The sequence below is a fragment of the Mus musculus genome, chromosome 11 (assembly GCF_000001635.26).
Source record: "Mus musculus strain C57BL/6J chromosome 11, GRCm38.p6 C57BL/6J".
NCBI lineage: Eukaryota > Metazoa > Chordata > Mammalia > Rodentia > Muridae > Mus > Mus musculus.
In genome coordinates, this window is record NC_000077.6 from 48,878,013 (window position 1) to 48,941,900 (window position 63,888).

The following is a 63,888-nucleotide window of genomic DNA, read 5'->3' on the forward strand; positions in this document are numbered from 1 at the left end:
GCCCCCTGGAATCCTCAGACACTTGCATGTATATGATGTATACATACATATACATAAATAAAAACAATAAATAAATCTTTCAAAAGTCCCTTTATATTTCACCAAATAAAATTAGTAGCTTATGTAATATAGTGACTAATATTCCCTGGAGCATTTCCTGTGTGTCGTTCCATGTAGTCATGCCTTGCTGATCTTGACAGAGTCCCCATCAAAGGAACTTAGTGCTATGGGAACCAGCCTGGTAGTTATGAATTTAAAAATTTGGTGGCTTTTTGTGAACATAGACGCTAGTATAGACCAAATTCTTGGTTTTAGACCCCATTTGTCCAGCAGGAGGAAAGAATGAGCTAAAACTAGTGTATTGATTTTTTTTTAATCCAGAAAGATTTGATATGCTTCCTCATGATCAACAATGTCAGTGGCACACAAGGCATGTGTTGGGAAGTTGGTAAAAAGGGAATTTGAAAAGCTTCCACTGTGTTACCACAATGCTCAAAAGACTGACTTTATGTCTGCCTGTGGAGTTGACTTCTCAATGCAGATAAAATACTCAAGCTGAGTCAAAGCGGAACGTCAAACAGACAACACCATATTTCAGTCCCATCCTGAGATTCCTAGTCTATGGGTGGTGTAGATGGAGGGGCTCATGAGTTCTTAACACTTTCACAGTAACCAAGATATTGTCTGTGGATGGTTCTGACACTGAGTAGCTCTGTAAAGAAAAGAAGGGTGTTACAGTAGAGATTCCCTTAGATCTGTGTAGCACATTCTACTTCCCTTCTCCTCAAACATGAGCCCTATCAGAAGACCCAGAAAGCATGGATAGGGAGATAAAAGGAAGATGTGTTGCCCCTTATTACTGTGTTGGATGAGGTTAAGCAGAAAAAATTGCAGGATAGTTGGTACAGAAGACAATCAGAAGGGTAGATAGTTAGTACAGAGGTTAAAAGAACTTGTTACTCTTGCAGAAGATTCAGGTTCAATTCCCAGTACCTATATGGTGCTTCTCAACCATCTTTGACTTCTGTCCTAGAGGATCTGATGCCTTCTGTGCGCATCACTTATGCAGGCAAAACACTCGTACACACAAATAGAACTAAATAAATATTTAAAAAGGGTCTGGAGAGATGGCTCAGTGGTTAAGAGCACTGACTGCTCTTCCAAAGGTCCTGAGTTCAAATCCCAGCAACCACATGGTGGCTCACAACCATCCGTAATGAGATCTGATGCCCTCTTCTGGTGCATCTGAAGACAGCTACAGTGTACTTGGATAGAATAATAAATAAATAAATAAATAAATAAATAAATAAATATTTAAAAAGAAGTTCAGCAGAGGGGGATCAGCAAAGGGGGATATGGTGGTTTGAATATGCTTGGTCCATGGGAAATGGCACTAGTAGGAGGTGTGGGCTGGTTGGAGGAAGTGTGTCACTGTGTAGATAGGCTTTGCGGTATCCTCCTATGCTCAGGCTTTGCCCAGTGCAGAAGAGAGCTCTTCCTAGCTTCCTGCAGAAGCAGATCTCCTTCTGGCTGTGTTTGGATCAAGATGTAGAACTCTTAGTTCTTTTAGAGCACTGAGTCTGTCTAGATACTGCCATGCTTCCTGCCTTGATAATAATGGACTGAACCTCTGAAACTGTAAGCTAGTCCCAATTAAATGAGTTGCCTTGGTCATGGTATCTCTTCACAACAACCAAATCCAAACTAAGACAGGGCCCTTGCTGTGAACTCCCTGAATGGAGTAAACCAGACCTCCAGCTCCCCTAACCTGGTGTCAGGAGTTCAATTGCATGTTACATCACAAACAGGGTTGTAAGGGTTAATCTTCATTGTCATTTTATTGGATTAGGTTATATAGAGAGGAAACCTGGTTGTATATGTGGATGCATTTCTAGGGGGGTTTAGTGGTAGTAGGAAGACCCACCCTGAATGTGGGTGATATAATTTCCAGGGCTGAGGACAGGGATGGAATGAAATCACCTGCATCACCATTTATTGCTCTCTGTTTCCTGATGGCAGATGCAATGTGTCCTATGTTCCTGCTTTTATACCTTGGTACTGCCATGGCCTATGTGGTGGTTTGCATGAGAATGGCTTCCACCAGCTCATAGGTTTGAAAAACTTGCTCTCTAGTTGGTGGGATATTTGAGTAGATTTAGAAGTTCTGGCCTTGTTGGAGAGGTATGCCACTGGTCACTTCGGGAAGGCTTTGAGGTTTCAAAACCCCATGACATTTCCAGCTAGTTCTCCCTGGTTTGTGCTTGTGGATATAAGCCCCTAATCAAATGTCAAGTGTTTTCTTCTTTATTTTTTCCTTCCTTCCTTCCATGTCTTCCTTCCTTCCTTCCTTGTCTTCCTTCCTTCCTTCCTTCCTTCCTCCCTCCCTCCCTCCCTCCCTCCCTCCCTCCCTCCCTTCCTTCCTTCCTTCCTTCCTTCCTTCCTTCCTTCCTTCCTGTCTGTCTGTCTTTCCCTCCCCACCTCCCCCCACAGGGTTTCTCTGTATAGCCCTGGATGTCCTGGAACTCACTCTACAAATAAGGCTGGCCTCAAACTTAGAAATCTGTCTGCTGGTGTGTGTCACCACCACCCATCTCAAATGCTTTCTTTTTCAAGTTGCCTTGGCCATAGTGTCTTACCATTGCAATAGAACAGTAGCTAAGACAGACTATAGTTCATTCTAAACCATAAACAAAAGGAGCCACTTGTCTTTATAAGTCAGCTTTGTCGGGGGAACTGATAAGAAAAGTAGCAGAAGTCCTTCACTTACCTGCTACAGAAGTGACTGTGGCCAGATGTCTCTGGTCCTCCAGAAATGTCCCCCTTCTCCCATCTCTCCCTAAAGAAATAGCTAGAGCTCAGGTAGGGCCCTAGGGAAAGATCCTCAAATGATTCTCAGTAAAGGAAGGGGTGAGGAGTAAAGTTCTGAGTTCGTCCTAGGAAGTCTGGAGTTAGAGATGGAGGAAGAGGAGGAGGAGGAAGAAGAGGAAGGGGAGGAGAGGAGGAGAAATAGGAGAAGAAGGGGAGGAGGAGGAGAGAAGGGAAGAGGAATAAGAGAAGAGGGAGGAGGAGGGGAGGAAGAATAGGAGGAGGAGGAATAGGAAGAGGAGGGGTGGAGGAAAGGAGGAGAAGGGGAGGAGGAATAAGAAGAGGAGGGGAGGAGGAAGGAGAAGAGGAGGAGGAAGAGGAAGAAGCACACAGAACTGGAGCTTCTGATATCCTGCTTTGAAAGTATGATTGTTCCATCTAATCATTAATTCACTGTAGACATAAGGGTGAAAGCACATAGCTGTTGAGAGTGAGGTAACCCAGACCCAAAAGGACACACATGGTATTTACTCAGTTATAAGTAGATATTAGCCATAAAGTACAGGATCACCACACTACAATACACAGATCCAAAGAAGCCAAATAACAAGGAGAGCCCAAGGGAGGCTGGTTGAATCTTTCTTAGAAGAGGAAATAAAATAGATATCAGAGGTAGATGGAGGGAAGGAACTGGGTGGAAGAAGGGATGGGGCATTGGGAGGGGGTGGGGGGATCAAATGTAGGGAGAACAGGGAGAGAGGATGGAAACTGGTGGTGAGGGCATTTCTAGGACATGCCAGAGACCTGGGATGTGGGGATGCCCGAAGGTGTCTACAGGGGTGAATCTAGCTGAAACTCCTAGCAGTGGGGAATATGGATCCTGAAGTGGTCACTACAAGTCGCCAGATAAGACTCTCAGTGGACGGATAGAACAGCAACCCACCCACAAAACCTTCAACTGAATATGTGTCCTGCCCACAAGATGTGCAGAAACAAAGATAGAGCAGAGACAGAGGGAATGGACAACCAATGACCCAGACTGAGGGAAGTGCTATGCACCTGGTAAGCACTGGAGTCCACGCAGGCACTGTGGGTGAGACCCATCCCATAGGTAAGCACCAATCCATGGCACTGTTAATGATACTCTGTTATGATTGTAACAGGATCCTAGCATAACTGACCTCTGAGAGGCTCCACCCAATAACTGGCCAAAGCAGATGCAGGCCCAGAGCCAAACATTAAATGGAGCTTGAGAAGTCTTGTGGAAGAGTCAGGGGCGAGGACTGAGGGACCCAAAGAGAATAAGGACTCCACAGGAAGACCAACAGAGTCAACTAACCTGAACCCTTGGTGGTTCCCAGAGACCGAACCACCAACCAAAGAGCAAACATGGACTGGACTTAGGCTCCTCAGTACATATGAAGCAGATGTGCAGTTTAGTTTTCATGCAGGTCCTCCAACAACTGGGGCAGGGGCTGTTGCTGAATCTGTTGCCTGCCTGTGGATCCAGTTCCCTTAACTGAGCCATCTTGTCTTCCCTCAGTGGGAGAGGATGAACCTAGTTCTGTAGTGACTAATGTTCATGTGTGTGTGTGTTTCTCTCTCTGTGTGTGTGTGTGTGTGTGTGTGTGTGTGTGTGTGTGATACAGGGGGTGCTCCCCCTTTTCAGAGGAGAAGAGGAGGAGGAATAGGGGAGAAGCTGAGAGAAGGAGGTCCTGGAAGGAGAGGGGAGCTGATATTGGGATGTAAAATGAATAAATAAATCAACCAATTAATCAAAAATGTGTGGTTCATGTATTACACTGTTATCTGGCTCTGGGATGCCCATGGGGACTGTCTTCCTGTTGCTTCCTCTTCTCCAGCCCCCCCACTGTGTGCCCAACCTGTGACCCCTTGTACAGTTTTAATCACTTGTCATTTGGTATAGGATTTTGATGTTCCAAGAAACTTCAGGCAGGACTCACACTCATCCACTCCTGCGTGTTAGACACTGGCTTGTGAGTAGCTATAATCTCTGGTCATCTCTCACACTTAAGCACATACATACCACATATGCACACAGATGTTCACACCCCCACGCAAATGCAGATGTACCCATGTGAACACATGAGGGCAGACACACAGTCTTGAATGTTTGGCTAGGAAAGAATGATCAAGCAGCCCATCATTTCCTTTGTAGAAAGCGTCCCAGTGTCTCCCTCAGACAGTGGAGAAGTATTCGATCCGAGTTAAGTGGATTTGGTTTCTTTCAAACTCACCCATGCCTAGCTTGTCTCACCTAAACACAGCGGTAGAGGTCCCATGAGGCTCTGAGGGAGCAGGCTGTCTTGGTCATCTGCTGTCTAAGGGGCAAAGGAGGTCTCTCTCCTTCCTCTCTGTCTTCTTCATACTTTGAGTCACTTTCAGAGGTAATTTATGACACTTTGTCCCCAAATCACGACTCAGAGCTGAAGTTATGATGAAGCCAGTTACTGCACTCCAATGTTTCACCTTCTAGAACTATATTTTGACTCCCATAGAGAAGCCAAAGTGTAATTTACGGTTAGGGTTTGAACAGAAGTTGACTAAGGCTATGACAGAGTGTAAGAAAGAAGGGGTGAGTGTATGTCCCTAGACAACCAGAAACAGGACAAAGGTATCTCTGCCTCTTGTATACTATCTGTAAGGACTCAGATGTTCAAACAGCATAAATAGTCTGGAAGTTTGCAATGCACCATACACTGAACTGGTAGAAGCTCATTGAATGATCAGTAGGCAGTTAATCCCCTGGTCGCTACCCTCTTGGTTTTTAGAGACACTTTTTTTTTTTTCTGTGTAGCCCTGGTTGTCCTGGAACTCACTCTGTAGACCAGGCTAGCTACGAAGAACTCAGAGATCCGCCTGCCTCTGCCTCCTGAGTGCTGGGATTAAAGGCATGAGCCACCACCATCCTGCTGGGCTGGTACTTGTATTAGATACTTTTCCTGCTGCTGTGATACAATTCCCTGGTAAAACAATTTAACAGAGAAGGAGTTTATTTTGGCTCACAGTTCAAGACTGCAGTACATTGCATCAGGGAAGGTAGCTAGTCACATCGAATCTGCAGTCAGGGAGAGGAGAGAGATGACCGCTGGTGCTCAGTTTGTTTTCCCTATTTGATACAGTCCAGGGCTCCAACCTAGGGGATGGTGCCACCCACATTTATGGTGGGTTTCCCCATCATAATTAACTTAATCAAGATAATCCCTCATAGACGTGCCCAGAGATTTGTCTTCAAGGTGTCTCTAAGTCCTGTCAAGTTGAAAATCAGTATAAATCACCACACATATACCTCCAATGTGTTGAAACATTTCCCATGGGTAGGACAAAACACATCCTATCGTCAGAGACAGACTTCTTTGCTGACAGCCTCCCCTGATGCATGCATGTTAGTAACAGCTTTCCACTGTGACTATGAGTTTTGAATACACAGAAATAGATTAAAGTCTGGGCTGAGATGGGGAGCTGTAGGTAAATGGTCACCAGGAGTAGACTGCTCTTTAAATGACATCATTAAAGATAATGAGTTAGAAGAGAAGAGATTATTTATTAATACCACTCACTTTTAGTGGTTGATTCTTGTGATTCCTAGAAGCTGGGAGGGGGAATAGAGAGTCAGAGAGAGTTTGGATAAGAGGTCACAAAAGGGTTAAAAAGAAGGAACAGGTTCTACTGTGCTGCAGTACAGCACAGAGATTCATGTTTAAAGTGATCTATTATGCTCTTTATGAATAAGCAGAACAGAGATGCTCAGATTTGCCAATGACTGGGAAATGATAGGAAATGGTAATCATACCCTGAATTGGTCAGCATCCACTGTATACATGTACCCATTAGCCTGAGCAATTATTGTCTATTAATCACAGTAATCCTGATATACTTAAGAATATGGAAGTCAGGCTGGAGAGAAGGCTCAGAGGTTAAGAGCACTGGGTACTCTTTCAGAGGTTCCAAGTTCAATCCGCAGCAACCGTGTGGTGGCTCAAAACCATCTGTAGAGGAATCCAATACCCACTTGTAGTGTGTCTGTACTTACATAAAACAAATAAATAAACCTTTAAAAAATAAAACTTAAAAAGAATATGGAAGAATGACTCCACAGATTCTTATAAAGATATTTTATTTTTATTTAATGTGCATTGGTATTTATATATAAATAAAGTGGGTAAGGATAATAATGGGGCTTGAAATTAATTTTACGAAGTGTCTTGTCTAAGTAATTACCAAGTACCAGTGGAGATGTTATTATGAAAGTAATTTTTTATAGTTTAGTTTAAAACAATTTATTTCTTTTTATTTTATGGGCAATGGTGTTTTGCCTGCATATAAGTATCTGTGAGGTTTGAAGACCACTGAAATTGTCATTACAGACAGTTGTGAGCTGCCATGTCAGTACTGGGAATTGAACTCAGATTTTCTGAAAAAAACAAAACAAAACAAAACAAAAACAAAAACAAAAACAAAAACAGCTAGTGCTCTTAATTGTCAAGCCATCTCTCCAGCCTGTTAAAGTAATTTTCAGATGAGACTAAATTTTAACTCAGGAGGATTTTAATATGTCAGATGACCTCCTCTACTGTAAATGTCACTGTCTAACCAGTTGAAGACTTCAGAGATAAATAAAAACAACAACAAAAACCCTTGATAAATCCTAGGAAAGAGAGGAAAGAGAGTTCTTGCTGTTTGGACAAAGCTGTAATATTAACTCTTCCAAAGATTTCCAGGCTGCAAGGCTGCCCTGTAGATACTGTGTTTGCCAAGTCTCAGAACTGAGTGGGCCAATGAGATGATGTTGAGCGTTTACCTTACCAGAAGAAATGACAATTCAATTAGAGCCTGTGTTGCCTACAGTCCAAATTCCAAACTCATCCTGTTGACTGGTGAAGGTTGTGGAATACAATGTCTGTGTCTGCACAGATCTCCAGCTGTGTTCACTTATCCATGCATTCCTCAGCTCTTCTTGGAGGGAGCATGGACAATGGTTATCATCCCATCTGCTGTGTGCCTACCATGTCTAAGGCCATAACACCTCATGTGGAGATGTGTGCTGAGAACTAGCCCCCCTGTACTTCCTAAACCTCAAAAGAAATTCAAGACAGGATTGTGTCAATTAGCTCTTGTGTGTGGGAAACAAGGGGAGCATAAGGGAAAGAGCGGGGAGGGAAAGAGCCCATGTCCAGCCAGAGTTCCTCCTATGCTCTGGGCAGGTGGACGTGGGAGGGCTGGTGGACGTGGGAGGGCTGCTGGACGCTTTCCACTTGGCCCTGGGTGGACATCTAAGCCACTGACCCCACTCCACGGGGGGGGGGTGGACAAGGGGCAGCCCCTGAAATCAGGGGCCCCGGGGCGACACCCTTTGCCCTGGGGTTATGGGAGAGATGGCTGAGGGAGAGAGATTCCCATGCAGGCAAGACAGGATTGTGTCAATTAGCTCTTGTGTGTGGGAAACAAGGGGAGCATAAGGGAAAGAGCGGGGCCTTAGTCTGGGCCTTGACTGGAGGACAGGAAGGCCTTCTGATGGGAGATTAGAAACGGCTCACTAGAGGAAAACCTATCCCATCATCCAAGCACAGGGGGCCTTAACGAACAGAGACAGTCTATGGTTTTAGAGCTTTATTGTAGAAAGAGAGAAGGTAAAAGAGAGAGAGAGAGAGACCAGCAATGGCCAAGAGGAGGGAAGTGGGAAAGAGAGAGAAAGAGGAAAGGCTAGAAAGTAAGAAAGAGAGAGTAAGAGAGTGAGAGGAGAGAGTAAGAAAGTGAGAGGAGAGAGAATGAGGAAAGCTAGAAGAGAGTAAGAGAACGAGGTGGGGCCAAGCAGTGCCTCTTATGGTGGGCTGTTATCTATGGTGTTGCTGGGTAACTGGGAGGAGTTTAGCCTGAAGGTCAGAAGCTTGGGACATTGTCTATGTGACTACTGACTGTGCTTCTCTTGTGGAGGCTGTGGGGGCAGTAACTTTGACAGGAGCGAGAGTTCCAGGAGACATGAGGGAACGCCTACCTTGCCATGTAGGTGAATTATCACCACTCTGGGGTTCAGACCTCAGCTCCACTGGAGACCAGACTGTCTGTGTATAGCCCAATGCCCCACACCTGTGCATGGTGTCAAAGCAACATCTGTCAACAAGGAGCCGAATACCCACAGAAAGGCAGGAGAAAATGGATGGGAAAACTGGCAGAGAAAAAGGAACTCTGGGAAAGAGTGAGGCTGAAGAGATTCACCACCATGTTGTGGAGGAAGTTGTGTGAGAAGAGGCAACCAGCCACATCTCAGACATAGAATAGCATAAACAGGTTAAGTTAGTTGGAGAACAAGTTGAGCTAAGGTATAGGCATTAATGCATGAATAAACAACCTCTGTGTCAGTATTCTGAAACTGAGGCAGATACAGAAAAACACAAGTGGTTATATAGTCTACTAACTTCTTCATCTTAGGAGAGTGTGGCACTGCTTGGGGAATCTCTCTGGGACCAAGGATCATATATGCTGCAGACCCTCCGGGTCCCTGTGTCTGCGTGGAACGGGTCTCTGGGGCAGGTGGGCAAAGCTTTGGATGAATTGACAGACAGATGCACACAGGAGAGGTTGTGTAGAATCTGATTGAATTTGTCAGGTCGAGCATCAGACTTTTTATAGTACAGAGAATACAAGGGGTTGGAAGTCACATCAGGCAAGGTACATTGAAGTTTACCAGATACAAAACGAAGGAATGACTTCGAAAGGAATTGCAGGAACCAGGTAAATGTTTACAATAAAGATAAGCAGTCCTGCCTAGGATCAGCCTAATGACAGGCAAGAATTTCACACTTTAGTGTTAATAGCACCAGGGGGTTCTGCTCTTGGCAGGCCTCAAGAATAATGCAATGTCACAGACCCCTAAATTCCTAGGCCTTGCTAAATTCTTATCTTATCTGGGGAATCTCCATTTGTCAGGAGAGTGTACCAACTTGCTTTTGGTTTGCAATGTAGCCTGTACTAAAGATTTCTATCTCAGTGAGATTTCCAGGCTCTTTCTGCAGACCAGATGAGCCACTGGCTCCGTCTATTGTAATTCTTAATTAGTTACTGAATAGGTTAAACTTCCTTGCTGCTTTCTCACAGGATTCTAGGCTCGGCGGCTTCTGGGATCTTGGAACACTGGGGGAAGCTAACTATAACAGAATTAATCTTGAGAGGCATTTATAATAAAATATTAAAAGAGAGCTCGTAGATCCATACACCAGACTAACTCGGGAATAGAAAATTAATGTATGGGTTAGAGAGAACGCCAGACTCCAGGAGTGAGTTTCTGTGAAACTCTTTTGCCTCGTGAGTAGCTTTCAAGCCTCAGCCTGTCAAGCTGACTTGACCGGAGAGCGTGGCACATATATATATAACCATATATTCTCATTCATGATACTTAAATGGAAGATAGTTCTTATACCGTGGGAAACTCTTCTACTTGCCACAGTGGTATTCTCTCTCTGAAAGAGATGAATCGTCTGGTCTTTCCCAGAAAATGTTTGCTGCTTAAAAGGAGGCTTTAAGTCCATGTCTGAAGCAAGTCCAAAGGTTAGTACCTCACAACTCCATTCCTGTTTCCCAGTATTCAGGGAGGTCAGAGAGGCACGATCCTGGTTTCTCTGACAAAAACTCTTCCTTATTAAGGAGAGACTTGGCATCACTTGCCACAGTATCAATGAAGAGACTTTGCCAGTAGTAAGTCTTTCTAAAGTAAAGGCCTGAGGCAAGTGGTCCCCCAGTAACACAGGAAATATATTCAATATATTTCAACAGTTTTTCTTTGAAGGACATGTCATTGTTCTTTGTTAACAACTGGAGAGACCTAAGGTGTGCCTTAATTTCATTCACAGACACATTGAAATCCTTGGCAATATTTTCTAGTGAGGCTTCATCCAGCCCAAAGTAAGACCTGTAGAGAGTCAAGGTCTCTTCCAACTTCTGCATTTTATCTCTGACTAAGCCCCCAAGTGGAATGGTGGTCCATACTCCAGCCTTCAGGGCCTCCAGCCAGATCCTCTGTCTGAGGAAATCCCTCTTCCGGTCAATGGCAGTCTCAGTAACACTGTGCAAGGACATCATGAAGAGGTGGCGCTTGTGGGCTGGGAGTTCCCTCAGTAGGGTGTTCTCCAGCTTTGGGAAGTCAAAGTCAGACACATCAAAGTTAGAGACTAGGAACACTGGAGGCTGACTGGAGAGAACCTTCTGGAGATGACCTGAGCAGTCATCTCTTATTTTCTTTAAGACACTGTCTCTATTGAAAGACTTAGGTTTACTCCTCTGTTCATTACTGACATCTTGATCTATCTTGGTTCGGACAAAGTAGAACTTTGTGTTCATCTTTGCAATGGCTTTGGCCAGATGTGCATCAATTTCTTTGAAGCGTGTAGCCGAGATGATAATGAAGAAGTCATACTCACCGAACTTCATTTCTGTCAGATAGTTTTGTGGTTGGAAGTTGGTTGACCCAATGCCAGGTAGGTCCCATATTGTCACATTGGGAAGCTTTGGGTGTGGGTATGGAGTTCTCTTCATGGTTGTCTCTACCACCCCAGTGGGCGCTGCACCTTCTTCTTCACCCCTTACTCCCCTCAAGGCATTGATGAAGCTGGATTTCCCTGTCCCTGTTTCTCCAGTCACAGCAATGTTCAGTGGGGCTTTGTCAATGTTGCTCAGAGCATGACTAATTTCAGACAATGCCCCCTGAAGGTTCTTATCCTCCAGATGGGATTCAATCAAGGTGATGGTTTCCTCAGAGAGGATTTTGCTTTCCTTCTTGAAATTCTTAAAAAAATTTTCAAAGCTGATCACCAAAAGTTGAGCCATTAAAGGAGAGGGTCTGCTAGAGGAAGGCTGGCATGTAGCTGTGTGCAGTGGAGGATGCTGAATAGAGAAGAAAAGAGAGACACTGTAATTATTAGTGCACAGGGCAAGGCCTAGGAATTTGTTCTTATGATAAAGAGGGAGCTCAGCTGCTGATACCATTACTAGCAGAACATCTTCCTTTCTGCTCCTGGCTGATGGCTCCATCTCTGCTCTGCATATCATGTGCCCTCACTCAGCCCCTACCTTCTGTGGTTTTCTTTCTCCTTTGTTTTTTCATTCAAGATCAACTTATTCCATGTGGTTTTCTACAGCAGTGTTTACTTCTTATTTTAATTTGTCTTTGTTCACTGTTTACTCCTATTATAATTAATACCCACAGGTTGTAAAATCCTCAAGATATAAAAAACCTCAAGCAACATATCTCATGAAAAGCCTCCCTGCCGTCTTTGAGTGCTTAGGACATTGCTTCCTAGGCCTCATGATCTCTGGTCCTTCAGCACAGTCATTCTAGTTTCTCTTGTGTAGCATGTGAATAAGGAAGAAGGGACATGAGGTGGGAGGGAAAAGATTCTTGACATGCCCAACAAAGGGTTTGATGCATTACTATATATGTGTAATAGACTTCTTTTTAGCCATAAAGTACATTGAAATTATGTCCTTTGTAGGAAATTGGATGTAACTGTAGGTAGTCATATTAAGACAATAAAGGCAGTCTTAGAAAGACAAATCCATTTTCTCATTCCTGGAGCTGAGCTTTTGTACAGATACGTAAGTTATATTGTAGATATGACATGCAAGTGGAAGTGAACCTGTCTAGAGGACAGAGGAACTGAGGGGTGTATTCATAACATGCAATGTGTACTCGTTAGAAACTTCACAGATAGATGTTAAAAAGATTCATTTAAGAGGAGATGTGTCTCCATGTTATCCCTTATTTTTCAAAAGAAGAGGTAGGGGACCACCTCAATTAAAAGCAAATTCCTAAGAAATTCCCTGTGTGTTCCTGTTTTTTAGTGTTCTGTTCCCAAACCTCAGTGAAATAACCCACAAAAGCGAAAAATCCCTAACTGGGTATAGAAGAAAGGAAGGGAGGAAGGGAGGGAGGAAGGAAGATAGGAGAGAGAGAGAGAGAGAGAGAGAGAGAGAGAGAGAGAGAGAGAGAGAGAGAGAGAGAGAGGGAGAGGGAGAGAAAGCGCGCATGCGCGCGCGAGAGAGATTAAAGAAGACACTAAAATTGAGGATACTCTTTCTTTTTTTTTTTTTTTAATTAAGAAACCTCAAAATATATATTCCCATCAAACGCCTTCTCTGGGAAAGAGTCATTTCTTATGGCAGAAGAGGCAGGATAAAGGTCAGATATATTTCCATCAGGAATCCACACATGTTTTCCTTAAAGGTCATTTATTTCAATTTTTGGCTTTATAGGCTACATCCAGTTTCTGGAACACATTCCCAGTTTATTATAATCTGCAAAACATTAAAGCTATTTATATTTCATGAATTGTGGAAAACCAGACTTGTTAGCTATGACTATAGATAAAAAGTGATGTGTTTTTTTAAAAGATGAAGAGAAGGGTAATATGTTCTATGGAGGTGTGGTAAGGTGTGGGGGAAGAGGGTGCCTCCTCGGGCCCAAGCTGAGGCATTACTTCCCACTGTTGGATGGTATAGTATAGAAGAGAGTTTATTAAGGGCATGGGGAGGGGAGTTAAGAGGGTAGTAGAAGCAGAGAGACAGAGACAGGGAGAGAGAGAGAGAGAGAGAGAGAGAGAGAGAGAGAGAGAGAGAGAGGGAGAAGAAGAAGAAGAAGAAGAAGAAGAAGAAGAAGAAGAAGAAGAAGAAGAAGAAGAAGAAGAAGAAGAAGAAGAGAAGCAGAGGAGTAGAGGTGAAGAGGCCAGCCATGAGCACATGGAGAGAGTGTTGGGTGTGTGTGTGTGTGTGTGTGTGTGTGAAAGAATGGGGAGAGATGGGGGAAGGGAAGAGCAAGAGCAACAGAAAGCAAGAGAGCAAAGGGGGCAAACAGCCCCCTTTATAGTGTCAGGTAACTGTGGTCCAAAGCTTAGACAGAATGCTAACAAAAAGTTTATCAGTATTGATACTAAAAATACTAGAACTTTGGGATGAAGGATATAAATCTACAGCCATATTCTTTTGTTTTGATGTTAGAAACACACACAAGACTTTGGAATTAGAGTTGGAACAGAAGGAAAATGCAGGCAGTCTGGAGAGATGGCTTTCAGTTTGCTCTAATATTCTGGTGTATGAAGATTTCAATACAGAACTGCAGGTATACAGAATTCTATTCTTGAGTCAGCCAATCATCTTGTTGGAGGCTATGTCACCAATAAAACTAAGAGAAAGGAGGGCATAGTGTAGAGCCTACTGTCACTAGGAATAATATATTAAAATATCACAACTTCCAGGGTAATTATTTGAAAATTCGCAGGTGAAGCTGCATGCATGTGTGCAAGTGCTCATGTATACAGTATGAGTTCCAGAGATCTCCCCATCTCTGCCTCTCTGGTGCTGAGACATTGCTCACAACTGATTTACAAGTAGAAGCAATATTTAGGAACATCTGGTGATCGTGGCTACAGAAATGAATTCAAATTCATGTACAGTGCATCATTTACACTCTCCTATTTATGTCACAATTGCTTGCAGTGTATGAGAGTCCCAGTCTTGTGTGACCTTATGAAACAATGGTTCTCAACAATCCTGATATGGAATAGACAGAGCCAAAACTCACTAGATGCCAGCAGAATAGTGATATGGCATCCTCACTGTGATGGCCAGTGGGGAATAAACCTAATATTACATAACTACCCAACCTCCTAAGACACATTTTTCTGGAGAATTCTCTATATAAGGATGTCCCATATTAGTGGTAGATATTTCCATTGAGAAACACAAATTGTTACACAGAACATTGTAACTATTCAAAATAGCCAAAGCAACGATGAACATAAAGGATCATAACCCTGTAATAAAAGATTCTGAGGAGGGCTGGAAAGATGTCTCAGCAGTTGAGAAGACTAGCTGTTCTTCCAGAGGTCCTGAGTTCAATTTCCAGCAACCTCATGGTGGCTCACAACCATATGTAATGAGATCTGATTCTTGGTTTTGAGTGTAAGTGAAGACTCACATACATTAAAATAAAAGTATAAATGAATATTTTAAAAAGATTCCAAAGAAACTGAAGTAGATTAAATTCCTGTAGATACTTCATAAATAATGAAAAAAATCTCAATCAAATGAGAGGTGAGAAATGTTGAAGGAGAAAATTTATCTGATATGCAACAGAGTATGTATGACAAGAACATGAAGAAGGGACTTTTGAGGATAAAAGGGCACTAGGTAGATAAGGGGGGTACAAGGCAGAGGGCAGTAGGCAAATGAATGAGAATAGATAAGAATGAATGACAATGTATAATGGCATACATGTCATATGTGTACCTAAAATGTAATGAAATAGAAAAAACCTCAATGAGATCTAAGAAAATACTGATAAATGCAATAAAAATGAATATATAAGATTTGTCCAAGAAACTCAGAAATGTAAAACTTTGAAAGAAATCTTGAAAGTTCATTTACAATAGACACAACACACACACCAGAGAAGAAGGCAGAGTAAGAAGGTAGGAAGAAAGGAAGGTAGAGAGCAAGCAAGGAAGAAGCAAACAAGTTTCATTAAGAAACCAAGGAAGTGAGATGCTCCAAAGCAGAGAAGAAAGAAACCTCAAAGAAGGCAACAAAAGATGCTAAGATCCCCGTGTTTATAGTTTATAAACTTTAAGATTGTAAAAGTGTCCATACTTCAGAAAGTGATCTATAGACTCAATGCAATCTCAACTAGAACATCAATGCCAGTAAGAATAGAACTGGACTGTGGAATCACAAAACTCACGTGGGAACACAGAAGACTGCAAATAGCCAAAACAATATTGATCAAAACCAACAGGGCTAGGAGTCACTGCAATACCTGATTTCAAGGCATAGCACAGAGCCACAGTGACAAAAACAGTCCAATAACTGCATGAAGACAGGCTCATGGACCATCAAGCTGACAGAAAGAGTGAACCCAGAAATATATCCATAACCATGCAGGCAACAGAATGCATCTACAGTCAGCCAGTATCTCAGCAAGGCTTCCAAATACTCATACCGCACAAAGGGCACATGGTTTGAAGAATGGAACTGGGCGATCTGGGAGAACTGGACATCAGGAAAGGTTAAACCTTGACACTCACCCTTCACACTATACAAAAACCAACCCTGTGTGGCCCAAAGAGCTTGCTGTAAGATAAAAACCTTGAATCTCTTAAAGGGAAACAGGTATGAAAAACGTCATCAGATTGTCACACATGGGGTATCAAAAGCAAACTGACAAGTAGCATGCCATCTAACTGAGACACTTCTTGAATACAAAGCAAATAAACACCAGAGAAATGAGATGATTTACAGTGAAAAGCCTTAGGAGCGCATCATGTAACAGTCTCACCAGAGAGGCCCCAGGATGTCAACAGGAGCAGAACATGGACATGACAAAGTTTGTCAGAGTCACTTTGAAACATCTCAAAGAAGTGAAATAGAAAGGTGCTTCCTGGACCAACTGGAAACACTTTGCCCACGGACTCCTCCCAATATGGAGAGGCCTTAGAGTTGAATGAGCTCACCTGCTCTGTGAAAAGCTCTTCTTTACTGAGGATAATTTTAACATCGCTTGCAACCGTGTCAATGAAATAATTTTGCAAGTGGAAAACCTTTGAAAAGTAAGGATTTCCAATGTACTTCAATAGTTTCTCTGTTAAGGATGTATCTGGCTCATCTGAGAGCAAATGTGGAGACTTAATGTTTGCCTTGAGCTCCTCCAGTGTCACGTTCAAATCCTCAGCGATGTTTTCCAGTGATGCCTCATCCAGGCCAAAGGAAGATCTATAGTCATTCAAAGTCTGTTGCAACATCTCCATGTCCTTTTGGGTCAGTCCCCGGGATGGTATGGTAGCCCATGCTCTTGGCATTATGGATTCCTTCCAGATCTTTTGTTTCAGCATATCCCTCTTCCGGTCTATGGTGGAATCTGTAACAATAGGCAACGTGAGCATGAACATGTGGTGTTTGTAGGCTGGGAGCTGGCTCAGAAGGGTGGATTCCAGATTTGGGAAGTCAAAGTCAGATACATCAAAGTTAGAAACTAAGAAGACTGGAGGTTCTTGGTGGGTAACCTCCTTAAGTATATTTGAAATAGAATTTCGAATCTGCTCTAAGATGTTCTCTTTATTGAATTTCCTAGGATCACTCAGTTTTACAACCATTAAATCAAGATCTGTGTGGGTTCGAACAAAATAGAAACTCCTATTCATTTGCACAATGGCTTTGGCAAGCTCTGCGTCATTATGTTTAAAGCGTCCGGAAGAGACAATAATGAAGAAGTCATACTCCTCAAACTCGATTTTCTTCAGATAATCATGTGGTTGGAAGGCAGTAGATCCAATGCCAGGCAGGTCCCACAGTGTCACACTGGGAAACTTTGTGTAAGTGTATGGTGTTCTCTCAGTGGTTGTATGTACCACCCCTGTGGAAGCAGCTGCACCTTCTTCATCATCCCCCACTCCCTGGAGAGCATTGATGAGACTGGACTTTCCAGCCCCAGTCTCCCCCATCACTGCAATGTTCAGTGGGGCTTTCTCTATGCCACCCAGAGCACTGCTGATTGCAGAAACTGTTTCCCGAAGGTTTCCATCCTCTAGGGATGATTCAATGAAGGCAATTAATTCCTGAGACAGGATTTTGGTTTTCATCTTGAAATTCTGAAGATTTGTGCCAAAGCTGGCGATGAAATCAGGATCGTCCTTTGGAGGGAGTGTAGAAGAGGAAGTCTGACCCATTCCTGGGAAATGTTGATGATACTAAAGGGAGGAAAGAACCAGGAAAGTCAACAAATTAATTTAGCAAAAACAACCATTGGAAGAGCAGGGCCCAGCATCTGCCTCTTCATTATAAACAGGGACTTTCTCCCCTTCAATCAAATGTGCAGGGCTGAACAGCACTTACTCCTGGCTTTAGGTTTAAATTTTGGTTTGACTCACACTCCTTTGACTATTTTCTTCTTTACATTGTTTTTCATTCTTCAAGACCAAAATCAAGCCTGTAATCGCAGCACTAAGGAGGCGGCTCTATGGATCAGAAGCTTGAGCTCAGCCTGGGGTTAAGATGCCCAGACTTCTGTCGAGAAAAGAAATTACCTAAGTTCATATAGTACTACCGGAAGATCCAGCAATACCTCTCCTGGCATGATGTTCCAACATGTAATAAGGACACATGCTCTACTATGTCCATAGCAGCCTTATTTATAATAGCCAGGAGTTGGAAAGAACCCAGATGTCCCTCAACAGAGGAATGGATACAGAAAATGTGGTACATTTACACAATGGAGTACTACACAGCTATTAAAAACAATGAATTCACGAAATTCTTAGGCAAGTGGATGGATCTGGAGGATATCATCCTGAGTGAAGTAACCCAATCACAAAAGAATACACATGATATGCACTCACTGATAAGTGGATATTAGCCTAGAAACTTAGAATACCCAAGATACAATTTGCAAAACACAAGAAAATCAAGAAGAGGGAAGACCAATGGGTGGATACTTCGTTCCTTCTTATAATGAGGAACAAAATACCCATGGAAGGAGTTACAGAGACAAAGTTTGGAGCTGAGATGGAAGGAAGAACCATTCACAGACTGCCCTACCCAAGGATCCATCCCATAAACAACCACCAAATGCAGACACTATTGCATATGCCAGCAAATTTTGCTGACAGGACCCTCATATAGCTCTTGTGAGACTATGCCAGTGCCTGGAAAATATAAAAGTGGATGCTCACAGTCATCTATTGGATGGAGCACAGGGCCCCCAATTAAGGAGCTAGAGAAAGTACCCAAGAAGCTAAAGGGGTTTGCAACCCTATAGGAGGAACAGCAATATGAACTAACCAGTATCCGCCAGAGTTTGTTTCTCTAGTTGCATATGTAGCAGAGGATAGCCTAGTTGGACATCAATGGGAGGAGTGGCCCTTGGTCTTGCTAAGATTATATGCCCCAGTACAGGGGAATGCCAGGGCCAGGAAGTGGGAGTGGGTGGGTTGGGGAGCAGGGTAGGGGGAGGGTTTAGGGGACTTTTGAAGAGGAAACTAGGAAAGGGATAGCATTTGAAATGCAAATGAAGAAAATATCTAATAAAAAAAAAGAAATTACCCAAATTCATAGTTTTGTCAGCCTTTACAGGTAAGGTCACATTATGACATGCACAGTAATGTTCAGGTTTTCAAATTTACTTCATAATTGACATGAATGGTAGCAAATTCAATGGGAGAGCTCAGCTCATGGTCAGAAGGCATCCTAAGGATGCAGGAGCCTCTTGAACTACCCTTCTTGGGTTTCTTATGACTTTGATATCTACAAAAGTTCTTTCACTATTTGGTGCTGAAAACCCTTTGCTTTGGCAATTAAAATCCTTGTGGTTGTGGAGGTCATAGGCTCTGCTGGGGAAGCTGCTACTGTTATTTTGTGAAATGTGCATGATATGTTCTTCAATTTGCCATTTAAATATTTATATTTGTATCTACTTATTGGTATGCTGTTAACTTTGGCCCTAGAAGCTGTTCTGTATAGTGAGTAAGAGTAACTTTAGATTAACTCAAAATGGTCAGAGAATTGAGCATAAGTGACTTTTGAATGCTCAGCCATAAATGTGATACCTAAAGTACAGCTTCCAATGCTTAGTGTGATGCAGAAGAGACAACAGAAATGATCTGAGAACTGGGAGAGGGGTGTAGTGTTTTGACAATGTAAAAATAGCTGAAACAATAAAATCCCAAATCATTCAGTCTATTCGTGGGCTAATGAGCTGTAGAGACAGTCACCAAGAGAATAAATGAAATGGCTAAAACATACTTGAATATTTACTTGATATCTTGAACTATCAGAGAAAGGCCAATTAAATCATAATGGTACCACCAAGAAACCACCACCACCAACAAATGTAGAAAAGAGGAACCATCTTCACTGTTAGAAGTTGGTGCATTTCTTTCAGAAATGGATTACTGTCCCAGGTACACTTCTCACTTCAACCTGAAGGACTGTTAGTCAACAGATCACACAGATGCAAGCTCATCCGTGGTTATAGCTGCTCTGTTGATGGTCTCTATGAAATTAATTCAGTGTAGATATTTATATACAGATGAATGGACAAAGACCTTATGGTACATATACACAATTAGGTTCTATGCAGTTGTGAAGAAAAATGAAACCCTGACATTTTCAGAAAAATAAATTAATGTAACTGGAATTTGTTCAGACAAAAGAATCCAGATATCAGAAAAAAGATGTAGCACATGTTGTCTTTAACAGGCTGAAGCTAACCATACAAAATGTATGTGTGTTTGCTCCAGGAACATGGCCTACAGAGGCAGAAGCATGCAGATGAGTTCAAGGTCAACCTGGTTTACAAAGTGAGTTCAAGAACATTCAGGCCTGTTATACAGAGAACCTTGTCTTGAAAAATCAAAAGAAAACACACACCCTCCAAAATCTTTTGATGTCATTTTCTCTAATGGTACAGCTGCTGGAAGACTTGGTAGTAGAAAAACTAACTTGTTATGGCCTGGGTACTTATTGCCTGGTTAGCCGTTCATTTTATGCTCTTATGAGCAATCTCTCTCTCTCTCTCTCTCTCTCTCAAGAAATAGGAGCTATTATTGGTAGGAATATAAATTAATACAGCTGTTATGATGAACTGTTTGGGGTCCCCTCCAAAAATCAAGAAATAGAATTAGGATAAGATCCACCAATGTTAACATACTCAAAAGAAAACAAGTCAGAAGGTGGTCAAAGTCTCTCAACTGTCCAGTTGTAGGTCTCTGTTAATTGCCATCTACTGCAAACAGAAACTTCTCTGATGACAGCTGAATGAGGCACTGATCTATGGGTATAATTGATCTCTGGGTATTTCAATGTCTTTAGGAGTCACTTTATCGCTATGTTCCTTTATCAAAATAATGTAGTAAGTTTTCCCTTAGGTCCACCTGTCTAGCTTCAGGGTTTTGGCCTTGTAGTGGTGTCAGACACTGCTTCTTTCTCATGGCATGGGCCTTAAATCCAATTTTAACATGTGATTGTTTACTCCTATAACTTCTGTGCCAGTATATCTTGCAGGCAGATTACTTTTGTAGGTTAGAGGCTTTTTAGCTGGATGCTCTTCTTTGGTAGCAATGAGCAAACTTTCTCATATGCTGTCATAACTGTTAAAGGAAACTGTCTCATGTGCTGTTACTGACTGGGAACGTTGCCATGACTGAGTTAACTGTTAAACCAAAGTCTGTTATGTTCTATGCTTTATTGTTCTTGGAAACCAATCATAACAGAGGTCAACTGGACCTGCTTTATATAGTTAGCCACAATATGCTTGGAGTTGAGACCTCCCTGGGAATTGACATCCTACTTTCTGCCATGTTCGTGGGTAACTGACACCCTGGTTGGCAAGTTGGGACATGAATGCTAGGCAAGTCAAGTCACCCTGCCACAGTTGAGTCACCCAACCAATGAGGACAAGAGAAGCATGCCAGGAAGTCTCTTATACCTAAATACAGATTAGTGGAATAATTTGGCACAAAGATTTGTGGTTTTCAGGGTTCAAAGCTCTGTATGAATCTGGCTCAGAGTTAATCAGCTCCCAAATCTGGTCTGTGGCACTGATTGGTCAGTCCTGGGGCAAATTCTCCATAAAATATCTGTGGCTGACTGAGACTGGTGTATGGTGTGGTTTGTAGGGCAACTTCTGGACCCCAACATAAGTAAGCATTGTAGATTTGTCTTTTAAGAAACCCCAGGTGATATCTCATCTTGGTGGTCAACTTGACTTCCTCTAGAATTAACTGAAACCCAAGTAGCTGGGCACACTTGTGAGACATTTTTCTACACTGGGTCATTTGAGGTTGGAAGATCTACCCTAAATCTGGGTTACATCTTCTGGTGGCAGCCCATGTAAAAGGATATGGAAGAAGGAGATTTTTCTTCTTTGCCTGCTTGATCTCATTTGCTCTGACAAGTTCGCCCATTTTGCTGCTGAGCCAATCCTTCACTGGTATTAGAGCCCACCTCTTAGGGTTGCCAGTGTACACTGAAGACCAGCTGTGATAGTCTGCCTCATGGATTGAGTTCTTGGCCTTTTCTTCAGGGAACATCTACTGTTAGAGTGGCCAGATCACAGGTTGTTAGTCACTGTGTTAAATCTCCTTTAATGCATGTAGATTCTTGCTACCAGTTCATGGAAATTAAAAGCTTCTGTCCAGTAAAGGAAACAGACAAGGAAAGAGACAGCTTGCCAGATGGGAGGGGATCCTTGTTAGCAATTCATTCAACAGAAGATTAATGTTCAAAATATGCAAAGAATTTAAAACAAAAACCCTGATCAATAAGAAAACAAACAGCCCAATCAAACCATGGGGCATGTAACTGAACAGAGTTCCAGAAGAAGAAATACAAATGGCCAATAAATGTAAATATTTCTTTAATGTGTTCAGTAGCCTCAGCCATTAAAGCATGCGTATTGTAGCCACTTTGGGATTTCATCTCACCTGAGTCAGAGAGGTTTGCATCAAGAGAGAAAATGGCAACAGATGCTGGTGTGGATGTAGCAGAAGGGGAGTCCTTATTTGCTGCTGTGGGGCTGTAAACAAGCACAGCCATTATGGGGTCAGTGACACCATTCCTGAGCATAGCCCAAAAGGACTTTATATCCTAGCACAAAGATATTGGAACATCATGTTCATTACTGCTCTAGTAATACCTGAGAAATACAATCAGCTTAGATGATAAGTGGATAATGAAAATGTGCCACAGAGACACAATGGAACTGGATTCATGCATAAATATAAATGCAAGTGTATAATTTTCAGACAAACTGGCAGAACTACTAAATGTTAAGTGAGTTCACCCAATGTCAGAAAGGCAAACCTGATGTTTTCACTCACATGTGGATTTCAGCTTCTCATTTTTAGGTATGTATATTTATGTTGTAGGAAGTGTTTGCAGAGGCCAGGAAACCGGAAGGAGGGCCATAAGAGGAATAAAAATAGCTTTGGGGGGGGGAGCTAGATAGTAGCATATATGGGATATACAAGTGGACTTCAGAATAATGGGAACTGAGAGCTTCAAACCCAGAGGACAGCCAGAGAGCTGTGGCACAGGACTGGCTGTGGTGTGGCCAACCAAAAACCGTTATGTAAAGCTAAAGACGATTCAGTGGGAATCCTAGCCCCAAGGGTGGGCTACTTCCCCATGATTTGCTGGTTATGAAGACTCCTCAACCCCCCTCCCCCAAACAGTTAAGGTATCATGAGTGCTGGTTACATTGAAAAGGGGAACTGAGAAGTTTGAAGAGAGAGGCTTCTCACAGTTCCCTTCTAGAAGAGGAAATAGCAGTGGGTGTTCTGGATAGGATTTTATCCTCATGGGGGTAAATAAAATAGCTCCAGTATAGCTGGGTGTGGTGGAGCATGCCTTTAATCTCAGCCCTAGGAAGCAGAGAGGCAGAGGTAGCTGGATCTCCTTGAGTTTGAGGCCAGCCTGGTCTACAGGTTCTAGGTCAGTCAGAGGCACACAGTGTGATCCAGTTTCACCCCAAACCAAAACCAAAACCAAAATAACAACAACAAAACTCCACAACAAGAACAAGAACAAGAACAAGAACAAGAACAAGAACAAGAACAAGAACAAGAACAAGAACAAGAACAAGAACAAGAACGAGAACGAGAACAAGAACAAGAACAACAAGAACAAGAACAACAAGAACAACAAGAACAACAACAACAACAACAAGTATCCTACACCAAAGAGGTTCCCGTATTGACTGTGAGGAATCTGGTCACACAAGCTGCCCTCTTTCTCCAAGCTCAAGCTGGCATCAGAAGAGCAACAGACCTAGGATGTGCTTGTGATAGGGAAGTTTGTTGCTGCCTTGCTGGTGGGTTGGGGCTGCTCTGTGGTGCAGAACACAGAGAAGAGCCTTTCTGTGAACAACCCCTGAGTGAAATAAGCCATGACCGAAGGTCCTCTGCACTGCTACCAGGAGACTATCTTTGATACCACAAGTAAGCACATGATTTCTGGCCAAGCTGTACTAGAACCCTTCAGGTACCTGTTCCTGAGCAGTGATGCCAGTGGTCTTCTTGTGATTTCACCTCCTTCTTCTCTGGGAGCAAGGTCACTGGGGTAGCTCTCTTTGGAATCCTCTAAGCTGGGATGTTCAGGAAACAGATGGGATGCAGAGTGTTGGTGTCTGGGTGCTCTGGAGAGAAGAATAGACGGGAAGCAAATTGGATGTTTTCATATTTCCTTCCAGATCTTAGTCCCCACAGACTTTGCTCTTTGTTCTGCAATTCCTAGATCTGAATCTTACCTTCCTTGTCCTTAAAGGGAGGGACTGCAGTGAGGTTAGGTTTTAGTTTCTATTCCCAGACCTCTGTGTCTTATTTACACAGTCAGCTGAAAAGGTTTCACATCCTTCGGCATAGAGGGAGGTGGAGCTCTGCTGAAGTGGACAACTCCAGGGCTTCCTGAGAGCTCTAGTCAGTACTTTGGTAGCCTAGTCCTGTCTCAGGGCTCACCCCCCTAACTGATCATTTTGCCTTCCTACATCTTTTCAGATCATGTCATCTATTACTGAGTAGTACTGACTTTTATACCCAATGTGTCCATGGTTCAGTGATTGCAGACCCTTGTAACCCTGCTCTGTGCGTATTCTGTTGATTTTCTTTCTTCTCTCTCTCTCTCTCTCTCTCTCTCTCTCTCTCTCTCTCTCTCTCTCTCTGTCTTTCTTTCTCTTTCTGTTGTGTTTGTGTGTAGGTGGACATCTGTGTGTAGATGCTGTCATCTCTCAGATATCATGCTCCTTATTTTTCAGACAGACACACTCACTGGCCTGGACTTCTCCAATTAGGGAAGGGTGGCTGACAAGCAAGCTTCAGGGTTCTGCCCCTCACCTTTCTCAGTGCTGGAATTAGAAACTCACTCCACTATGCCTGTCTTTTATGTGGATTCTGTTGTCCAATCCATAACTTTCTCTTTGACTCTGAGGACCAGTCCCACAATACACCCTCTTTCTCCAAGTTCAAGATGGCACAAAGAGATGTCATGAAAGAGATGGCATCAAAGAGATGTCTTTCTCTTTGAAAGACAGTTACATACCACGTGATTATCTCCCTAGCCACTCATAGAAAAATCCACGAAGATGGTGATCACTATGATTAATGTGTTAACTTCACTGTGCTGCATTTCATTAAAAACAAAATCATTTTTATCTTGTATAAGCTATGAGGAAGTTGCTCCCACTTTGAATGTACTCTGTCAACTGGCCAGATGGACTATTTCCTGGTGCAGCTGGGCTATCCTTAAAAAATTGCTAATTGTTCAAAAAGTTTTCATTGCCCCCAGATAATCTTGCAAGATAGTGAGTGTCAAGATTAAACAGGCTAACTGCTAAGCTCTGCTGTTGTGTGCACTGCTTGCTTGGGTGGCTGAGGACCCTGCTGGAGGTCTGTTACAGAATCAAGGCTTGCCCATGCCCAGATAGGATATCATTTGATCCCCAAAATAATAACTGTGGTTTTTCCCTCTATAATTCTTCAGCTAACAATAGCTGGGATATTACCTAGAGATTTCTCTCTGGTTTGGTCTTGGTCAGTCTCCTTCTTTTTTTTTTTTTTTTTTTTTTGTGTGTGTGTGTGTGTAAGATACTTTTTTTTATTATTTTTTTTAATTTTTTGCATTTTTTATTAGGTATTTAGCTCATTTACATTTCCAATGCTATACCAAAAGTCCCCCATACCCACCCACCCCCACTCCCCTACCCACCCACTCCCCCTTTTTGGCCCTGGCGTTCCCCTGTACTGGGGCATATAAAGTTTGCGTGTCCAATGGGCCTCTCTTTCCAGTGATGGCCGACTAGGCCATCTTTTGATACATATGCAGCTAGAGTCAAGGGCTCCGGGGTACTGGTTAGTTCATAATGTTGTTCCACCTATAGGGTTGCAGATCCCTTTAGCTCCTTGGGTACTTTCTCTAGCTCCTCCATTGGGAGCCCTGTGATCCATCCATTAGCTGGGTCAGTCTCCTTCTTAATAAAACACCTCTAATTTACTGAAACCAAAACCACAGCTGTTATGTCTCTATTCCCCGGGAACCCCAGGAGAGCTCATGAACTGCAAGGCCTGATGTAATCATGTATAAAAGTCTTTATTATTATTAAGAGTCAGACTAGGATCACAAACCTTATCTCTCCTTTGTTGTAAAGAGCATCTGTAACAATTGCTGATAATCATCTCAAGCGGGTTGATGGGTAAAAAGGACGGTGTCTAATAGACCAGTACCACCTGGGTAACCCTTACACATTACCAAGTCCCACTGCAGCAGGAGTATAACCTTGGCTATTTCTGGAACACAGCCTCTTTGTGCTTTCAGAAAACACTTCCCAGAAGATGTTACCTCAATGATGCTGGTCTCTTTTTAATCATCGCTAATTTCTTAGCTCCAGCTAACCAGCATCAATAGTCCCAGTAATGCAAAGTTTTTGTTTTAGTAGTTCAGGTATTTTGTTAATCACAGCTGATTCTTCAGCCCCAGCTAACCAGAACTACAGAATCTTCACAATCAAAACAGCAATGGCCCTGAAAAGAGTCTTTAATTTTCCCTCTGAAATTTCACAAGCCAGACCTCCATCTTCTGCACTGTTCTCAACATTATTTTCCAAGCTCCTACACAACATTTGACAGAGCTCTTAACAACAAATGGATCTTCAAGCCCAAAGTTCCAAAGTCCTTCACAGTCCTCCCCAAAATATGGTCAGGTTGTCACAGGAATACCCCACTATGCTGGTACCAATTTGTCTTAGTCAGGGTTTCTATTCTTGCACAAACATCATGACCAAGAAGCAAGTTGGGGAGGAAAGGGTTTATTCAGCTTACAATTCCATACTACTGTTTATCACCAAGGAAGTCAGGACTGGAACTCAAGCAGGTCAGGAAGCAGGAGCTGATTCAGAGGCCAAGGAGGGATGTTCTTTACTGGCTTGCTTCCCCTGGCTTGCTCAGCCTGCTCTCCTATAGAACTAAGACTACCAGCCAAGAGATGGTCCCACCCACAAGGGGCCCTTCCCCCTTGATCACTAATTGAGAAAATGTCTTACAGTTGTATCTCATGGAGTCACCTTCTGCTCCTGCACTAGCCTGGCCTCAGAGTCTTTCTCTCTTACAGAAGAGGGGTTTCTGCCTTCTCCATGTAACTGGGAGCTACCTCACTGGATCTAGACCATTCCCCAACTCAGAGAAGGTGTTGGACCCACAGGAGCTGGGTATCAAGCCACAAGTTGTCTGGTTAACACGAGCCCCCTCAGGTAGGCTTTTGTCCTGAGAGTGCAGGTCCAGCATCTGGGTTAGCACACAGGCTTCCCTTGCTCTCTCTTTCAGGGAGGTAGCCTCTTGCTTGGCTCAGAGACTGAGTCCAGCTTCATGCACTGAGGCTACAGTTGAAGAGCTGTTTATTTCTGCACAGCCAGGGCTTCTTATAAGAGCTACTTCCAAACAACCTCTCTGAAGTTCTTCCTTTGTTACTTGCCCCTGCCTGGAATTGTTGAACCACAGTGGATTGGTGGGAAGTGGCTATTTAAGAAAGTTCTTGCCAGACATTCAGTGGGCCAAATGAAAATGTAAGCTTTGCCATGTAGCCTCTTTATTTTCAGAAATAACAACTGAGACTTATTGTATATAAATCAATGCCTAGGCCAAAAGTTTTGGATTGCTCCTCAACCAGTTCACAACTTAGCTTTTCCACTTAATCTGTTCTAACTCCTGCCATGTGGCTAGTTACCTATCTCCAGGTTCATGAATTTGTCTTCCTCAGTGTTCTGGCTAAAAGCTCCCACACTCTTTCTGTCTCCCAGAATTCCATTCTTTCCTACTGAAACTCTCATTTATTACTTCCTGCCTTTTGCTCATTGGCCAACAGCATTTTATTGACAGGTGATGCTTCCATGCATTGCACAAGAGACTCTGCAGCAGAAGGCTTTGAATATGTCAGATGACCTCTTCTACTGTAAATGCCCCTTTATAATCAATTGAAGTCCTTAGAGAAAACAAACAAACAAACCCCAAGACAATAAAACCCTTGTCATTCCTTAGGGAAGAGAGAAGAGAAAATTCTTGCTGTTTGGACAGGAGCTGTAATACCAACTCTTCCAAAGATTTCCAGGCTATAAGTCTTCTCTGTAGATACTGTGTTTGCTAAGTCTCACAAGTGAGTGGGCAAATGAAAGACAGAAGCAGGGGGAGAAGTAAGGATAGAAGAGGGGAGAAGAATGAAGAGGACGAAGAGGAAGAGTGGGAGGCAGAAGAAGAGAGGAAAGAGAAAGAGAAATGAGAGGGAAGTTGAGGGAGAGATTATAGGCTCTTATGTTAAGCACCTCTTATCGAGAGGAGGTGGGATTTTAAGATGTTGTTGAGCCTTTTTCATACCACAAGAAATGACAACTTAATTAGAGCCTGTGTTGCCTACAGCCCAAATTCCAAACTCATCCCGTTGACTGGTGAAGGCTGTGGAATACAATGTCTGTGTCTGTACAGATCTCCAGGTGTGTTTACTTATCCATGCATTCCTCAGCTCTTCCTGGAGGAAGCATCGACAATGGTCATCATCCCATGTGCTGTGTGCCTACTATGTCTAAGGCCATACCACCTAATGTGGAGATGTGTGCTGGGAACGTGACCCCTGTACTTCCCAAACCCCCAACGAAGTTCAAGAGAGGATTGTGTCAATCAGCTCTTGTGCATGGTGTCAAAGCATCATCTGTCCACAAAGAGCTGAATGGCGCGTAGAGAGTCAGGAAAAAATGGGTGAGACAACTGCCTGAGAAAAAGGAACTCTGGGAAAGAGTGAGGCTGAAGAGATTCACCACCAGGTTGTGGAGGAAGTTGTGTGAGAAGAGGCAACCAGCCGCATTTCAGACAGAATCGACAAACAGGTTATTTTAGGTATAAACGAGTTGGAGAACAAGCTTACCTAGGGTATAAGCATTAATGCAAGAAACAACAACCTAGTGTCATTATTCTCAAAATGATGCAGATACAGAAAAACACAAATGGTTATACGGTCTGCTAACTTCTTTAACTTAGGAGAGTGTGGCACTGCTTGGGGAATCTCCTTGGGACAAAAGAACCCAGTTTAATTAGACAAAATATTGCAAGTCATATGTATACAACCATAAATTCTCATGGTGATATTTTAATGGAAGACTGTGCTTATACTGGGGATGACTCTTTTTTTCTTGCCAGAGTGGTATTCTGTCTCTGAAAGAAATTAATCCTCTGGTCTTTCCCAGAAAATATCTGATGCTAAAAGTAGGCGTTAAGTCCATGTCTGAAGCCAGTCCAAAGGTTAGTACCTCACAGCTCCATTCCTGTTTCCCAGTATTCAGGGAGGTCAGACAGGCACGATCCTGGCTTCTCTGACAAAAACTCTTCCTTATTAAGGAGAGACTTGGCATCACTTGCCACAGTATCAATGAAGAGACTTTGCCAGTAGTAAGTCTTACTAAAGTAAAGGCCTGAGGCAAGTGGTCCCCCAGTAACACAGGAAATATATTCAATATATTTCAACAGTTTTTCTTTGAAGGACATGTCATTGTTCTTTGTTAACAACTGGAGAGACCTAAGGTGTGCCTTAATTTCATTCACAGACACATTGAAATCCTTGGCAATATTTTCTAGTGAGGCTTCATCCAGCCCAAAGTAAGACCTGTAGAGAGTCAAGGTCTCTTCCAACTTCTGCATTTTATCTCTGACTAAGCCCCCAAGTGGAATGGTGGCCCATAGTCCAGCCTTCAGGGCCTCCAGCCAGATCTTCTGTCTGAGGAAATCCCTCTTCCGGGCAATGGTAGTCTCAGTAACACTGTGCAAGGACATCATGAAGAGGTGGCGCTTGTGGGCTGGGAGTTCCTTCAGTAGGGTGGTCTCCAGCTTTGGGAAGTCAAAGTCAGACACATCAAAGTTAGAGACTAGGAAGATTGGAGGCTGACTGGAGAGAACCTTCTGGAGAAGACCCAAGCATTCATCTTTTATTTTCTTTAAGACACTGTCTCTATTGAAAGACTTAGGTTTACTCCTCTGTTCATTACTGATATCTTGATCTATCTTGGTTCGGACAAAGTAGAACTTTATGTTCATCTTTGCAATGGCTTTGGCCAGATGTGCATCAATTTCTTTGAAGCGTGTAGCTGAGATGATAATGAAGAAGTCATACTCACCAAACTTCATTTCTGTCAGATAGTTTTGTGGTGGGAAGTTGGTTGACCCAATGCCAGGCAGGTCCCATATTGTCACATTGGGAAGCTTTGGGTGTGGGTATGGAGTTCTCTTCATGGTTGTCTCTATTACCCCAGTGGGGGCTGCATCTTTTTCTTCACTACTTATTCCTCTCAAGGCATTGATAAAGCTGGATTTCCCTGTTCCTGTTTCTCCAGTCACAGCAATGTTCAGTGGGGCTTTGTCAATATTTCGCAGAGCATGACTAATCACAGTCAGTGCCTCTTTGAGGTTCTTATTCTCCAGATGGGATTCAATCAAAGTGATGGTTTCTTCAGAGAGGATTTTGCTTTCCTTCTTGAAATTTTTAAAAAAATTTTTAAAGTTGAATTCCAAAAGTTGAGCCGTTATCTGAGAAGTCCTGCCAGTGGAAGTCTGGCATGTAGCTGTGTTCAGTGGAGGATGCTGAATAGAGAAGAAAAGGGAGACACTCATTATTTGTCTAGCAGGGCAAGACCTCCCAGTTTGTTTTAATGGTAAAGAAGGACCTCAGCTTCTGATAACCATTATTATCAGATCATCTCCCTTACTGTTCCTAGCTGCTGGGTCAATGTTTGCTGTGCATGTCACGTGCCCTCATTCAGCTTTTATCTTTTTCTGTGGTTTCCTGCCTCCTTTGCTGTCCCAAGCATGATCAGTTCCATCCAGTGACCTTTAGCATTGTTTACTTTTTAAGTTAAGTTGTTGCATTCTGTCTACTACCATTACAGATAATAGGCATAGGTTGTAATATCTTTAAAGGCATATGTCAAGATATCAAATACTTCAAACAACATATCTCATGGAAAGGCTCCCTGCCTTCTTTGAGTGCTTAGAGCATTGCTTCCTGGACCTCATGACCTCTTCTTCCTTAGGACAGCATTTTTACTTTTACTTGTGTAGTCTGTTTATTAAGGGAGAAGGAGCATGGGGCAGTAGCAGAAAAGATTCTTGACAGGCCTAACAGAGGGTTGGATACACTACTAGGTATGTGTAATTGACTTCTCTTGAGCCGTAACGAAGATTGAAATTATCTCCTTCGTAGGAAAGTGGATATAACTGTAGGTAGTCACATTAAGACAATAAAGCTAGTCTCAGAAAGACGAATACATTTTCTCATTCTCATATCTTAGATTTTGTATAAATATAAAAGTTATATCGTAGATATGACATGAAAGTAGAAGTTAATCTGTCTGGGGGACAAGGGAACTGAGGGCAAATACATAACAGGCAATGTGTGCTTATTTGAATCTTCAAAACTAGATGTTAAAAAGGTTTATTTGAAAGGAGATATGCTATTTTTTAAATTTTATTTATCAGCTGGGGAGGTAGGGGATCATCTCATTGTAAGCAGTTTCCTAAGATATTCTCTGTGTCCCTGTTTTCTAGTGTTCAATCCACAAGCCTCAAGGAAACAACCCAGAAAGATGAAAATCCCAAATGGATACAGAGGAAAGTCAGCAAGGAAGAAACAAATATAGGAAGAGATGTTAAAGAATCCACTAAAAGAAGAAAATGACTCCTTTAAAAGTTAAGAAACCTGAATAAAAGAGGTGAGGAGGACACATCATCTGTCCCAACACCAGGAGTAACTGAGGCCAGCAGGACTCAGGCAGGCAGGAACTCCTCCAGACCAGTGACATGGATTCCTTTTGGTCTGTCTGGGCTGGTTCCCTGAGCAGACCTTGGGTGCAAACTCCAAAGTGAATCCCACAACACACAGAGGAAGCTCCACTCCCGGGTGCTCTAATATGCTTAGGATCCCCGGATCCAGGAGCCTGGTCACACCAGAATCTCAGGGTCCCAGAAACATCTTGACTCCTAGGAGCTCTGCTACACCCAGGTTCTCAGGATCCCAGGATCCCAGAATCACAGGATCCCAGAGACAGCTGGACTCTGAGGAGTTCTGACACAACTAGGATGACAAGAAGGACAGGCTGCAGTCAGATATAGCCAGGGCAGGTAGCACTAGAGATAACCAGATGGTGGGAGGCAAGCATAAGAACACAAGCAACACAATCCAGTCCAAGGTTACCTGGAATCATCAGAACCCAATACTCCCACCATAGCAAGTCCTGGATACACAATCACTCAGAAAAGCAAAGCTGGGATCTATAGACATTTGTCATGATGACAAAAGAGGACTTTAAGGACATATATAACTCCCTTAAAGAAATACAGGAGAACACAGGTAAACAGGTAGGAGCCCTTAAAGAGGAAACACAAAAATCCCTTAAAGAATTTCAGGAAAACACAATTACAAAGAGAGACTACCCTAGAGATAGAAAACCTAAGAAAGAGATCAGGAGTCATAGATGCAAGAATCACCAACAGAATACAAGAGATGGAAGAGAGAATCTGGGGGGCAGAAGATTCCATAGAAAACATTGACACAACAGTCAAAGAAAATGCAAAAAGCAAAAAGCTCCTAACCCAAAACATCCAGGGAATCCAGGACACAAGGAGAAGACCAAACCTAAAGATAACAGATATAGAAGAGAATGAAGATTCCCACCTTAAAGGGCCAGTAAGAATCTTCAACAAAGTTATAGAAGAAAACTTCCCTAACCTAAAGAAAGAGATGCCCATGAACATACAAGAAGCATATAGAACTCCAAATAGCCTGAACTAGAAAAGAAATTCCTCCTGTCACATGATAATCAAAACACCAAATGCACTAAACAAAAATGAATATTAAAAGCAGTAAGGGAAAAAGGTCAAGTAACATCTAAAGGCAGACCTATCAGAATTACACCTGACTTCTCACCAGAGACAATGAAAGCCAGAAGATCCTGGGCAGATGTCATACAGACCCTAAGAGAACACAAATGCCAGCCCAGGCTACGATACCCAGCAAAACTCCCCATTACCATAGACGGAGAAAACAAGACATTCCATGACAAAACCAAATTTACACAGTATATTTCCACAATTCCAGCCCTACAAAAAAAACCCACCAACATAAGGAGCAAAAGTACTCCCTAGAAGAAGCAAGAAAGTACTCTCTCAACAAACCCACACAAACATGATTCCACTTCTAGCAACAAAAAGAACAGAAAGTAACAATTACTTTTCCTTAATATCTCTTAATGTTACCAACATATCCTATTCGATTGAAATTCAAAAATATGAGGAATTTGTTGGCTGTCATCTAGTGGTCTCTCAAATTTGGTAATTGGAGAAATAGGTCCAATATTGTACAATCCATGTACACTTTCTGCTTATTTGTAGGTAACAGTGTCTTGGTGTGTACTACATAACGGTCTTGAAATCATGCTTCTCCTATCTCAGCCTCTCTATTAGTAGGATTGTTTATTTGATTTTTTATACTATACTATGGTTTTCAGAACAGTTTACATATTTCAAAATTATTTATACAGCTAAAAGAAGTAGACAATCAATTTGGGATGTGGTTTGTAAGAGAACAGCAAAGAGTGAGATTGAATGCTTTGCTTGATATTAATAATTATTGTGTCAACTTTGAAGAAGAGGCGTTTATAAGTTACTCTTTTTCTGAGATGAATGCTTTTCAAAATCATCACAGCCAATGAACCAGTATCTTACCCTCACCTAATGTCTGTGCCACCCTCCAAGCAGAACCATTGTTCATTGAAACAGTTGTTGAATGACTTCATGGATGGACCATTTTAATACACACACCATTTCTTAAACGAATATAACCTGTTCCATGTGGACTGAGAATGAAGACAATCACTCAAGACAAATAGCTTTGACCACAGCAGGAAATCTGTATTCAAAATCATGCCTACAATTCATTCCTTGGTGCAGCAGAACTGATAACTCTTAGCTCAGCTACTATGGAGGTAAAATCCTTTGGTGATGTGAGGGATATTGAAGTACAGCCTTATCATAATGAACTCCAATGTCTAAAAATTGTTCTTATTTTGGGTTTGTACTACAGTAAGCGTAAGATTTTAAGCTCTACTAAAAACAAAACAAACAGGCAGACTTTATGTTCGTTTAGAACAACTAATAGTGATATATTATTTTAAAATATCATACAGTTAACATATTTGGAGTTATTTAAAATTCATATTGAGAAAAATGTATGTATCTTCAGTATTGCTGTAGACAAGCATCTACATAAGACTGTTCAATTAATTGTTGCTTAATATCAAACAACCTTTATAATATTCATTTTTATTGTTAGAATAATCTATAAATTTTAAAGAATATGATAGAATAAAAAAAGAGTCGATGCCAAAATAATAATAAAAAAAAGAAACTTGAATTAAAAACTATTTCCATGAAAGCCCTTATTTGAGGAACCATCAGTTCTTTAGGCCAAAGAAACAAGTTAAAGGTCAGATGTGTTTCCTTCAGGAATCCACATATTACATATATGTCCATATATTACATATTTTGGTCTTTTAGGCCACATAAGTTTTTTTGTCTGATACTCCTAGTTTATTATAATCTCAGAAGGACATTAAAACTATGTACATTTCATGATTGTGGAAAAACCAGACTTCATGATAGCTATCAAAGTTTATCAATACTGATACTAAAAGTATCATTCTTTGGGATGAAGAGTATGAATCACAGCTATAACCTTTTCTCTTGGTGTTTCAGACACACATAGAACTTTGGAATTAGAATTGGAACACAAGGTGAATGCAGGAAGTCATGAGAGGTTGGCTCCGCTTAGCTCTGATACTCTGCTATTAATAATGTGTTATGCAGATTTCAACACAAGTTTCAGGCACACAGAAGTTTCAGGTACTCTATTCTTGAGTCAGCTAAATATCCTGTTGGAAGCCATGTCACCAATAAAAGTAAGGGAAAGGAGAGCATCCGTATTAAGATATCAAAACTTCCAGGGTAATTATTTCACAATTCGCATGTGATGCTGCATGCATGTGTGCAGGTGCTCATGCATACAGTATGAGTTCCAGAGGTCTCCCCATCTCTGTCTCACTGGTGCTGTGATGCCCTCAACCGATTTACAAGTAGAAGTATTATTTAGGAATTCTTGGTAATTGTGACCACAGTAATGAACTTAAATACATCTATAGTGCATCATTTACACTCTCCTATTTATGTCACAATTGCGTGTAGTGTATGAGAGGCCCAGTCTTGTGTGACCTTATGAAACAATGGTTCTCAAAAATCCTGATATGGAATAGACAGAGCAAAAACTCACTAGACGCCACCAGAATAGTGATATGGCATCTACACTGTGATGGCCAGCGGGGAATAAACCTAATATCACATAACAACCCAACCTCCTAAGATCCGTTTTTTTCTGGAGAATTTTCTTAATTAGGACATCCTATATAAATGGTAGATATTTCTATTGAGAAGTACAAATTGCTACAGAGAACACTGTAACTATTCAAAATAGCCAAGGCAAGAATGCTAACAAAGGAACATAACTCTAATAAAAGATTCTGAAGAGAGCTGAAGAGATGGCTCAGCAGTTGAGAGGACTGTCTGCTCTTCCAGAGGTCCTCAGTTCAATTCCCAGCAACCATAGAGTGGCTTACAACCTTCTCATATGAGATCTGATTCTCAGTTTTGAGGCTATGTGAAGACTCATATACATAAAAATAAATGTATAAATGAATATTTTAAAAATTCCAAAGAAATTGTAGTAGATTAAATTTCTGTCAAATACTACATAAATAATGAAAAAAAATCAATCCCATGAGAGGTGAGAAATGTTGAAGGAGGAAATGTATCTGATGAGGAACAGAATGTGTATGAGAAGAAGAAGGGACTTTTTTTGGGTAAAAGGGAAGTAGCTACATAAGGGCGGGGAATGGCAGAGGGCAGTAGGCAACCAAATGAATGAGAACAGATAAAAATGAATGACAATGTAAAATGGCATACATGTATGGAAATGGCATAATTAAACTCTCCATGTTGTGTGTGCACCTAAAATAGAAAAAAAAAAAAAAAACCTCAGTAAGAGCCAGGAAAATACTGATGAGTGGAATTAAAATAAATATATAAGATTTGCCTGAGAAATTCAGAAATGTAAAATTTTGAAAGAAATCTTGAAAGTTCATTTACAATAAACACATCACACACACCAGAGAAGAAGGCAGAGTAAGAAAGTAGGAAGAAAGGAAGGTAGAGAGCAAGCAAGGAAGAAGCAAACAAGTTTCATTAAGAAACCAAGGAAGTGAGGTGTTCCAAAACAGACATGAAAGAAATCTCAAAGAAGGCAACAAAAGATGCTAAGATTCCTGTTTTTACAGTTTACAAACCTTAACATTGATTGTCAAAGTGTCCATACTTCAGAAAGTGATTTCCAGGCTCAATGCAATCTCAACTAAAACATCAATGCCATTTAGAATAGAACTGGACTGTTGGATCACAAAACTCACGTGGGAACACAGAAGACTGCGAAGAGCCTAAACAATATCGATCAAAACAACAGGGCTAGGAGTCACTGTAATACCTGATTTCAAGGCATAGCACAGAGCCACAGTGACAAAAACAGTCCAATAGCTGCATGAAGACAGGCTCATAGACCAACAAACTGAGAGGCAGAGCTGAGTCACCAATATGCATGACTGTGCAGGCAACAGATTGCATCTACAGTCAGTCAGTATGTCACCAAGGCTTCTGAATGCTCACACTGTACAAAGGGCAGATGGTTTGAAGAATGGAATTTGGCAAACTGGACATCAGGCAAGGTTAAACCTTGACACTCACTCTTCACACTATACAAAAACCAACCCTATGTGTCCCAAAGAGCTTGCTGTAAGATGGAAACCTTGAAGCTCTTAAAGGGAAACAGGTATGAAAAACTTCATCAGATTGGCCCACCTGAGGTTCTCAAAGCATAGGATCAAAAGGGAACTGACAAGTAGCTTGCCATCTAACAGAAACACTTCTTAAATACAAAGCAAATAAACACCAGAGAAATGAGATGATTTACAATGAAAAGCCTTAGGAGTGCATCATGTAACAGTCTCACCAGAGAGGCCCCAGGATGTCAACAGGAGCAGAACATGGACATGACAAAGTTTGTCAGAGTCACTTTGAAACATCTCAAAGAAGTGAAATAGAAAGGTGCTTCCTGGACTAACTGGAAACACTTTGCCCACGGACTCCTCCCGATATGGAGAGGCCTTAGAGTTGAATGAGCTCACCTGCTCTGTGAAAAGCTCTTCTTTACTGAGGATAATTTTAGCATCACTCGCAACCGTGTCTATGAAATAATTTTGCAAGTGGAAAACCTTTGAAAAGTAAGGATTTCCAATGTACTTCAATAGTTTCTCTGTTAAGGATGTATCTGGCTCATCTGAGAACAAATGTGGAGACTTAATGTTTGCCTTGAGCTCCTCCAGTGTCACGTTCAAATCCTCAGCGATGTTTTCCAGTGATGCCTCATTCAGGCCAAAGGAAGATCTATAGTCATTCAAAGTCTGTTGCAACATCTCCATGTCCTTTTGGGTCAGTCCCCGGGATGGTATGGTAGCCCATGCTCTTGGCATTATGGATTCCTTCCAGATCTTTTGTTTCAGCATATCCCTCTTCCGGTCTACTATGGCATTTATAACAACTTGCAAAGTACTCATGAATATTTGGTGTTTGTAGGCTGGGAGCTGGCTGAGAAGGGTGGATTCCAGCTTTGGGAAGTCAAAGTCAGACACATCAAAGTTAGAGACTAAGAAGACTGGAGGCTCCTGCTGGAAACGTTCTTTGAGATTACTTGAAAGGCAAATTCGAATACTCTTCAATATGTTCTCTCTATTGAATCTCATAGGGTTACACAGTTTTTCATTCTCTAGATCAGAATCTGTCTTTGTTCGAACAAAGTACAAACCTCTATTCATTTGCACAATAGCTTTGGCAAGTTCTATATCACTCTGTTTAATACGTATAGCAGAGACAATAATGAAGAAGTCATACTCCTCAAACTCGATTTTCTTCAGATAATCATGTGGTTGGAAGGCAGTAGATCCAATGCTAGGCAGGTCCCACAGTGTCACACTGGGAAACTTTGTGTAAGTGTATGGTGTTCTCTCAGTGGTTGTATGTACCACCCCTGTGGAAGCAGCTGCACCTTCTTCATCATCCCCCACTCCCTGCAGAGCATTGATGAGACTGGACTTTCCAGCCCCAGTCTCCCCCATCACTGCAATGTTCAGTGGGACTTTCTCTATGTCACCCAGAGCACTGCTGATTGCAGAAACTGTTTCCTGAAGGTTTCCATCCTCTAGGGATGATTCAATGGAGGCGATTAATTCCTGAGACAGGACTTTGGTTTTCACCTGAAATGTCAAAGGAGGATCCTCCTTTGGAGGGGATGTAGAAGAGGAAGTCTGACCCATTCCTGGCAAATGTCAATGGTACCTAAGGGAGGAACAAACCAAAAAGTTCAACAAATTAGTTCAGCAAGAACAACCAATAAAAGCGCAGAGTCCAGTATCTGCCCCTACATTATAAAGAGACTTTATTCCCTTTAATCAAATATGCAGGACAGGACAGCACTTACTTCTGCCCGTAGGTTCAAATTTTGGTTTGACTCACACTCTTTAACCTTTGTTTATTTTCTTCTTTTTCAACATTTTTAGTTCTTCCAGATGAAACTCAACCCTGTAATAGCAGCACTAGGGAGGTGGTGGCGCTATGGATCACAAGTATGAACTCAGCCTGGCTTAAGATGCCCAGACTTTTCAGGAATTTACAGAAGCTTTGCAGTTTTATGAGGTCCTATTCGCTGACACCATTGCATACACTAGCAAGATTTTGCTGAAAGGACCCTGATATAGCTGTCTCTTGTGAGACTATGCTGGGGCCTAGCAAACACAGAAGTGGATGCTTATAGTCAGCTATTGGATGGATCACAGGGCCCCCAATAGAGGAGCTAGAGAAAGTACCCAAGGAGCTAAAGGGATCTGCAACCCTATAGGTGGAACAACAGTATGAACTAACCAGTACCCCGGAGCTCTTGTCTCTAGCTGCATATGTATCAAAAGATGGCCTAGTCGGCCATCACTGGAAAGAGAGGCCCATTGGTCATGCAAACTTTATATGCCCCAGTACAGGGGAACGCCAGGGCCAAAAAGTGGGAGTGGGTGGGTAGGGGAGTTGGAGGGAGGGTGTGGGATAGCATTGGAAATGTAAATGAGGAAAATACGTAAAAAAAAATTGTCTGGAAAAGAAGTTACCCAAGTTCATAGTTCTGTCAGCCTTTCCAGATAAGGTCACATTATGACATGCACACTAACATTCAGGTTTTCAGTTTTACTTCAATAATAGACATGAATGGTAGCAAATTCAATGGGAGAGCTCAGCTCATGGTCAGAAGGCATCCTAAGGCTGTGGAGACTCTTGATCTACTGGGTTTCTTGTGACTTTGATATCTACAAAAGTTCTTTCACTCTTTGGTGCTGAAAACCCTTTCCTTTGGAAATTAAAACCTTTTGGTTGTGGGGGTCATAGACTCTGGTGGGGAAGCTGCTACTGTTATTTTGTCAAATGGGCATGATATGGCAATCTATTTGTCATTTAAGTTTTTATGTTTGTATGCATGAATTAGCGTGGCTGTTAACTTTGGACATAGAAGCTGTTCTGTATAGTGAGTAAGAGTAACTTTAGATTAATGGTCAAAGAATTGTGCATAAGTGACTTTTGAATGCTCAGTCATAAATGTGATATCTCAGTTACCCCCTCCAAGACTTAGTGTGATGTAGAAGAGACAACAGAAATGATGTGGGATCTAGGGAAATGGTGGAGTATTTTGACAATGTAAAAATCCCTGAAACAGTGAAAATCTAAATCATTCAATCAATTAGTGTGCCAATGAGATGTAGAGATAGTCAAAAGACTAAATGGCTGATACATACTTGAAAATTTACTCGATTTCCTGAACTATCAGAGGAAGGGCAATTCAAAATGTTACCTCCAAGAAACCACTACCAACAACAAATGTTGAAAAGAGGAAGCACACTCACTGTTAAAAGTTGGTGCAGTTCCTTCAGATATTGATCACTGTCCCAGGTACACTACTCACTTCAACGTGAAGGACTGTTAGTCAACAGACCACACAGATGCAAGCACATCCGTGGTTAGAGATGCTGTGTTAATGATCACAATGAAATCAACTCAGTGTAGATGAATGGACAAAGACATTATGGAACATAAACAAAATAAACATCTATACAATTGTGAAGAAAAATGAAACCATGAGCTTTTCAGAAAAAAAATAGTGTAATTGGAAGTTGTTGTTCAGAGAAAAGAATATGGACCTCAGAGCCACAAATAGCACATGTTGACTTTCACAGGATAAAGCTAATCTTACAAAACTGTGTGTGCGTGTGCGTGTGCGTGTGTGTGTGCCCGGAGAACATGGCCTACAGAGGCAGAGGCAGAGGCAGAGGCATGCAGATGAGTTCAAGGTCAGGATAGTCCTGTGAGTTCAAGAACATCCAGTGTTATACAGAGAAACTTTTCCTGGAAAATCAAAACAAAACACTCGCCGTCCAAAATGTGTTGGTATCATTTTTCAAATGGTGCAGGTGCTAGAAGACTACATAGTGGAAAAAGTGAGTTATTCTAGCCTGGGTATCTACTGCTTGTCTAGCCATTCATTTTACACTATTTCAAGTAAACTTTCTCATGAGCTTTTGCGACTGTTACAAGGAAATTTTCTCATGTACTGTTAATAGGAATGTTTTGTTACCTGAGCTAACTGTTAATCCAAAGTCTGTTATGTTCTACACCTTATTGTTCTTGGAAACCAATCATAACAGAGGTCAATTAGACCTGCTTTATATAGTTTGCCACAAAAGCTTGGACTTGAGACCTGCCTTGGAATTGATATCCTACTTTCTTCCATGTGTGTGGGTAACTGACACCCTGGTTGGCAAGTTGGGACATGAATACTAGGCAAGTTAAGTCACCCTGCCACAGTTGAATCACCCAACCAATGAGGACAGGAGAAGCATGCCACAAGTATATGTTCTTTAGGAAGTCTCTTATCCCTAAATAGTGGAATAACTTGGCACAGAGATTTGTGGATTTCAGGGTTCAAAGTTCTGTATGAATCTGGCTCAGAGTTAATCAGCTCCCAAGTCTGCTCTGTGGCACTAATTGGTCAGTCCTGGGGCAAATGCTCCTTAAACTATCCGTGGCTGACTGAGACTGGTGTATGGTGGGGTTTGTAGGGCAACTTCTGGACCCCAACATGAGTAAGTGTTGTAGATTTGTCTTTTAACAAACCCCAAATGATGACTCATCTTGGTGCTCAAATTGTCTCTGTCTGGAATTTACTGTAACCCAAGTAGCTGGGCACCCCTCTAATGCATTTTTCTACATTGGGTCATTTGCGGTTGGAAGATCTACTCTAATTCTGGGCTACATCTAAGGACATGGAGGAAGGAGACATTTCTTCTTTGCTTGCTTGCTCTCATTTAAGCTGGCAAGTTTATCTATTCTGCTGCGGCGGCATTCTTTCACTGGTATTAGAGCCCACTTCTTAGGGCTTCCAGTGTACACTGAAGGCCGGCTGTGACAGGCAGCCTCATGGACTGAGTTCTTGGCTTTCCCTTCAGGAGACATCTACTGTTGGACTGGCCAGATCACAGGTGCTTAGCCACTCTATTAGATCTCCTTTAATGCATGTAGATTCTATCTAGCAGTTCTGCTCCTGTGGAGAATCTTGACCTAAACTATGTAGTAATGAGAAATGAGAATACTCTACCTATATCATCCTAGTTAAGGGAAAGGTAAGATGAAAAACCAGCATTTTTTTTTTATCTTAATAGTGGCATTATAGAGACTTCTTGAGAACATCATCTGCAGATGACAGGTTTGCTCTCTGCTCCTCTTGATACCAGTAACTCAGAGCTGTGTCTATGTCCTGGACAACCCAAATGGTAACATATGACTCATATATAGGGCAGGCCCAAGGCCCATTACTGCTTGTTTATATATGATGGTACATTTATAGGAAAATAGAAAAATATTAGATGTTCAGCCAGACATGGTTCCTAAGTTCATGTTGGCCACAGGAGTTTTAGGTAGATTTTTAAAAACAAGGTGTAAAATATGCATCTCAGCCTCATCAATACACTAGCAAGATTTTGCAAAAAAAAAAAAAATAAATAAATAAATAAATAAAAATAAAAACAAGGTGTGCAAGAGGCCCCCAGTGGGAGGACCTAAGCTCAGGCCGAGGACAATTCTCCTAAGAGCCCATGGTCTGACACAAAAGTCAAATGTGTTCTTCATGACAAGTTCCTAAAAAAACTGGGAAAGGAGAGAACACATCTCCACATACTAAAGGCGGCATATGGCAAACATATGGCCAATGTTGCGTCAATTGAGAAAACCTCCAATCAAACACACTGAGCACAGGAAGAGGTTCTATCAATAATAGAATCCAAAGTCTTCCTCAGAGAACTCTTACAATCATTTCAGGAAAGAGACAGAACTCAAAATCAACATAAAAATCTTGGTCACCTTCATGCATCCCAATGACAAACATGCTAAAGAAGAAAACAGAATCAATCTCATTTATACAATTAGCCACCACCTTTCTCAAATAACATTCCTCGATATAAGAGTAACCAGGAAAGGAAAAGCCCTGAATAACTGAACCTTTAAGAGCTTCAAAAACATTGGAGTACACTAAAAAAGAAATACTACTCATCCCATAGGATTAGAAGAATTAATGTCATAAAAATGGCTGGCATATGAAAATTAATCTACAGATTCAATGCAATTCCTATCAATATTCTAATGCCATCATTCACAGGAATAGAAAAAAAAGTCTTAATATTAGGTTGAAAGCATGCAAGATCCCAGACAACGCAAGCCTGAGGCAGGGAAAATACTGATGACATCACTGTCCTGGTTTCAAGCTCTGCCTCAGAAACACAGTAAGAAAAGCACATGGTATGGCCTGGATACCAGACAGGATAAAAAGCAATAGAGCTCAGACAATACAGATATAAATCTACAGGGCTGCAAGCACTTGATTTTCTTTGTTCATTTCTTTGTTTCTCTCTTTCCTCCTCCACGTCCTCTTTTTTTTTTTCTTTCAAAGGATCTTATTGGTGAAATGACCTTTATGAAATAGTGCTCAAAACTCTGAAAAGGAGGCACACATTGTGATCAGTCTCAACCGAAACCAAAGCCAAAATAAAAAATAACAACAAAAAAACTACAACAACAACCCTCCACCCCAAAGAGGACCCTGCATTGACTCTGAGGAATATTTTCCCACAATACACCTTCTTTCTCCAAGTTCAAGATGGCATCAGAAGATCAACAGACCCAGGATGTGTGGGTGTTATGGAACTTTGCTGCTGTCTGGGTTGGGGTTGCTCTGTGGTGCAGAAGACAGAGAAGGGCCTTTCTGTGAACAACCCCTGAGTGAAATAATCCATAATGGAGGACCCTCTGCCCTGGTACCAGGAGGCCTCCTTTGATTCCAGTGTCAGGGCTCCCTCCTACTGACCATTCTGCTTCCCTACCTCAAGATCCTCTTGTCAATGATGTCATCTACTGCTGAGCAGTACTGCCTTTCAGATCCAGTAAGCCCATGGCTCAATGATTGCAGACACTTGCTGTAACCCTGCCTTATTCTGTTGATATTCTTTCTCTCATCTCTCTGTCTTACTCTGTCTCTGTCTCTGCCTCTGTCTCTGTGTCTCTGTGTCTGTCTCTATCTCTCTTTCTCTCTCTTTGTGTGTGTGGACATGTGTGTGTAGATGCTGTTGTTTCTCAGATATCTTGTTCCTTATTTTGAGAAAGACACACTCACTGGCCTATATTTCACCAATTAGGCAAGGGTGGCTGACAAGTGAGCTTCAGAGTTCTGCGTTTCTCCTTCCTTAGTTCTGGAATTACAAGCTCACTCCACTATGCCTGTCTTTTATGTGGATTCTGGGTATCCAACTCATAACTTTCTCTTTGAAAGACAGTTACTTTATCCTGTGATTATCTCCCTAGCCACTCATAGAAAAATCCATGGAAATGGTGAACATTGTGATTAATGTGTTAAGTTCACTGTGCTACATTTTGTAAAAACAAAATCAATTTTATCTTGTATAAGCTGTGAGGAAGTTGCTCCTACTTTGAAAGCACTCAGTCAGTTGGCCGCACTCAATTTTTTCCTGGTACAGTTGGGCTATCCTTAAAATTTTGTTAATTGTTCAAAAATGTTTCACTGATGTTAGGGGTTATAAAGTGCATTGCTGCACTGAACCTCTGAGAGCACTGTGGCTCATCTTCCCTGCCCCTTGCACTCATTTGGATGAGAAGCATTTCCTCCATTTTCACTGTGAGTGCCGGTCTCTGATCCCACGCAGAAGTCCACTCTCTATTAAAATGACTCCAAGGTGGCATTAAATTGAAAGCCACCCTCACCAACCCCACTCCTGGCCATACCAGACACAGACTTCCTAACCACAGAGGCACAGACTGTAGGGACAGGAGGCTAATCCATTGTTCTTCCTTGCTCCAGCATTTTCCTATGTGATACTATGGGTCTGTGGTTGTTCAGACAGTCACTAGTCTGGCTGGAGTTTTGGTTTCAGTAAATTAGAGGTGTTTTACTAAGAAGGAGACTGACCAAGACAAAACCAGAGGGAATTCTCTAAGTAAGGTCCCCAATATTGTTAGCTAAAGAATTATAGAGTGAATAACCACAGTTATTATTTGGGGATCAAATTAATTCTTATCCTGTCCAAGCACTGGCAAGTCTTGATTCTGTTACAGACCTCCAGCAGGACCCTCAGCAATTCAAACAAGCAGTTCATACAACAGCGGGGCTTAGACGTTAGCCTATTTCATTTTGTGACCCATTACCTTGTAGGACTATCTGGGGCAGTGAAACAGTTTTGAACAATTAGCAATGTTTTAAGGATAGCACAACTGTGCAGAGCTGGGAGTATTCCCTATCCAGAGCTGGACCTGGGCTGTCCCTTGGCTGGTGCCTCTCATGACATCTGTAAATCCTGATATGTAGAGTTCTTCCTTTCCAATTTGTATCCCTTTGACCTATTTTTTTCTCTCTCATTTTTTTTTTTGTCTAGTTGCTCTAGCTAGAATTCCAAGTACTATATTTAATAGTTAGGGAATAGATAGTCTCTGGTTTTAGTGGAATTGCTTCAAGTTTCTCTCCATTTAGTTTGATGTTGCCTACTGGTTTGGTGTATATTGCTTTCACTATGTTTAGGTATGGGCCTTGAATTCCTGATCTTTCCAAGACTTTTAACGTGAAGGGATGTTGAATTTTGTCAAATGCTTTTTCAGCATCAAATGAAATGATCATGTGGTTTTTTTCCTTTCTGTTTGTTTATGTAGTAGATTACATTGATGGATTTCCATATATTGAACCATCCCGGCATCCCTGGGATGAAGCCTACTTGAATGTGGTGAATGATGAGATGATTTTGCTTTCCCTCTTAAAATTCTTAAAGAATGCATCAAAGCTGGAGGCCCAAGCCATGGCTCTGTATAGCAGAAGCTGAATGGAGAAGAGAGGAGAGAAATACTAATCATTAATTAAAGCAGGACAAGCCTTGCTGTTTGCTCGTACAGTAAAGCAGGACCCTCTCCAGTCCCCCATGAGAGCCAGTATTGCCTTCCCTCGCTTCTCTCAGTTGCTGCTTCTACTGCTGACCAGGATAGACCAAGTCCTCTTGTTCAGATTTTGCTTTCTCCTAGAAATTTCCTCACACTTGCTGGTGTAAGTCAGACTCCACTGACTCTGTACAGTTACCCACTGCAGTCTAAAAGGACAGAGCAGTACATTCAAGGCAAAAGAAGCAATACTTCCCCTGGCTGTGTCCTCAACCTTATGTGAACCCTTTCCTAAGGTGTCCATAGGGCCTCTGGAACTCTAGCCTCATTGTGTGGGTTATCATATAACGAGGGAATGACACAGGACAACGGGAGGAATGACTGATTTGAAAAGAATGTTCAACCAACTGCAAGTTCCCCCTTTTGTCTTAGAGGAAGTGGGACATGGCCTCTGTGGTAGGCAGACTCCTAAGAGGGCCCAGTGAGCCCTGCTCCCTGCTCTTCCGAAGATCAAGGTGTATGCTCCCCGGAACAGTGCTCTATGGGTTGATGACGTTGGAACTCAAGACAAACTAAGAACCACAGCTTCCAAGAGATTGTGCATCCAGTGGACACAGCCAGCACTGAGGGGTACATTCTGGGAGAACTCTGACAAACAGCGTGTGTAATGTAGTTCAGAATTTCAAGGTAATAACTTTTCTAGAAATCACCTTGGCTCAGATACTCCAGAAAACACAAGGATAAACTTGGAGAAAGAATTAAAACAAAACTATAGAAAAAGACTACATTAGGAATCACTGTTTCATATTTACCTAAATTATTTATAGTACATATAGGAACACATGCCTACATATGTGTATACTTTAAATGAAGTGATGACACTTCCTATGGCTGAGAATGACTTCCCCATCAGCCACAGAGTAACAGAAACTTCACTGTCAGGCAGGAGAAACTTTGAGTTGTTTGTCAGTGGTGTACATGAAACTCCCCCAATATATGCTATTGCTGTTGACCTTATTTGAGCCTCAGAAGTTGAAGGTCCCTTTTGTGAAGTCACCACACACTTCAGATACAGAACTTGGAGAAATTGAGCTGAATCTGACCCAGAAGTGTTTTCCTGAGGACCAGTTTTCATAATACCAGAAGGTGCTGGAATGTTGCCAAGGGAGGAAAGCAATAACCTACCTACCTGTGACACCTATGAAGTACAATGACCACCATCACATTGAGATAACTGTAAAGGTGCCATTGTGGCATTTGTGTGTTGGTGATAACAGGCTACTGTCTAGTTTGACTTCAGGGCTGTCTGAACAGGAAGAAAATCATGCCTGGTAGGTGAAAACCTAAGGAACCCTACGTGGCCATGTAGGTCAAGGGTCTCAGAAGAGAGCCTACTAGGCCAGTTTCCCATCCAAATATAATTCCTCACTGCTTCTCAATACTTATCTTTATACCCACAGGTATGTGGGACTCTCACTCACTAGCCATTAAAGATGCTCCTTTTCCCAGCAGTCACAGATCATGTCAGAGAGCCACAACTAGTCACAATGCAGACAGCAACTGACTGTGTGATGCTCAGCCTCAGTTGATACAACATAAGCCTTACACCTAAGACAGGCAACACTGTAGAAGAGGGTGCAGAAAGACTACAGAGTCAAAAGACCAGAAAGTCTGGTGTAAGACTGAGTCTTCTAGATATGACAGGAATGATACACTTGTGAAATCTCAGCAATGTGGCCATTAAACAGACCTGAACAGTAATGCCACCAGTGGACATACCTACGTGGATGTGGGAAATTGCATGGATTGTCACACTTAGGTGAAGAGTCACAAGCAATAAAAAGCTGCAGAGTGGCAGAGTTAGTCTTACCAGCGATGAGCTCCCTAAATAATTCCCAAAGTTATTTAGTTCCTATGTTCAGCCCTAATATCTGTCTGTCTGCCTGTCTAACTATCTGCTCCCGTTCATCTGGTTATCTTTTTTAATCTGTATATCTTTGTATATAAGCTACACTAAATGTACTCAGCAGATTGAGTTCATGTATTTGTTTATAGGTATGTCACAGTCATAAAGAATTAGAGGCCATATATTTGAAACAGAACAGTAAGATCAACCTTCCTGTCTACAACCCACCCACTCACTCACCCCTCAACCCCTCAATGCCTTTGACACTTCAGATCTCTCAACCTGCAATGCCTGATAGGCCACTCCCCTACCCATTCCCTGGCCTGTCAGTGTCACCAGTTGTCCACCCACCCACTTACCCAGGGCAATCAGGATTCACACTGCTGGATCATAGACACCCAAGTTCCCCTATCCTTTGCTGACTAACCGACATAAAACAGCTTTCTTAAAAAAATTATTATTTTGTTTATTTACATTTCAGATATTGGTCCCACTCCTGGTCCCTTCTTCCAGAGTTCTTCATCCCATTCCCCCTCCCCTTTTCCACTGAGAGGGTGCCCTACCCCCATGTATCTCCCTTCCCTGCAGCATCAAGTTTCTAAAGGGTTAGGTGCACACTCTCTCACTGAGGCCAGAAAATGTGGTCCTCTCTTACCTATGTGCTGGAGGGCCTGGGGCCCTTGGACCAGTACTAGTATGATCTTTGGTTGGTGGTTTAGAGATTAAAAATGGTGGATGAGGCTAGAGATTAAAGAATCATTAAATCAAGTGCTCATTGGGAAGGCTCACAACAGAGTGGACCATATGGAGGAGAGATTATCAGGAGACAACATAGAGGAATTTTCCTAGCAAAAATGTCCCCAAATTTAGGGACAGAAAAATCACACCCAGATATATACAAGAGGATTGTAGAAGTCCAGATATACGGGGCAGAAAAAGAAACTCCTGGAGTCATACCATAGTGAAAGTCCAGAATGCATAAAGCAAATTGTTTTGCACACTTCAAGAGAGAAACAGGAAGAACTACAAAATAGTCCCTTATATGTAACAAGTGACAGAGGGCAGAAGAATCTTTTGAAAACCAGAGGGTCTAACATGATCTGCCAAGTTTGTCTGTGGCTGTTTCTGATCTGGGACTTTATCTCCATGGGACAAATGAAGAGCCTACAGCATGGACTCCAAGGGCATCTGAGTATCCCAACCTGGCATCTTTCTCCAAGCTTGACTGCTCCAGAAGACAAGCATGGTCCACAAAACACAGGTGGAAGGAAGGGGTTGCCTCCTTTGCTTTGGGATTCTCTCTAGTCCAGAAGATGGCCACTGAAGGATACTCCTGTGCCCAGGATCCTCCCTGAGTACAAAGCCCTGAGTTCTCCTTTCCTGGTGTCAGGGGCCACTCCTCATGTTATCACACATCTTGCATTATTGAACAAGCTGAACCTAGACACCCTTACCTCAGCAGTGGTGACCTTGATCTGGTGGCAATAACACTTCTGTGATGGATCTCCTCTCAGGAAAGGTCTTTGTCTAAAACTGAAACTCAGATTCAGGATGTCTACAGAGAGAAAAGAAGAGAAGATATGAGGTGTGGAGTTCTGGTGTCCCAAGAAGAACTACACATAGAAAGGAAGAGACCGTGGGGTGGACAGTCGGATCTCCCTGAGTTTCTTTGTCCTTACTGGTCCACACATAGCCCTTGCTCTCTACACTTTTCTGCCAGGATCTGAGCCCTATTTATCTAAACCACCTAAGAGGGGGGCTGTAATCAGAGTAGGTTTCACTTTCTATTCCTGGAAATGGCTAGTTTATAGGAATCAAATATCAACTATATTGTGTTTTATAAAAAGAAACAACCAGGAATATGTTTGATAGAGGTGCAGTATGGTGTGTGTGTTTGGGGGGTGGTGGTAGTGAGGATGCCTCTGTGGGCCCCTGCTAAGGCATTTTCTCCAGGGGAGGCACTAGTCACAGAAATAGAATAGAGTTTATTTAGGGCATGAGAAGGGTAGTTGAGAAGAGATGAAAGGGAACAGGGGGATAGGGGGAAAGGAAGAGAGGGAATAGGGGGATAGATTGTAGAGGAGAAGGGGAGAGGGGAAAGGGGAGAAAGAAGAAAGGAGAAGCAAGAGGAGAGAAGCAAGAGGGGAGAGTGGGGGAGGGGACAGGCGGGAGGGGGAGGAGAGAAGAGAGAGGAGAGAGGAGAGAGGAGAGAGGAGAGAGGAGAGAGGAGAGAGGAGAGAGGAGAGAGGAGAGAGGAGAGAGGAGAGAGGAGAGAGGAGAGAGGAGAGAGGAGAGAGGAGAGAGAGGAGCAGAGGAGAGAGAGGAGAGAGAGGAGCAGAGAAGAGAGGAGTAGAGGCCAGCCATGAACCCATGGAAAAGCACAGGGAGGGGATTGGGGAGAGAAGGGACAGAGAGCGAGGAGAGTAAGAGGGTAAAAGAGTGAGTAAAAGAGTGAGGTGTGTGTGTGGGGGGGGGGGGCGCGTGCGCAAGCATTCGCAGGCGAAACAACCCCTTTTATAGTGAGGCATACATGGCTATTACCAGGTAACTTTGGGCAGAGCCTAGAAGGAATGTCCCACTCCATATATTCTCCTTTAGATAAGGCCTCCTTTAGATGGGTCAAGTTGTTTGAGGTTCAACAGAAGGCCTTATTGTATCTGAGGGGTGACCCTTTAGCACAGTTCATGGTAGATACTCTGGCTTGCAAGGATGGCGAAGGCACCTACTGAACTGCCCACAGCCCTTGCTCTCTACACTTTTCTGCCAGGATCTAAGCCCTATTTATATAAACCACCCAAGGAGGAGTCAGAGTAGGTTTCAATTTCAGTTCCAGGAAATGGCTAGTTTGTAGGAATCAAGGGGCAACTCCCACATTCACAGGTTAGATAAGGTCACAAAGGTGCCAAGCTGTTCTGCCCCTCTGGATTCCTCTGGGAGAATGCTAACTCATGTGATGGCTTCTAACCCTGGGAAAACTGTCCTGGTGTGGGTCTTGGGTTTAGAGATTTTGCAGCTTGATTTAAGTTTTGCTTTAAGTAAAATTAGAGCCCCCCCCCCTTTTTAAAATTAAAAAGATACTGGCTTAGACAAAACCAGAGCTTTTTCTAACTGAGGCCCCAGCTATTGTCAGCTGAAGGATTATACAGGGAGAGCCCACAAAGTTAACATTTTGGGTAAATTAACTCATTCTTGTCTGGGTTTGGGCGAGGCTTGGTTCTCTACCAGACCTCCACCAGGTACCATAGCCAACCAGGCAAGCAAGCAAGCAAGCAAGCAAGCAAGCAAGCAAGCAAGCAAGCAAGCAAGCAAGCAGGGAGACTGCCTGTAAGCAAAGCTTCTCAGGTAGCCTGTTTAATCTCGCCTCCCATTCTTGTAGAAATAGCTTGGGCAGTTGTTAACCAGCTGCAGGAGTTCTCAGGTGGAATTTTTGGGGTCCCTTAAGTTTCCTATCATGACATCTGCAAATCCTGATATGTAGAGTTCTTCCTTTCCAATTTGTATCCCTTTGACCTATTTTTTTCTTTTTTCTCTTCTTTTTGTCTAATTGCTCTAGCTAGAATTCCAAGTACTATATTTAATAGTTAGGGAATAGATAGTCTCTGGTTTTAGTGGAATTGCTTCAAGTTTCTCTCCATTTAGTTTGATGTTGCCTCCTGGTTTGGTGTATATTGCTTTCACTATATTTAGGTATGAGCCTTGAATTTCTGATCTTTCCAAGACTTTTAACATGAAGGGATGTTGAATTTTGTCAAAATTTTTTCATTATCTAATGAAATCATCATGCAGTTTTTTTCCTTTCAGTTTGTTTATGTGGTAGATTACGTTGTTGGATTTCCATATATTGAAACATCCTGGGATGAAGCCTACTTGAATGTGGTGAATGATCATTTTGATGTGTTCTTGGATCCATTTTGAGAGAATTTTATTGAGTGTGTTTGTATCAATATTCCTAAGGGAAATTGGTCTGAGTTTCTCTTTCTTTTTTTTTTTCCATTTTTATTAGGTATTTAGCTCATTTACATTTCCAATGCTATACCAAAAGTCCCCCATAACCCCCCCCCACTCCCCTACCCACCCACTCCCCCTTTTTGGCCCTGGCGTTCCCCTGTACTGGGGCATATAAAGTTTGCAAGTCCAATGGGCCTCTCTTTGCAGTGATGGCCGACTAGGCCATCTTTTGATACATATGCAGCTAGAGATATGAGCTCCGGCGTACTGCTTAGTTCATATTGTTGTTCCACCTATAAGGTTGCAGTTCCCTTTAGTTCCTTGGGTGCTTTCTCTAGTTCCTCCATTGGGGACCCTGTGGTCCATTCAATAGTTGACTGTGAGCATCCACTTCTGTGTTTGGTAGGCCCTGGCATAGTCTCACAAGACACAGCTATATCTGGGTCCTTTCAGCAAAATCTTGCTAGTGTATACAATGGTGTCAGCATTTGGAAGCTGATCATGGGATGGATCTCTGGATATGGCAATCACTAGATGGTCCATCCTTTCGTCACACTTCCAGATTTTGTCTCTGTAACTCCTTCCATGGGTGTTTTGTTTCCTATTCTAAGAAGGGGCAAAGTGTCCACACTTTGGTCTTCGTTCTCTTGAGTTTAATGTTTTTAGCAAATTATATCTTATATCTTGGGTATCCTAAGTTTCTGGGCTAATATCCACTTATCAGTGAGTACATATTGTGAGAGTTCCTTTGTGATTGGGTTACCTCACTCAGGATGATGCCCTCCAGGTCCATCCATTTGGCTAGGAATTTCATAAATTCATTGTTTTTAATAGCTGAGTAGTACTCCATTGTGTAAATGTACCACATTTTCTGTATCCATTCCTCTGTTGAGGGGCATCTGGGTTCTTTCCAGCTTCTGGCTATTATAAATAAGGCTGCTATGAACATAGTGGAGCATGTGTCCTTCTTATCGGCTGGGGCATCTTCTGGATATATGCCCAGAAGAGGTATTGCTGGATCTTCCAGTAGTACTATGTCCAATTTTCTGAGGAACCGCCAAACTGATTTCCAGAGTGGTTGTACAAGCTTGCAATCCCACCAACAATGGAGGAGTGTTCCCCTTTCTCCACATCCTCGCCAGCATCTGCTGTCACCTGAATTTTTCATCTTAGCCATTCTGATTGGTGTGAGGTGGAATCTCAGGGTTGTTTTGATTTGCATTTCCGTGATGATTAAAGATGTTGAACATTTTTTCAGGTGCTTCTCTGCCATTCGGTATTCCTCGGGTGAGAAATCTTTGTTCAGTTCTGAGCCCCATTTTTTAATGGGGTTATTTGATTTTATGGAGTCTACCTTCTTGTGTTCTTTATATATATTGGATATTAGTCCCCTGTCCGATTTGGGATAGGTAAAGATCCTTTCCCAATCTGTTGGTGGTCTTTTTGTCTTATTGACGGTCTTTTGCCTTGCAGAAGCTTTGCAATTTTATGAGGTCCCATTTATTGATTCTAGATCTTACAGCACAAGCCATTGCTGTTCTATTCAGGAATTTTTCCCCTGTACCCATATCTTCGAGGCTTTTCCCTACTTTCTCCTCTATAAGTTTCAGTGTCTCTGGTTTTATGTGGAGATCCTTAATCCACTTAGATTTGACCTTAGTACAAGGAGATAGAACTGGATCAATTCGAAATCTTCTACATGATAAAAGCCAGTTGTGCCAGCACCATTTGTTGAAAATGCTGTCTTTTTTCCACTTGATGGTTTTAGCTCCCTTGTCAAAGATCAAGTGACCATAGGTGTGTGGGTTCATCTCTGGGTCTTCAATTCTGTTCCATTGGTCTACTTGTCTGTCATTATACCAGTACCATGCAGTTTTTTATCACAATTGCTCTGTAGTACATCTTTAGGTCGGGCATGGTGATTCCACCAGAGGTTCTTTTATCCTTGAGAAGAGTTTTTGCTATCCTAGGTTTTTTGTTATTCCAGATGAATCTGCCGATTGCCCTTTCTAATTCGTTGAAGAATTGAGTTGGAATTTTGATGGGGATTGCATTGAATCTGTAGATTGCTTTTGGCAAGATAGCCATTTTTACTATATTGATCCTGCCGATCCATGAGCATGGGAGATCTTTCCATCTTCTGAGATCTTCTTTAATTTCGTTCTTCAGAGACTTGAAGTTCTTGTCAAAGAGATCTTTCACTTCCTTAGTTAGAGTCACGCCTAGGTATTTTATATTATTTGTGGCTATTGAGAAGGGTGTTGTTTCCCTAATTTCTTTCTCAGCCTGTTTGTCCTTTGTGTAGAGAAAGGCCATTGACTTGTTTGAGTTAATTTTATATCCAGCTACTTCACTGAAGCTGTTTATCAGGCTTAGGAGTTCTCTGGTGGAATTTTTAGGGTCACTTATATATACTATCATATCATATGCAAAAAGTGATAATTTGACTTCTTCCTTTCCAATTTGTATCCCCTTGATCTCCTTTTGTTGTCTAATTGCTCTGGCTAGGACTTCAAGTACAATGTTGAATAGGTATGGAGAGAGTGGACAGCCTTGTCTGGTCCCTGATTTTAGTGGGATTGCTTCAAGCTTCTCACCATTTACTTTGATGCTGGCTACTGGTTTGCTGTAGATTGCTTTTATCATGTTTAGGTATGGGCCTTGAATTCCTGATCTTTCCAAGACTTTTATCATGAATGGGTGTTGGATTTTGTCAAATGCTTTCTCAGCATCTAACGAGATGATCATGTGGGTTTTGTCTTTGAGTTTGTTTATATACTGGATTATGTTGATGGATTTCCGTATATTGAACCATCCCTGCATCCCTGGGATGAAACCTACTTGGTCAGGATGGATGATTGTTTTGATGTGTTCTTGGATTCGGTTAGCAAGAACTTTATTGAGGATTTTTGCATCAATATTCATAAGGGATATTGGTCTGAAGTTCTCTATCTTTGTGGGGTCTTTTTGTGGTTTAGGTATCAGAGTAATTGTGGCTTCATAGAATGAGTTGGGTAGAGTACCTTCTGTTTCTAGTTTGTGGAATAGTTTGTGCAGAACTGGGATTAGATCTTCTTTGAAGGTCTGATAGAACTCTGCACTAAACCCATCTGGTCCTGGGCTTTTTTTGGTTGGGAGACTATTAATGACTGCCTCTATTTCTTTGGGGGATATCGGGCTGTTTAGATCATTAACCTGATCTTGATTCAAATTTGGTACCTGGTATCTGTCTAGAAACTTCTCCATTTCATCCAGGTTCTCCAGTTTTGTTGAGTATAGCCTTTTGTAGAAGGATCTGATGGTGTTTTGGATTTCTTCAGGATCTGTTGTTATGTCTCCCTTTTCATTTCTGATTTTGTTAATTAGAATGCTTTCCCTGTGCCCTCTAGTGAGTCTGGCTAATGGTTTGTCTATCTTGTTGATTTTCTCAAAGAACCAGCTCCTCAATTGGTTGATTCTCTGAATAGTTCTTCTTGTTTCCATTTGGTTGTTATTGCCCCTGAGTTTGATTATTTCCTGCATTCTACTCCTCTTGGGTTAATAATTTGCTTCCTTTTGTTTTAGAGCTTTTATGTGTGTTGTCAAGCTGCTAATGTATGCTCTCTCTAGTTTCTTTTTGGAGGCACTCAGAGCTATGAGTTTTTCTCTTAGAAATGCTTTCATTGTGTCCCATAAGTTTGGGTATGTTGTGGCTTCATTTTCATTAAACTCCAAAAAGTCCTTAATTTCTTTCTTTATTCCTTCCTTGACTAGGGTATCATTGAGAAGAGTGTTGTTCAGTTTTTACGTGAATGTTGGCTTTCTATTATTTATTTTGTTATTGAAGATCAGCCTGAGTCCATGGTGATCTGATAGGATCACCATGCCCTAAATAACTCTGTTCTATTTTATCCCATTGTTGACTAGTCTCTCAGGGGGAAGGGATGCATTGACCTGGGACCACACATGCATCCCCTTTCCCCACACCCACATAGAACATATTCTTAAATTCCTTTTTTTTAATGATCACAATAGTAACATTATCCATAGTGACATTATGTATTTAGTCATAAATTTCTGAGATCAATACACAGAAAATGACACACATCATTCATAATTCTCCACTGTGATATCTTAATTAGAAGGCAGCGACACTTTGTCACTCAAAGGTTGCTCAGGCTTTCAGAACTATGGTTTTGAAAGGTCTGTACCATTTCCTGCTCTTAGAAATATAAACAGGATGTGGAAGTGGGTAATTTATGAGTGGCTCTCCTGAGCTCAGTCCTGGGTGGAGTAATTAAAGGATAGACACAGGAGGACACTGGATTCCAACCTGTAGGGATCTTTAAAATTCCTGGGACCTTATGGAACAAAGTTGGGTGAAGAAAGATGAGATATGGATGTGTGTGTGTGTGTGTTCAGATATTTCTGTTCCACGTTGAAGACCTGTGAGTGCTTATCTTGGATTTTTTTTCTTCAGACCTCCAGCCTCCCTTGAGACTTTCATCATCTGTAGCTCACAAATCCCCAGCAGAGCTGACATTTTCCTTCTCAGTTCAGAGCCTGGGGCCTGGAGTCTCACCCATGCATGCAAATGCCCTGCCCTGGAGTGTTCTTATTTCACTGGGTAGCTGCATTTATTTGCTGAGGTTGGAACCCTCCTGATTTGAGGCTTGCTGGAAGGTGGGGCAGACAGTGCTCACTGGCCAGGGCTTGGTTTGCTCACCTCCCATTCGGTAGGTCCTGTGCAGAGCTGGCAGTATTCCACATCCTCAGCTGGACCTTGGCTGACCCCTGGCTGGTGCTCCCAGTTTCTGATGGGAAGGGTTTACAGTGACTGTCCTTAACAATGTAGTGAAATAAGCAAGAACTACTCAAAGTATTCAATATGTATTCAATGTAATAGCCACCCAAGCCCAAAAATATGTCTTTCCACACCCACAATGTTGCACACACATTTATACACAAAGACATCAGATGTTCACAAACTTGAGCTAATCTTAGGTCTTTGTGACACTTTTGTTTTCTATCTTTTCTTTTATTCTTTTTACATATATATATATTTCTTTGCTGAGTCTGCTGTTTCTAAAAATTCTTCTCATTTCTTTCCTTTTTTTTATTAATTATTCCACTCGTTTACATGTCAAATGTATATTCTACTTCTGAGTTACCCACTTCACCAACACCCCCACCCCCATCCCATGATATCCCACTTTTCCGTTATACCTCCACCAACCCCCCATCCCACATCTGCCCTTCTCCCTCCTCTTGTCCACTATGAGGTTACTCTCCAACCCATCCACACTCTCCTGCCCAGTGCTCCAGCATCTCCCTACTGTGGGGCACCACACCTCCCTGGGACCAAGGGCCTCCCCTCCCATTGCTGTCAGGCAAGGCTGTCCTCTGCTACATATATATTTGGATCCATGGATCCCTTCCTTGCTTGGTGGTCTAGAGTCTGGAAGAACCAGACTGTGTTGTTCTTCCAATGGGATTGTAGTCCTTCTCTGCTCCTCCAGTGTTCCTACCAGCTCCCCCACCAGCTTCTCTGAGCTCAGTTTGATGATTGGTCTCAAGCAACCACATCTGCATTGGTAAATTGCTGGCTGGACCTCCGAAGGAACTGCCACTATAGATTCCTGTTAGCAAGATGTTGTTGGACCACTGGGAAGAGTCTGTAATCACTTATTGTTTACAATGAGGTTAGCTACAACCACAGACTTTCACACAGTTACTGCCTGTTTGTAACTACTGAGAGCTGAAAGGTTTCCAAGCTATCATGTTTACAGTAAGCCTTTTGCCTTCTTGGTTAATCATGGATTTACTATAGAAAGACATAGAAAAGATAACCATTACAAAAGGCACATGCCAGGCCTTTCTCTCTTTACTTTCTTGGGATATGAAGTATGTGACTGTAGTCTCTGTGTTGTCCTTTCTGTCCTGTGTTCAACATTCTTCTCCTCACAGCCAATTGGCCATTACTCATTTACCACAGCATTTCACTGGCCTTAGAACCTGCTGAACTCAAGCTCTTCACACCTCACTGTTTACTTTAGAGGCTGATATGTAGCTACGAGTATTGTGTCATCAGTTACACACAAGCACACATGCATGTAGTCTGAACCCTCTGCAAACACAAAAGGCAAGCACCATGGGAACACTTCCACGCACATATATGCAGCACACATGGTTCCTTGTACTGTTGGTTGCTCCAGGATGATGGTCTCCCAGGATTTCCATTGTAACTAAAGAATGTACCCGAGTGTTCCTCTCATAGAAATGGGGGTGTCCTAGCTCTGAGGTGAGCGGATTTGATTTTTGACAGACTCCGTTTCCCTTGTGTGACCCTGACTCACTCTTTTCTGGTCTCAACTCACTATAAAATCAAGGCTCTAAAGTATAAGTTTCCCTGGCAGCTATCCAGAGGCAAAGGTGGCTGTTCTCCTCTGTCTCCTCCTCTTCTTGAGATAAGTTAGCACAGAAACCTGAGTCAGGGCTCTAAGCATGACGAAGTCAGCTGCTGTACCCCAGTTCTTCAGCTCCTAGAATTGCGTTGTGACAATGAAACCAAGGAGGAGTTATGTTCAGGGCTTAGATAAGACAAAAGTAAGAATGTGACAGGATGTGTGTGGTAGGGGGAAAGTGATAACTTTGTCTCCAGAATATCAGAGACACAGCCTGGAGACATCAGCCCCTTTCTCATAGGTTCTACTTTTCCAGTCATTCTAACCTGTCAATGGACTAAATACACCATAATCAGGGTGAGGAGTTGCTAGCAATATGCCACAGTCTGAGTAGGCAGAAGCATATTGTATCAGTGGGCAGAGATGTGTACCTTTAACTAGGACCAGGAGACTCCCATCCTCAGGGTCAGACTTCATCAAGGACAAGATGAAAGGGTGTTGGCTAGGGACCCCCCAAGACCAAGTCCTCAGCACAAAAGAGATTCATTTGTCCCATAGGGTCAGAGGGCAGGGACTAGAAAACAGACACAGGGGACACATGGAACAAGGACGGGAAGGGAACAAAGGAGAATGGGAAAGGGTATTTGTCCCCGAGTGGGACAAAGCTTTACCTCTGGATAGAGGAGGCACATGTGGCTCATAGATAAATGGCAGTGTATAAGGGCAAACAGGGAAACCCAGTGTTAGGTTGAAGTGTTTAATTTTAATTGTGCATATTAATTAGGGGAGCCAAAAGGGGCTTTTGATTACTGGACATCAATTCTTTGATAACTACACCTTGGTAGTTGACCCCAGGAAGAAGAAGTGGTCAAATAAACAAGATAGGCCTTGGTGGCTTGCTTTAGGAATAGAATCTAATGGGTTTTGTTTGTTTGTTTGTTTGTTTTTAGCAAGGCAGAGGGAATGGAGGAGAAGGGCAAGGCCTGGCAGAGCCATGTTTGCCACCATGGACTGTCTAGCTTCCCTTCGCCGTCCGTGCTAGCTCCTGACAACTTCTTTCTTCAAGGTGTCAGCAACAGCTTTCCTCTGTGAAGTATTGGAGCACACAGAAGCAGATTAGAGTCTGAGCTAAAGTGGGGCAGTGCTCTTTTTCTATAGGGAGTCTGGGGTGTGTTTTAGAAGTATGGGAGGGCACATCCCTCCACATACTGACATTCATGTTCAGGACACAATGTAGGTGTGGGAGCTTGGTGGTTTCTTCTGGATTGAGCCTGTACTACTTATTCATGGACTAGATTGCCACTGCTGATTCATGTTGGTGTTATGCTAGTGGACTCAACTGCTGACAATGGAGATTAGAATCGCCTCAGAGAACTACTTCTAAACAGGTCTACAACCCATTTGTCCTATTAGACATCTTCTGCCCCTTTGTTCAGTGGGCTATAAGGAAGGGTGAAGCATTTAGGAACCTTTATTAAGATAGGTTTTGAAAATTCTAAGCCTACAAGTTCCTTCCAAAACCCAGTGTATTTTCATAGCTGTGTTATCTGTCTCATTGACATTTAAAAACTTTAAAGTCAATAAAGTATTATTCAATCTATCTTGGTTGATCTTATATTTCCCTTTTGTTCCATGAGCATTTTCTTTAAAGTCTTGTTAGATCTCTTCATAATTGTTGGTCATGTAGGATTGTAAGGTATGGTTCTAACATGTTCTATGTCATGATGTATGAAACACTGTTGTAATCTAATGGATACATTTGCTGAAACATTTTCAGCCTCAGTCTGTAAAGGAATCTCCAAGAATGCCATCATCTCTATTAAAGTTATGATCCCAGAATCATCCTTTTCAGAAGAAGTCCATTGAAAATCTGATTGTGTATCAATAGAATGGTGTATCAACATATGTCCATATTTTAGATTTTGAAATTCTACAAATTGGAACCCATATGCTATTGTTTGACATCATCCTGAGGTCGCATCATCACATAGAATCAGGATGCTCAGTTCAGAATATTGTATTCCTATTGGTTGGTTGTCATTCTAACCTTTAATCCCCCCCCCCCCCATTTTCCAATCTACTACTACTCTTGTGTTGTTTTAGTAGGTTCTGGATTGAATTCATTTGAATGTTCTTTATTTTGATCTTTAGGCTCTCCCAACCTCTGTTCTATGGCCTATAATCTTTAAGTCCTTCTTTAAAAACGTAAGTTTGCTTTATTTTGATCTTCCTTAAAGAGGATTTATAAAATTGTAATCACTATTGAACATATAAGTATTTTTATGTTAACAGTCAAAGCAAAGCCACAGGGGACCTAGTGTTCTCTTCTGCAGAGTTTTCCATTTTTTACATAGCATATTTTAAAAATTATTTTAATTTTCCCATTTCTTTGAAGACCTTACTTTAAATTTTTTTTCTCTTTTGTTTTTCTGAAGATCCTATTTTATTTCTCTTTCTTGTTTCTTTCTTTGGAGATATTACCACTGTTTTCTTTTTTTGCCTTCCATTGGGGAATTTTTCTCTTTCTCTCCTTTCTCTGGAGACTTCATCTTATATTACCTATTTCTTTTTAATAGATATTCTATCAAATTTTTCTTTTTCTTTTCTTTGTTTTTAGACTCCACCTTGTTTCTTCTCTCTCCTTTCTCTAGAAATGTTTTTCCTTTTTTGGGGGGGAACGTTTTCTTCTATGTGTATTTATTTATTTATTTCTGAATGATATCTAAACTTAATTTTTGTATTTAATTTTCTCTAAATTCTTTCCTCTGAGGAATTGATTTTAATATTGCTCTTAACATTTTCTAAAATTAATATCTTTTTCTGTATTTAATTTTCTCTAAATTATATTTCAATCTGTATGAGGCTTATTCCTTTTAATTTATTTAATTCTCTCTTAAAGGACTTAATTTTATCAAAATCAGACTATTTATATTTATCTGTGATGTTTATATTCAGTCTTTTCCCTTTTTTGTTTTAATTTTAACTTCAAATATTTTAGTGTATTTATTTTTTATTCACTTTATACCCATATCACAGCCCGTTCCTCCTCTCTTCCCATCCCACCCTTACAAATTCCTCCTCTCAATGCTCCCTCCCCTTCTACTAAGAGAAGTGGAGTCCCCCTTGGGTCCCACCCACCGTGAAACATCTAGTGCCAGCAGGATTAGGCACATGCTCTCCTGCTGAAGCCCAACCAGGCAGTCCAGATTTGGGGGGTGGGGGTGGGGGAAGACAGGGATCCAATGGCAGGGAATAGAGGCCTAGACAGCCTCTGCTCCACTTGTTAAGGAAAACTTGAAACAGGTTTTTACCTTATCAGAAATTCTGCTCCTGCACTGGCCTCAAGACTTTTTACTCTCAGAGAAGAGGTGTTTCTGTCTACTACCTGTAACTGGGACCTACCTCACTGGATGTAGACCATTCCCTAACTCAGGGAAGGTGTTGGGCCCACAGGAGCTGGGTCATCAAGCCACAAGGTGTCTGGCTAACATGAGCCCCCTCAGATAGGCTTTTGTCCTGAGAGTGCAGCTCCACCCTCTGGGTTAGCTCACAGGCCTCCATTGCTCTCTCTTTCAAGGATAGCCAGGCTCTTTCATGGCTCAGAAACTGAGTCCAGCTTCATGCACTGAGGCTACAGTTGAAGAGCTGGTTTTTCTGCACAGCCAGGGCTTCTTATAAGAGCTATTTCCAAACAACCTCTCTGGAGTACTTTCTTTGTTACCTGCCCCTGCCTGGAATTGTTGAACCACAGTGGGTTGGGAAGTGGCTATTCAAGAAAGTTCTTGCCAGACATTCAGTGGGCCAAAAGAAAAGTAAGCTTTCCCATCTGGCCTCTTTATTTTCAGAAATAGCAAGTGAGACTTACTGTATATGAATCAATGTGTAGGCCAAAAGTTTGGGATTGCTTCTCAACTAGCTCACAACTTAGTTTTCCCATTTATTCTGTTCTAAGTCCTGCCATGTGGCTAGTTACCTATTCCCAGGTTCATGCATTTGCATTCCTCAGTGTTCTGACAAAAACCTCCCACTCTCTCTCTGTCTCCCAGAATTCCATTCCTTTCTACTGAAACTCTCATTTATTACTTCCTGCCTTTTGTTCATTGGCCAACAGCATTTTACTGACAGGTGATGCTTCCATGCATTGCACAAGAGACTCTACAGGAGAAGGCTTTGAATATGTCAGATGACCTCTTCTACTGTAAATGCCCCTTTTTAATCATTTGAAGTCCTTAGAGAAAAAAAAAAAAAAACAAGCAAACAAAAACAAAAACCAAAGACAAACAAACAAAAACTTAGACAGCAAAACCCTTGTCATTCCTTAGGAAAGAAAAAGGAGGGAATTCTTGTTGTTTGGACAAAAGCCGTAATACCAACTCTTCCAAAGATTTCCAGGCTGCAAGACTGCCCTGTAGATACTGTGTTTGCTAATTCTCACAAGTGAGTGGGCAAATGAAAGACAGAAGCAGGGGGAGAAGTAAGGACAGAAGAGGGGAGAAGAATGAAGAGGACGAAGAAGAAAAGCAAGTGGAATAGGAAGAGAGGAAAGAGGAAGAGAAAGGAGAAGTAAGTTGAGGAAGAGATTATAGGCTCTTATGTTAAGCACCTGGTGTTGAGCAGGAGTTGTGATTTTAAGATGTTGTTGAGCCTTTACCATATCACAGGAAATGACAATTTAATTAGAGCCTGTGTTGCCTACAGCCCAAATTCCAAACTCATCCCGTTGACTGGTGAAGGCTGTGGAATACAATGTCTGTGTCTGTACAGATCTCCAGGTGTGTTTACTTATCCATGCTTTCCTCAGTTCTTCTTGGAGGGAGCATGGACAATGGTCATCATTCCATGTGCTGTGTGCCTACTATGTCTAAGGCCATACCACCTAATGTGGAGATGTGTGCTGGGAACGTGACCCCTGTACTTCCCAAACCCCCAACGAAGTTCAAGAGAGGATTGTGTCAATTAGCTCTTGTGCATGGTGTCAAAGCATCATCTATCCACAAAGAGCTGAATGGCGCATAGAGAGGCAGGAAAAATGGGTGAGACAACTGGCAGAGAAAAAGGAGCTCTGGGAAAGAGTGAGGCTGAAGCGATTCACCACCAGGTTGTGGAGGAAGCTGTGTGAGAAGAGGCAACCAGTCACATTTCAGACAGAATCGGATAAACAGGTTAATTTAGTTATAAGCGAGTTGGAGAACAAGCTGAGCTAAGGTATAGTCATTAATTCATGAATAAACAACCTCTGTGTCATTATTCTCAAACTGATGCAGCTACAGAAAAACACCAATGGTTACACAGTCTGCTAACTTCTTCTTCTTAGAAGAGTGTGGCACTGTTTGGGGAATCTTCTTGGGACAAAAGATCTCAGTTTAATTAGATGAAGTATTTAAAGTCAGACGTACACAACCACATATTCTCATAATGGTACTTTATTTATTTATTTATTTATTTAGTATTTATTTTGTATCTTTTTTGCCTTTTTAAATTAGATATTTTCTTTATTTATATTAAAAATGCTATCCTGAAAGTTCCCTATACCCTCCCTTCACCCTGCTCCCCTACCCACACACTCCCAATTTTTGGCCCTGGCATTCCCATGTACTGGGACATATAAAGTTTGCAATACCAAGGGGCCTCTCTTCCCAATGATGGTGGACTAGGCCATCTTCTACATATACAGTTAGAGACATGAGCTCCGGGGTGTACCGGTTATTTCATATTGTTGTTCCACCTATAAGGTTGCAGACCCCTTTAGCTGCTTCGATACTTTCTCTAGCTCCTCCATTGGGGGCCCTGAGTTCCATCCTATAGATGACTGTGAGCATCCACTTCTGTGTTTGCCAGGCACTGGCATAGCCTCAAAAGAGACAGCTATATCAGGGTCCTTTCAGCAAAATCTTGGTGGAGTATGCAATAGTGTCTGGGTGGATCCCTGGGTGAAGTAATCTCTGAATGGTCTATCCTTTCGTCTCAGCTCCAACTTTGTCTCTGTAACTCCTTTCATGGGTATTTTGTTCCCTATTCTAAGGAGGAATGAAGGATCCACACTTTGGACTTCCTTCTTCTTGATTTTCTTGTGTTTTGCAAATTGTATCTTGGATAT

The 63,888-nt window shown here is 42.0% G+C and overlaps 2 protein-coding genes across 2 annotated transcripts; both read right to left on the reverse strand.

The window, feature by feature from the left end:
* Positions 1–9,409: 9,409 nt before the first annotated feature.
* Gm5431 (predicted gene 5431) lies at positions 9,410–24,140 on the reverse strand. The gene is made up of 5 exons (NM_001024230.2): positions 24,110–24,140; positions 23,849–23,998; positions 22,287–22,378; positions 16,323–16,726; positions 9,410–11,703 (listed from the first exon to the last, which is right to left on the reverse strand). Exons 4-5 carry the CDS (start codon positions 16,698–16,700, stop codon positions 10,381–10,383), a joined length of 1,701 nt encoding a protein of 566 aa, NP_001019401.2. The 5' UTR covers positions 16,701–16,726; positions 22,287–22,378; positions 23,849–23,998; positions 24,110–24,140; the 3' UTR covers positions 9,410–10,380.
* Positions 24,141–26,643: 2,503 nt separating this feature from the next.
* Gm12185 (predicted gene 12185) lies at positions 26,644–49,170 on the reverse strand. The gene is made up of 3 exons (NM_001045540.2): positions 48,915–49,170; positions 37,166–38,372; positions 26,644–30,467 (listed from the first exon to the last, which is right to left on the reverse strand). Exons 2-3 carry the CDS (start codon positions 38,348–38,350, stop codon positions 29,145–29,147), a joined length of 2,508 nt encoding a protein of 835 aa, NP_001039005.1. The 5' UTR covers positions 38,351–38,372; positions 48,915–49,170; the 3' UTR covers positions 26,644–29,144.
* Positions 49,171–63,888: the final 14,718 nt, after the last annotated feature.

What these genes read in the sequence shown, in the direction of transcription:
- Gm5431 (NM_001024230.2), bottom strand. Translation starts at nt 16,700, where the DNA reads ATGCTGAAACAAAAGATCTGGAAGGAATCCATAATGCCAAGAGCATGG. An exon ending in AAGAGCTTTTCACAGAGCAG is followed by an intron (nt 11,704 to 16,322) that starts GTGAGCTCATTC and finishes TTCTCTATTCAG; the next exon opens with CATCCTCCACTGCACACAGC.
- Gm12185 (NM_001045540.2), bottom strand. Translation starts at nt 38,350, where the DNA reads ATGGGTCAGACTTCCTCTTCTACATCCCCTCCAAAGGAGGATCCTCCT. An exon ending in AAGAGCTTTTCACAGAGCAG is followed by an intron (nt 30,468 to 37,165) that starts GTGAGCTCATTC and finishes TTCTCTATTCAG; the next exon opens with CATCCTCCACTGAACACAGC.